This window comes from Neovison vison, chromosome 4, assembly GCF_020171115.1.
Source record: "Neovison vison isolate M4711 chromosome 4, ASM_NN_V1, whole genome shotgun sequence".
NCBI classification, from domain to species: domain Eukaryota; kingdom Metazoa; phylum Chordata; class Mammalia; order Carnivora; family Mustelidae; genus Neogale; species Neogale vison.
The window spans coordinates 192,413,420-192,485,508 of record NC_058094.1 but is presented as its reverse complement, the minus strand read 5'-3'; the positions used below and the strand labels follow the sequence as shown (position 1 = coordinate 192,485,508).

The following is a 72,089-nucleotide window of genomic DNA, read 5'->3' as shown; positions in this document are numbered from 1 at the left end:
GTTCTGCAGAAAACTGTAGTTTTCTTCCATGGCCTGATTCTCAAAGATGGAAGCTGTCAAACTAGATTCTACTCTTCCGAGGGCAGGAGCCATGCCCAACCTATTAAATACTATATTGTAGTGGCTAATATTGCCATCACATATTAAGCACTCAATAAATAGAGGGTCTAGTATTGCATTTAGTGGTACAAACTTGATAATTCCATTTAATTATCAATTATGAAATAGTTGAAAAGCCAAACTTGTGAATAAAATAAAATAAAAAGAAGCCTTTGAACCCCAAAATTTCTATGGGGGAAAAAAAAGGTTGAGAAAACTAACCAGCTACAAATACAGGCCACTTCCTGTGGAAAAGGAAAGATTAACTGATGATAAAAGTGTAGTGGGCAGAAGAGTAGTAGCAGTGGAGCATTAAGAGACCCTAACCAAGGAACTGCTGAGAGAACGCCGTCAAGTTTCAGCATTATTAATGCTGAGTGACTGTTGTGTGCCTCCCATGTCTCCTTTATTTATTTATTTTAAGATTTTATTTATTTATTTGACAGACAGAGATCACAAGTAGTCAGAGAGGAAGGCAGAGAGAGAGGAGGAGGCAGGCTCCCTGCTGAGCAGAGAGCCCGATGCCGAGCTCGATCCCAGCACCCCGGTATCATGACCTGAGCCGAAGGCAGAGGCCTAACCCACTGAGCCACCCAGGCGCCCCTCATTTCTCCTTTTTTTAAATTGAAATATCAATTATGCTAGTGTTAAAAAGAAAACCACAGGCCCCAAATGGCATCACTTAAGCTGAGTCTCCAAACTGGGGCTTGATACAGAAGAGAACTGCCATTTCAACACCCCTCCCCCCCAAATGTAGTCCTCACTAGTCAGTCCGGTATTTTTGGATGAGTGAGTCTACCACTTGCACCCTCTCCATTTCCTCAAAGGCAGAGGAGGTAATCTACAATCTACATGATCAGACTATCTGCTCTCTCCTGGAAGGAAAAGAAATCTTGCTGGAAAAAACCCTTTTCTTTTGCTAATGACTTAACTGTCCTACCCTTCTTCCCATAAAAACCTTTCATTTTGTACAACTTGCCTAGAGCTCCCCTCTACTTACTAAATGGAATGCTGCCTGATTCATGGATCGTTTAATAAAGCCAAACTGACCTTCAAATTTACTTAGTTAATTTTTTTAATACTATCCTATATCTGACAATTATTGTGTGCAAGGTCATCATGGAACAGAGAACTGTCAGTTTTTAAATCAAGAGGCATCAGACTAAAGAACCAAACCTCATCCGCACCTACACCTGATTTAGATAAGATTCTGCATCTTGAACTTGATTTTCTGATGGAATAAGATTTTGTTAGAGGTCTTTAGAGGAATGTAAATGATTTATGGCCAAAATCAGTCTATGGAGATTTTAAATTTTTTTTTTTTAAATTTAACAGAGAGAAATCACAAGTAGACGGAGAGGCAGGCAGAGAGAGAGAGAGAGGGAAGCAGGCTCTCCGCTGAGCAGAGAGCCCGATGCAGGACTCGATCCCAGGACCCTGAGATCATGACCTGAGCCGAAGGCAGCGGCTTAACCCACTGAGCCACCCAGGTACCCCAGTCTATGGAGATTTTAAAACACGGCTGTAAATTCTTTGTCCCATGGAAAGGTGAAGGTATATGCTTCTTCCCCTTGGGCTTGTGACAATAGACTACTTAAACAATTGGTTATGATAAAAATTATGCTATGTCACTGAAGAGGTTAAATCAGAAAAGGCCATTAACTTCTGCCTTGCTTGTTGTAACATTCACTGACTCTATTTAAAGTGTCCAACTCCTCTGGAGTTGTCATGCTACAAGGAAAGCCAGCTCTGTGGAGAAGCCAAGTCGAGACATACCAGTCAATCACCTCAGCTGAGCAAGTCTTCAAATCATTGCGGCTCAATAATGTCAAAGAAGATCAGTGGTCTGCAAAGTTTAGTCCATGGACCTCTTAAGAGCCACTGAGATTCTTTCAAGGAATCTGTGGGCTCAAAACTATTTCTTTAAAATGCTAACACATGGTTGCCTTTTGTATGGTGTTGACATTTAAAGTGGCACAAAGACTCTCTGATGTCTTAGCATGAATCAAGGCAGAAGCGTCACACCACTAATACTCCAAATTCTTCACCACCATACACTGACAGGGCAAAAAAAAAAAGTCATTTTCACTTAAGAATATCTATGGTGATGCAGAAGAAATATTAATTTTATCATATCACAACCATTTAGTACACATCTTTTTAATATTCTATGTGATAAAATGGAAAATATACATACTAAACTGTGATACCTGTCTCAAGGAATAGCACTTGTGTGACTGAGCTGTGGGCTGAACTATGTGCTTCGTCCATGCAGCACCGTTTTCCACGGAAGAATGACTGAAAAAACTATGGTTACTCATGATTAGGTTTCTGAAAAATATTTTCTCAAAAAAGGAAAAAGCATTTCCAAGAACACATTGACAGTACTGATTGTCACTGATAAATTCTGAATTTTTATCTGCCCCTCTCAGCTTAATAGCTTCCTGAGACTTTTCTGATGATATAGGTGATGATTTTAATAAATGTCATTTTTTATTTTTATAAGGAAATGTAACCACATTTGCAAGAGCTGCACAGCTCAATGACGCCATATTTTTCTTAAGACCTGAGCATATTATCAAAATCATTCAAAGGTAAAAGATCCATTCAAAGTACAATATATAACAATGGATTTTAATGTAACACAGTGCAAAAAGTTCACTGATGTAGTCTCAGATTCCACAGTGCAACTGAACTTGAAGAAAATACCTCTTGCCCAGTTTTGGTACAGTACTGAAGGAAAATATTCTCAATTATCTGAAGAGGCTATTAAAATATTCCCCCCTTATCCAACTTTACATATGTGTAAGGTCAAATTTGCTTAAATTCTTCAATTAAAACAACATATTGTAGCATGGACATAGCAGATGTGAGAAACAATGTTTTCTATTAAGTTGGAAATTGAAAGGTTTTTACAAAAATGTAAAACAAAGCCACTCTTTTCACATTTTTTTTCTGTTGGAAACTAAGCTTTTTATTTAAAGAGTTATAGATGATATCAATTTAAGAGCTTATTATAACTATTTTAAATAAAGAGTTATAAAATTTGTTTTAATTCTCAAAATGGTGAATATCAGTGTTATAATCTGTGAAAACAAATACTGCTCTTTTGTCCTCAATAAATTTTATAAACATATGAAAGTGCCCTGGGAGGGGATTGCTCCAGATGATTCCAGACATTCCAATCACCCCAGACTTTCAAATCTTCCCTCCAGGGCCACAGACATAAGCCATTCCTGTTATGTCCTTCTGAATTCCTCACCCACAGAAACCAAGACCATAAAAGAATAGTGGTTCATTTGTGCCACTAAAAGATTTATTCCACAGCGGTGATAGATAACTGAAGCTCTAGCTTGTCTCTCAGCTTTCTAACCTAATCCAATTAAGAACACATCCTTATATTTAAGAATGCCAATGGACATTCTTTCCAGCAAAGGAAGCAAGGGCAAATATGAACTATTGGGATTTTACCAAGATCAAAAGCTTTTGCACAGCAAAGGAAACAGTTAAAAAAAACCAAAAGACAACTGACAGAATGGGGAGAAGATATTTGCAAATGACTTATCAGATAAAGGGCTAGTGTCCAAAATCCATAAAGAACTTAGCAAACTCAACACCCAAAGAACAAATAATCCAATCAAGAAATGGGCAGAAGACATGAACAGACATTTCTGCAAAGAAGACATCCAGATGGCCAACAGATACATGAGAAAGTGCTCCATATCACTCAGCAAAACCACAATGAGATATCACCTCACACCAGTCAGAATGGCTAAAATTAACAATTCAGAAAACGACAGATGCTGACGAGGATGCGGAGAAAGGGGAACCCTCCTACACTGTTGGTGGGAATGCAAGCTGGTGCAACCACTCTGGAAAACAACATGGAGGTTCCTCAAAATGTTGAAAATAGAACGATCCTAGGACACAGCAATAGCACTACTGGGTATTTACCCTAAAGATACAAACATAGTGATCTGAAGGGGCACATGCACCCGAATGTTTATAGCAGCAATGTCCACAACAGCCAAACTATGGAAAGAACCTAGATGTCCATCAACAGATGAATGGATTAAGAAGATGTGGTATATATACACAATGGAATACTATGCAGCCATCAAAATGAAATCTTGTCATTTGCGATGACGTGGATGGAACTAGAGGGTATCATGCTTAGCGAAATAAGTCAAGTGGAGAAAGACAACTATCATATGATCTCCCTGATATGAGGAAGTGGAGATGCAATATGGGGGGTTAAGGGGGTAGGAGAGGAATAAATGAAACAAGATGGGATAGGGAGGGAGACAAACCACAAGTGACTCTTAATCTCACAAAACAAACTGAAGGCTGCTGAGGGGAGGAGGGTTGGGAGAAGGGGGATGGGGTTATGGACATTGAGGAGGGTATGTGCTATGGTGAGTGCTGTGAAGTGTGTAAACCTGGCAATTCACATACCTGTACCCAGGGGGATAAAAATATATTAATGTTTATAAAAAATAAAAAATTTAAAAAAAATTTTTTAATTGGGAAAAAAAAAAAAGAAAACAAGAATGCCAATGGATCCATCCACCTAAGTTGGAAGAAAGAGAGTTTCCTAGATTGCTCTCACTCCCTCATGCCAGTTTGCTGGATTTACCAAATTTGATAGATCTTTACCTATTTTACCTATTTACCTATTAGCTCAAGAAGTTCTTCACTCTTTTACCTTTTCATAGCCAGACGTTTAATTCAGGCACTTAGATCTCTCCTTCTAAAGATGGCAATCGCTTTCTAATTGATCTTCCTAGCACCAGTTGCTTTGTAGTCAGACACGTACTTTATGTTATGTTTTTTTTTCTTTTAAGGTTAAATATGGCATTATTAGTGCCCTGCTGAAAATCCTTCAGGAGCTAATCACCATCTTCAGGATAAAGAGTAAACTCTTTAAGGGAGTAACTAAAGCTCATATAATATGACTCCTACTGTCTGCTTGGTCTCATTTCCATCATTACCTTTTCTAAATTTTCAATATTCTGCTATACCAATAGTACATTAAACCATTATCTCTAAAATCCCTGTGCTTATGTATTCACCTGTCCTTCTGCTATATCCTACTAGACTTTCAAGATCCATGTGAATAAATTATCTCATTTGGGAAGAAATATAGGAGTTCTAGAATTTATTCCATAAGAATGAATTAGAAAAAAAAAGAATGAATTAGATTTTTTGCCCTGTGTATTTATATCACAATAGTTTATACCTGCATTTTAACAGCTATCAGACTACACATACTATATATATATATATATATATATATATATACACACACACTCACACACACACAGTCTATATATAGTCTATATATATATAATTCCATCTCTCAGTGAGCTCTCAGTATAGTGTGAATATATATATATACACACACACACAGTCTATATAGACTATATATAGACACTATATATATATAGACACATATATATAGAGAGAGACACACACACACAGTCTATATATAGTCTATATATAGTCTGTATATATAGACTGTGTGTGTGTCTCTCTCTATATATATACACACTATATTCCATCTCTCAGTGAGCTCTCAGTATAGTGTGTGTATATATAGACACACAGTCTATATATAGACTATATCTATAGTATATATAGACTATAGATATAGTCTATATATAGACTGTGTGTCTATATATACATACAGACACACTATACTGAGAGCTCACTGAGAGATGGAATTATATTCCATCTTTGTATATTTGAAATCCTATTATCTATCAGTGATGCACAAATATTTATAGAATGAATAAAAAATTGTTTTATACAGTAGATATTTCTAGAAAAATTTGAAAATAACCATTCATAGTTAGAACATGGTATTAAACAAAGATTCAAAGTTAAAGGACTATATACTGTCTTTAAACAAGTGAATAATAATTTTTTAAAATGTCACTCACAGTCACAGTCAAGGTAAATGTTACTAATAAGAAGACATCACAGATTCTATTAGTTTTCACCTAAGATTGTTCTCTTTTTTTTTTTACTATTTATTATCTGCTTAATCTAGCATTCCAGAGCTGATTAATACTCTCATGCTTTCCAGATATAAAACTACATAGTAACAACAACTTAATTCTATACTCAAATACACTTTTCAGTGTAATATTCATGCTTCAAATATTTATACAGTATTTCAGTTTAGCACAGTGCAATTATTCTCTATGTATTACCAACTGACAACCTATCTGCTTCCTTAACAAACTTGATTTCAATTTGTAATGTGCAAAATATATAAAGTGGAGAATGGCAAATAGGCAGGGTTTTGACCAGAGAAATGACAAGCAGACTTTATTAGGTTTTAGAAGGATCATTCTGGCTACAGTTTTGAGAGTAGTCTTTAAAGGAGGTGTCCTGGGGGCACATAGGTGGCTCAGTCAGTTAAACATCTGCCTTTGGTGCAGGTCATGATCCCAGGGTCCTGGCTTTGAGACGCATGGGCTCCCTGCTCAGTCAGGAGCCTGCTTCCCCCTCTCCCTCTGTCTACTGCTCTGCCTACTGTGTTCTCTCTCTCTCTATCAAATAAATAAAATCTTTAAAAAAAATAAAAGGGTGTACTGAAGATCTTTCACTTGTGCCTCCAGATTTATTCTCCATCCTGGTCCCCCTACTTCATAACCTAGGAGGTCACTTAATATGAGTGATACCAACTGACTTCCTTTCTTCTAGCTTCTAGTTGGATATGCCCAATATAGGTGCATCATATACTCTTTAATTTCAGCCTTGTATTCTCCTTTTCAGCTGCAGCTGAACACTCACCTAAAGACTTAGACTCACTTATCTTTAATGCCCCTGGACTAATCTCAAACAACAGGGATAGGACAGGACAGATGAATGCTTTTCCCTGATAATCTTTGGTTAACGCATCTAAAGTCCTTCTTTACGTTCCTGAGAAGTTCTTTTTTTTTTTTTTTTAAAGATTTTATTTATTTATTTGACAGACAAAGATCACAAGCAGGCAGAGAGGCAGGCAGAGAGAGAGAGAGGAGAAGCAGACTCCCTGCTGAGCGGAGAGCCCGACGCGGGACTCGATCCCAGGACCCTGAGATCACGACCTGAGCCGAAAGCAGCGGCTTAACCCACTGAGCCACCCAGGCGCCCACGTTCCTGAGAAGTTCTAAGAAGGATCAAGCTTCAGCCGTCTCTAGGGGGAAACACTCAGTAATCCATAATTGTACTGACTTTATATCTTACTTCATTCTTTCCTATTCCTCCTTCACACTTACCGTCACCTACTAAATATACCTGCGTGAGTAATTGTTTCAGTCTTTACTTTTAGAGAACCCAGGCTAAGACACTGATGGGAGGGACTGATAGGAGATCTAGAAATTATAAGAAGAGTAAAAGCCTATTTTTCTGGCTTTTCTACCAAGTCACTGTGGGTTTACTCTATCCTGCTACTGTAAAGGCAAATATAAAATAAGAGGCTTAATTCTCCCTGCTGAAAATAAGAGAAGAGACTTCTCTCCTCTCCCTTTCTTAGAGTATTTACTTTAGAAACTTTTAAGTTATTTTTCTCTCTCCAAAATGTATGTAAATCTTTTTAGGAGCTAAATAAGGGTCTTGCCAGCTTTATAACCCAGGCATGTCTTTCTCAAGGACCTCTGAGTCATTCTTTTGCATGTAATCAAGGAAGACAGTTCCCCTACCTCCTGGTTTCTATGGGAGAGTAGGAGCCTAACTTCAGTAGGCACTTTGCTCCAAGTTGCAAAACTATCTCCTGTTATAAAGATATAAGAAGTTTATGTTTCCTTTGTGTAAAGCCAATTAATCAATACAGATGATCATTCTAAATACCAGGTAAATTGAGGATGAACTACTTGGAACAAATAGTGGTATCACACACCCTTAGCTGAGGACTAGTTATTGTTTATACTGAGAATATGTATGTAATGGATTGTGTCTGGCTACACAGGGATGAGATTTATGTCTTTCTTTGCAATCATTTAGCAGATTGCCTGTGATGCACATCAAATTCTAGTTTAATGCTTATTTAATGGTAAAGCCGTTTCGTTTTCTACTTTTGTCAAGAGGATTTCTGGGCTGTTAGATTTTTTTTCCCCCTAGAGATGGGAGAGGGGCAAAAGGAGAGGGAGAGAGAATACCAAGCAGCATCCACAGCCAGTAGGGCTCTATCTCACAAGCCTGAGATCATGACCTGCAGATGCTTACATGACTGAGCCACCCAAGTGACTCAGGAAATTTTGTTTTAAATTATATTTCCCCAATACTTCTTAAAACTATAAACCTTGTTATAATGCTCCCACAGTTCTGGTAATTGCTCCTCCTCCTAAACCCTTTAAACCTAGATGTGTTAACAGCTCCTTTCTATTACTAGCCCACAACCACTGCAACTTTTTCTATTGCCTTTCTCAAACTATATCAATAACTTGGTAAACAGCTCTTTTGTTAAACTCTCCCCAAATTCCAAATTGGAGTGTGACATTAATTTCCTTTCAGGACCTTTACTAACAAAATAGAAGAGACTGGAGTCAGAAAAATCATAGGGGGTATTATCAGGTAATCTAAGTAAAAGATGATGGTGGCTGGTAAATAATAACGAAAGATGTAAGAACTAGACAGATTAAAAAAAAAGCCAACAGAATTTGCTGATATATTATAAAAAAAGGGGGGGGACAGACAGATGATTCTAAATGTTTGGATTAATGAACTAAAAGGATGGAGTTCTCTTTCTGAGATGGGAAATACTTAAAAGCATTTCACAGTAGAGGAAAGCATGAGTTTGTTTATGTATTAGTTAAATTTGAGATGGATATATGAAATCCAAGTAGACATGCTAAGGAGACCATAGCACATACCTGTAGTTTAGGAGAGAAGTCCTGGCTGAGAGAATAAGTATGCTTGCATCATGATAAAGATGATATTGAAAATCTTGGATTTAGATCAGGTCATCAAAAGAATATATATGGACAAAGGAAGAGGAGATCCAAAGACTAAGTCTTGGGTCATTCCAATGTTTAAAGTTTGGGAGGAAACCAAGAAAGTGTAAGTGGTGAGTGAAGTAGGAGGAGAAGTGAAATAGAGTAGTTGTCTCAAAGCCAAGTACATAAAAGAAAGAAAGCTCAAGGGGAGCCTTGGTGGCTCAGTTCATTAAGCGTCTGCCTTTGACTCAGGTCATTATCCCCAAGTCTAAGGACCGAGTCCCATATCAGCCGCCCTGCTCAGCAGGGAGTCTGCTTCTCCTTCTGCCCTTCACTCTGCTTGTGCTCTTTCTCTCCCTCTCTAAGTAAGTAAATAAAATCTTTAAAAAAAAAAAGAAAGAAAGAAAGAAAAGAAAGAGGGCTCAACTGTGCTTCTACATTTTAATCATTGTTGAGCAACATGAGAAAAAATTAAATTTAACAATGTGGAAGTCACAGGTGAGTATTTTTCATGGAGTGATACAGACAAGAAGTCACTGGAGACTATATGGAGGCAAAAAGTATCTACAGTTCATTTTAAGAAAAAAAAGTGGTCAGTAGGCAATGAGATCCTGTGTATCAATAAAGAACTAAGAAAAGAGCATAGACGATTTAGGGACAGTAACAATATGGAAGATAAAGTAGCCTCTGATAATTTTGGTAGATGCATTCATGGAAGCCTGGTGAAAAATCTCTTGGATGCTCTTACTTCCTAAGTGAAATAGGAATTAAAGTCTTCTTCTTACAGTGAGGATGGTAGAAGAATTAGAAATTTGAGAAGAAAGAAGAAAGTATATGATGGACTTCTAGAAGAGTGGAAGGATGAAAGGAATAGAAAAATGTAGTAAAACTGCTTGACTCTACTAAGAGGCAACTTGGTGTTAGTGACTGTGAATTAGAGATGACAGCAGTCAACGTGGTTGTATGCTTTTCTCCTGCATGAGTTTAACTGTATGGCTGCAGGTATAGTCCAGCCCAAGAGTATTATTTAACAAGCACTGGGCTTTATTAGGTGAGCACTGAAAGAAAGAGAGAGAGAGACAGAGAGACAGAGGGAGGGAGGAAGGGAGGCAAGCAAAGGTGTTGAGGATGTATTTAAGGGAGTGATATTAGTAATGACTCATGAAATATATGCTGGATAATAGTGGGAAAGTGGGCATGAGACTGGTAAGGAACAGAAAAAGTCAGTATGATCAATGGCTTTTAAATCCTAATTGGCTAAAAATATTACTATGTTAGTGTATGAGAGGAAAGTATCAGATAGGAGGAGGGACTGGCTAGGAAAGTGCTTAAAGCTGTATTAAAAACAACAGAAAAAGCATTTTTTATTTAATGGCAAAGGGGATGAGGGATGGAGTCATTTATGACTAATAAACTTATTAAAGAAGGGTACTGTGTAAGTCTAAAGACAGAGAAACCTGGAGTCAAATTCCAAATCTACCACCTAATAGACCTGTAACTTCGAGCAGATCACCTTACTAAGTCTCTGTTTCAGAGAAACCTGTTTGCATGTTTCCATGCAACTGGAAAATGACAGTACCTACCTCAATGGATCTTTGCAAGGATTAGGTAAAATAATTCTAAACTGTTTCATATACTACATGGCACATAATAAATATTCATTATTCGTACTGACATACAAACATTTACCTAATGAAGTTGTTTATTGCAGCAAATGTGACTTAAATCACACCTAGATTAAAATATTAAAAATTTAAAAAATAAATAAATAAAAAAAATAAAATATTAAAAATTTTAAAAGATTTTATTTATTCATTCTGATAATTTTGGTAGATGCAAAAGTAAGAGAGAGAGAGATCACAAGTAAGCAGAGAGGCAGGCAGAGAGAGAGGGGGAAGCAGGCTTCCTGCTGAGCAGAGAGCCCGACGTGGGGCTCGATCCCAGGACCCTGAGATCATGACCTGAGCTGAAGGCAGTGGCTTAATCCACTGAGCCACCCAGGTGCCCCCTAAAATATTAAATATTTTAATGTCTGAAATGTTAAAGTCATACAACCACTTCTTGGTTGTTCCAATTCAATTTTAAGTAAATTTAGTATACATCCAATATATACATATAATTATATTTTTAAATGTGCCCACGTTTCTGACAGTATGTATGTATTGAATCCAAAATGTTTAGTTGAATTTAATGTGAGAATGACTTAATTCTGACAGTGTGTGTGAGATGTAAACATAATGAACCTTGATGAGCTTTACTTAAAAAGTGATTTTATCTCTGTATTTACTATGAAGATATTATATTACCAATTTAAAGGATATAAAAGGCATAATACATACTGCATGCAGAGTGAAATAATAGTCTTGGTTAACAACATGTTTCTATTCATTCATTCATTCATGATCTGCTAGTCTCAGACATGTGTCTGGGTACGGGGTAAACTGGAAAAATAAAGACACTTGATCTTACATAACTTATATTCGAGTAGGAGAATAAAAACTATCCCCTACAATAAACAATATGAACATAGAATAAAGTGTTTGGATAAAAGACAACAAAACCCATTAAAAAGAGTTCTGCGCGAGAATGACCAGAGTTGGAGGAATGCTCTGAAGAAATTATGTTTGAGCAAGGGCCTGGATGTGAGGCCATCAGCCATGTAAAAAACATTGAACAAAAACATTCCAGGTGGAAGGAACAGTTAGTACAATGTAGTCTGTAAGTTAGGGGAATATATCAGGAAGAAGAACAGTGGGAATTATATCTAGAGGGGCAACTGAAATATACAACACATTATCTCTTCAGCTTCTTCTCCTACCACTCCCATGTGCTCTGTTTTCACTTTATCTGCCTCAGCATCATTTAATGTGTAAGCCTACTTTGACCACTCTCCTTTAAATTCCTTCCACTTCTACCCTCAGCGCACCTGATTGCCTTCCTTTATAATTTTTCATACACTTGTCATCTTCTTTTTTTGAAAAGATTTTATTTATTTATTTGACAGAGAGAGCAAGAGAGCACAAGCACGGGGAACAGTAGAGGAAAAAGGACAAGCAGGCCCCCCATTGAGCAGGGAGCCCAACTTGAATTAGGGCTTGATCCCAGGACCCTGGGATCATGACCTGAGCAGAAAGCAAATGCTTAACTGACTGAGTTACCCAGGTGCCTCACTGGTCATCTTCTAAATATATTTTCATTGCTAATGGTCTTTCCCTTCCCATTAGAAGTATAAACTTGATGAAGGCAGACAATTTTTGTCCTGCCTTGTTCACTGATTTTTTCCCAGCACAAAGAACATTGCTTGGCACAAAGCAGGTGTTCAGTAGGTTTGTGTTGAATGAATGAATGCATTAGTAGTTTAGAGACTGAGCATTTCTTTTCTTTTTTGAGGACTAACTGTGCTTTTCATCTGTTTTATTTTTTTTTAATTTAATTTTTTCAGTGTTCCAAGATTCATTGTTTATACACCACACCCAGTGTTCCATGTGATACGTGCCCTCCTTAATACCCACCACCAGGCTCACCCAGTCCCCCACTCCTTTCCCCTCCAAAACCCACAGTTTGTTTCTCAGAGCTCACAGTCTCTCATGGTTTCTCTTCCCCTCTGATTTCCCCCAACTCACTCTCCTCTCCTTCTCCCAATGTCTTCTGTGTTATTCCTTATGCTCCACAAGTAAGTGAAACCATATGATAATTGACTCTCTCTGCTTGACTTATTTCACTCAGCATAACTCCTCCAGTTAAAAAAATGTTCTCTTAATAATTTATATAACTGTAGTGGCCCTTAAGACAACTGAACACTTATGGAGGGGGGTTGGGAGAAGGGGGGTAGGGTTATGGACATTGGGGAGGGTATGTGCTTTTGGGTAAATTGGAAGGGGAGATGAACCATGAGAGACTATGGACTCTGAAAAACAATCTGAGGGGTTTGCAGTGGCAGGGGGGTGGGAGGTTGGGGTACCAGGTGGTGGGTATTATAGAGGGCACAGCTTGCATGGAGCACTGGGTGTGGTGCAAAAATAATGAATACTGTTTTTCTGAAAATAAATAAATTGGAAAAAAAAAAGAAAAAAAAAAGACAACTGAACAGAAGAACAGTCCTGTTTTGGTAGCACTAAGACCCTCTAAGAGTAATAATTTGTGAAAATGGCAGTTTCAATTAGAGGTAAAACAAACAGCTACTGTGTAGGTTCCATGTTTCCTTTCTATCACAAATAGTTCTTGAAATAGTATTAACAGAACATATTTTCCTAAAAATCCAACATATTTCTATGTTCTCGGATACCTTAAGTTCTTTCTTCAAAGCCTGTTTCAAGGTAGGTGGTATGGTTTCTATGAAGAGCACATCTGGTCAGAGAAGAATGTCTGGCTCGAAGCCTGTGAAAATTGTTACCACACATCCTAAGGCCATTCCCTTTATGCTACTATCCAAAGACATATCAACACTATTTCTCTGGCTTTCCAAATCTTACAGAAGATGTGGAGTCTTCACTGGCATATCTGTGTGCTTACCCTGTCTACTCTCTGGACCTTTTCCATCTATTGTCTAAGACTTTATTTTTAAATGTTAAGTAATTCTTTTTTTTTTTTTTTAATTTTATTTACTTTAGAGAGAGAGCATGAGTGGGGTCAGGGAGAAGAAGTAAGCTCCTTGGCTCGATCCCAGGACCTTGGGACTATGACCTGGGCTGAAGGCAGATGCTTAAGTGAATGAGCCACCCAGGCATCCCAAAGTAATTGCTTTTTTTTTTTTTTTTAAGATTTTATTTATTTATTTGACATACAGAGATCACAAGTAGGCAGAGAGGCAGGCAGAGAGAGGAAGGGAAGCAGGCTCCCCGCTGAGCAGAGAGCCCGATGCGGGGCTCGATTCCAGGACCCTGGGATCATGACCTGAGCCGAAGGCAGAGGCTTTAACCCACTGAGCCACCCAGGTGCCCCCCAAAGTAATTGTTTTAAGTAGCAAAATAATTATTTCAAATATTTACTTATTTGTGCATATGAATGTGCTGATCAGATTTAGGGGAAAGACATATTAAAATATTGCTCAAATAACAGTAGTCTAGATACAAAGTAGTCTAGTCCATCTCAGTGGGTTGATAGAGCAGACTGTGAGGCAAGACGACTGGAGTTCATATTCCAATTCCACCATTTAGAAGACATGTGTCATCTAATACAATTCATTTATTTTGTTGTGCCTCATTTTCTTGTCATGGAAATATTAATAACTAACTTATGTTGTTAAAATTGAATGGATTACTTAGTATAAAGAGATCTATATGATGTGTAGGACATAGAAAGTACTTAAAAGGTGTTAGTTATTAAATTATCATTTTTTTGTTGTTGCATTGCAAGGGTATCTCTAAAGTGAATTTTGTAACTAAAATCTTTGACACTTTATACTAGTAAAATCATAGTAAAACTAGGATTTTGGAAGTGGAGAACACAGGAACATGGTTGAGAATATTTCTGGTTTAACTTAGACATGCATATAATTTTAAAATCCATGTGACTTGGTGAATGATTCTTTTTGCTATGACCACCTCCAATCCTTGTGTCTTGCCTGTTTTTTTTTTTTTTCAAGTTTAATTCCTTTGCTGAAGTAAATCTTTATTCTACATGTGTGGTGACTATTAAATACAACAATTGATTGCTGCTGTATGTTCTACTAATGAGCCATAAGAAATTCTTTCTCCTGTCATTTTTACACAGCTGACTTCATTCACACTGCATAAATGAACACCTAAACACAAATCAGTGTCAGTTTTTATTAATATGTAGCTGTTTTCAGATTACAGTTATCACAACCAGAAAATGTATTTGTTGGTGAAAAGTGAAGATTAAAAAATGATGAATTTCTGAAAATTGTATTTCAATTGCACCTTTCAGTGAAGTAAATATTGGAGATAGTAAAGTGGAAAGAACACAGGGTGAGGCAGCAGACTTGAATATGAATACCAGATCCTTCCTGGGGAGGGGTGGGCAAAGTGGGTAGAGAGGAGAGGGATATTTGGCTTGCAAGATCTGATTACAAAGACAAATGAGGTCCCTAGGCCACTAAGTTGTCTTTGTGTGTGTACTAGCTGGCTATTTCCTCTGTCCTAGGCAATATCTCTTGACTGCTGGATCCCCGCACTCACTGCTTGCTTTTTGTGCCAATCTATTCATTTGTCTTATGCTATGCTCCTGGGGAGCTCTGGTCACTCCTCTTTGCTAAATTTGTTTCCCCTTGACTCCTACTCATTTGCAGATATCTGAGGGTTGTTATATCCTCCTTCTAGCTCTGCTAAGATTATCCACCCACCTTGCACCTCTGCTGTGAAATCATTTATCTCCACCCTGACAGGGCCTCGGATGGACCCATAGGCTCTACGATTCTGAATCCACATCTCGAAGGAACTGAGGGGGGATTCAGGTCTGCCTATTAGAGCCTGACCATTATACTCTATTTTCTCATCTAGTATGCATTATACCATTTTATAGTGGGGCTTCTGCTCAGGGTCTCCTCCCAGTGTCCTAATCCACTCTGGAACAAGGTGAATGCTTTATGCTTTTTGGACTCCCTTCATTTTATTAAACACATATCCAAAAATGGCCCCAAATGAACTAGATCTCAGAGCACTCAGTTTGGGCTATCCATATGACTTACTTAGTAGTGGCAAAAATGATACTTCCAAACTTCTGACTCTAGGCCAGAAGAAGCATGGCATCCTCCGTCCTAGTCTTTCAGAATGCTTTCTCAGGAGAAAGCAAGCCATTGTATGAGAAATATGAATTCCTTGGAACTGCCCTATGAGAAAGTTCACACTAGCCATGCTGAGCGGTCACACCAGCTTCAGCTGTCCCAACCCTTCGAGAGCAGGCATCAGACATGTAGTAAAAGGGGCCTTCAAATACTCTATTCCCAGCCTTCATGTGATTACAACCTCAAAGGAGAACCATCAAGCTGAGCTCATCATCCTACAAACCAAATGACATAACAATAACTCACCGAGTAAGTCAGCGTGCTTTCAGAGGGTGTGTCCTGCAGCAACAGAAAAGCAAGAAAATTTCTCTTGTTTAAAAGCCAAAGAAGAAAACTGGGACATGTGTCTCTTCACATTTCTAACTACCTCTGTTTTCTTATCACATCTTTATGGGCTATAAATACACGTAGCTATGGTCATGGTGGTGCTGTTGATTGATGCTGGGTAATTTCCATTGTCATTGGTTTTTGCTGTATTTTGTTAGGTTATTGTTCCTATCTTCTAATCTAAGCTTTAGAGGTAAACTGGTTTCTCTCCTCTATACTGATGATCTGTAAACGTTTTTGATCTAATACTCTTCAAACAAAACAAAGCAAAACAAAATGTTGAAAATTCATGTACAATGTGTTTACTAAGGAAATGCACCCAACAACAACAATAACAACAAAAATGATTAGATTGGGGAGGAATACAGAGAAAAGAGAGAGAGAGAGAGGCCAAGCAAAAGTGCAATTTCAGGTAGTCTTGGTGGTATAGCTCTAACCTGACCCTGCAGAGACACCCTGGAGTGTAAATTATGCCTCAAGAACTTGTCCCGGCTTAAGGCAGCAGAGCTGAGTTTGTACAATCTTGCCTTGTTTATCAATGTCTTAGGGCTTCTTGGGGGATGGAGCAGTGGGAAGATAAATTCCCAAAACTTCTAAGCTCTCTATTCCAGCAGGCAAAGAAACTCCAGCAGCAGCTGCCATCTGAAGAAAGCTACAGGTGTGCACTTTTGAAAGAAAACATAGACAGAAACTGAGGAATCTAAAAATAATAAAAGGAATCCAAAGAGATTGCCTGGGCACCAGCGTACCCACTACATCCCACAGTGTATGTTGTGGTGGGAAAACATGGAAAGACATAAAAAAGACATGGATTTAGACTATACTCCACACACAAAAGTTTTGAGGTTTATTACTGACACTTAGGAAATTCATGGAACTTCAAAAAAACTGCTTTGTTGGTATAGAGGAGGGATTTTAAAAAAAGGAAATTTTCATACTCAATTCACTGCACTGCTTTAAAAACAATCTATCAGTCTGGAATGCATAGAAATCAGCCCAAAAGAATGTTTGTTTTTTTTCCTTTTTCAGGGACTTCAAGAAAATCAGCTAACAAATAAAAAGCTGATCGACAAATGAACAGACAGAAAAAGAAAATTTGACAGGTTGGTATACAAGTAGTAGATATAATATTCCAGCAAATCACATGATACGAGTTCATAAAAACCTAATAGTTGGCTATTCTCTGTATTAAAATTATGTCTCTGGGGTTTACTTTAGAGGCTTCTTAATATTCATTATAAAAGGGAGAATCTACTTGAGTACCACAATAATATATCTCTATGCTTACCAACTACATACCAATGTTAAATGGTCACTGTCCATTCCAGGAAAATATTTATGTACTTAATAGAAATTATATTAGTAGAGTATAATAATAAGAAATAAGTTTTATTTATTGTATATAAACACATATAATCTTATATATTTATTTGCATACATAAAAATATATATTATTTATTTATTTAAAGCGATTCAAACATAAATACTACATCAGATAAATATAAAATGATTGACCTTTTAAAGATATCTGCCAATAATGACAGCATTGTGATGTAATGTCTATTTTTTCAAGACACAAAAAACCTAAAGACTAGTTGTTAGAGACTGAAGCGAATAACTATTTTTAAGATAGTCTTCATTTTTTTTTTTAGCTTCTTGTCAGAGGTCAATAGATTTCCATTTCTTCATTTATAATACAGTGAAGTGTGTATTCATACAAAAAATAGGAGTATTTATGCTGTCAAATTCTTGTTGTGTATTTGTTTTGTGGTCTACATGTACATGCATTGTGGGTATTACCTTTAATGCATGGCTTCACTGCACTAATTGTGTAAGCAATTTATCTATTTTGTAAGGATTGTACTTGATCAAGGTAAGAGGGTGTAACTGTAAATCCACTTATCAGGCACATATTACTGCAATATCTAACAATATGCTGAAGGTAAGCCAACTGGTGAGGACTTCATTGCTTATTATTGTAGAGCCCTTATCAGTTTACTGGAGTAGCTCATAAAACATAGGTGACATTTGACACTCTAACATAGGAACAGAATTAGGGTACCTTTTAAAGTTTATAAGTTATGCACCCCAATGTTCATAGCAGCAATGTCCACATTAGTCAAAATGTGGAAAAAGCCAGATGCCTTTCAATAGATGAATGGATAAAGAAGATGTGGTCCATATACACAATGGAATATTACTCAGCCACCAGAAGGGACGAATACTCAATTTTTGCATCAAGTTGGATGGGACTGGAGGAGATTATGCTAAGTGAAATAAGTCAAACAGACAAAGTCAATTATTACATGGTTTCACTTAGTTGTGGAACTTGAGGAATAACATGAAGGACATTAGGAGAAGGGAAAAATGAAGAGGGAGAAATTGGAATGGGAGATGAATCAAGAGAGACTATGGACTCCAGGAAACAAATGGAGAGTTTCAGAAGGGAGGGGGGTTGGGGATGCGTGAGCCTGGTGATGGCTATTAAGGAGGGCACAGATTGCATGGAGCAACGGGCGTTACAAGCAAACTCCACTTTTTTTTTTTTTTTGCCTACTCTTTTTCTTCCCAGTTTTAGCTAGGCTGTATCAGTGGGCAAGGACTTTATCAGAATTTACACTATAGAGTAACTTTATAATCAGAGTGCTTCGGATTTGGCTCTTAACATATTAAAAAGATCAAATAATCCTGTAAATCCCCTCTCCCCATATTGTTTGGCTTTCAAGGCATATTTGTGTGACTGAAAAATCTGGTGAATATTTACTGCTACAATTTACTTTCCTCCCCCAAACATTCAGTTTGTGGGAAAGGGGACCTGGTCTCAACAATTTTTCAAAACTTTGAAAAAGTAGAGATACTTAGATTCCACGTAGAACCCGTTTCTTCCCTTATTGCAAGGATAGAAAGCGAAGAGGGCTTTCCATGATGTCTACTGTTCCCATTTTTCTCCTTTGGCTACTCTCACTCTAAAGATTGTTGTAATAATTAAATAGTATCACACAAATAAGTACCTAACAGGACTTACAAATCTTATGATTTCCAGGGGCCATATTAGGTGATCTTTTGACTCTGTGCGTGTGTGTGTGTGTGTGTGTGTGTGTGTGTGTCTGTGTCTGTGTCTGTGTAATAAAATTTGCCATTTCAACCATTTTAAAGCATATACTTCAGTGGCGATAATGGTATTTGCAACATTGTGCAAGCCCTATCATAATCTAGTTCCACAATTTTTTCATAAATCCTAGCAAAAACTCTGTAACCATTAAGCAAACACTCATCCATATCTCCCTTTCCCCAGCCTTCGGTAATCTTAAACACTCCTGTCTCTGCGAATTTGCTTATTCTAGACATTTCATATAAGTGGAATCACAACATATTTATTCACTTTTGTGTTTCCTAGTTCTGCGCTACTGAATGTCTTTCCTTTTCTGAGGTGATACCTTTTGCTTGATTGTCACAAGCCCTGTCAGTCTCTTTTGCTCTGCCCTTAGGAAATGTTGCTTTTCCATGTAATTATGCATTTACCACTTTATAATACAATGTAAAATATTATAGACTACCAAAATACATTTATACAAATAAATTTTTCCATAATCTATTTGAAAATATTGCTATATTATACTACCCATTATGAAGTGAATTAATTGAGAGAAAAAAGTTTCCTGTTTATAATATTAATTAATGAGATAGCACATTCTGCTAAATTTGCATATCTTACTGGTAGCTGAAACATGCCAACTGAGTGATTGTCTTAATTAATAGCTGTTCACTGGACCACGGTGTTCCATTTCATAAAAAATTAAGATAGACCACTGACTGTTTAATTCTCTTTAGTTTTGACACGTTACAAATCATACTAAACTACACTAAAATAATTACAAAGTTGTATACACACATAAATCTGTTTATTTAAAACAAAAGAATAATTATGTTTATATTTTTTAGTGGCAAACAATAAAATGTAGTGTTTCTTTTTTTAGCACTAAAACTGAAAAATTCAGTCCAAATTATTTGTCTACTCTAGAAAATACGAAGCAACTTTTCTGCTAAATGAAATGTAAAAATGAAATCAGTGTCTGTTTTGCTTACAAAATTTGACTATAAATTTAAAAACTGAAACACGTCTCGGTATTTAGAATACTAAAATACACATTTCTTTTCTGGAAGATATTTTCATAACATATGATTAGATAAAAACCAGATAAAACAGCACTTTCACTGGTAGTTAACTTGCTAGACTTCTGTGACTTTTTTGTCCAGTAATAAGATGTGGCATGGGTGCTCTAATTTTTGTAAGAGTAAATTTGATGATGTGTTCTGGGTTTCTTTGATTATAAATCCCCATCATCAAAGAGACAAATACACAGTTCCTCACAAGTAGTATGAGTATGGTGGTTATGGGCCATCAGGAAATTGTGTCTTAACAGATTGCCTACTTGCTGCTTTTGCATATATCTCTGTGCTAGAACTCTGTGTGGTTTTGAGATAGTGGCATAATTGAGTATTCTTATTTACTCAAACGTCATAGTCAATGTTTATAGTGCTTACTCTGTGCCAGGAAATTTGCTAAATCTTTTTCATGCACTAACTCATTTAATCCCAATAACACTTTGAGAATAGGTACTATTATAATCTGCATCATCTTTTTTTAGATGAGGAAGCTGAGCCTCAGAGACATTGCCTTGTCTAAGATCACATATGTAGGATTTCCAGGAGCCCATTCAGCTGGAGCTCAGAGGATTTCTTCCAGAAATCAGGATACTGGTGCCAATGGTTTTTAAAATGCTGGTGCCAGTGGTTACTAACCCTTCTGTCATAACTTTTCTACTTCAAGAGATGATATGCTTTTGCACAACAAAAATCTGTTTACATGCATATATGGTGTTGCAAACTCTTTTGTTGTTGATCTCTAAGAGCAGAAGAGAACTATGAAAATAGGTTGTGCTTTCTTCTTTAATATCAATATTAATTTTTCATTAGATTAGAAAAAGATCCTCAATAATTAGTTTAACATATTAATCTCTGACAAGATATACCATACACCATAATCTTCACTCTAAAATATATTTCTAAACCTTTATATTCTATGGGCTATAAAATTGCCTCAGAATGTTTTTACATTACATTTTTACATAAAATACAGATTATAGGGTTTCCCTGCCCACTACTGCCCTTCCCTTCCTAGCAAAATATGAATATATCTTCTTTATTGATGTGCTAACTCAGTTTTGGCTCCTTCTACAAGGTTTTGATCTTCATTTATTAAACAGGTCCACCCATGAACTCTGTTGTTTATTTTTATTAACTCTAAAGTTGCCCTGCTTATGCCCAACTTCCCACCCCCTCCCCTCTAGCTACCATCAGTTTGTTCTCTTTGCTTATAGTTATGATTCTTTCTGTTTATTCATTTTTTAGTATTCCATTTGTGAGTGGAATCTGAAAGCATTTGTCTTTCTCAGTCTGATTTATTTCACTTAGCATAATACCTGCTAGGTCCATCCATGTTGTCTCAAATGGCATGATCTCATCTTTTGTATAGCTGTGTAATTAATATTGCACTGTGTACATATGCAGGTGAGGGGCACAGAGAGAGGGAGAAACAGAGACCCCACCCATCCCAATGTGAGGCTCCATCCCAGGACTATGGGATCATCACTTGAGCTGAAGGCAGACACTTGCTCACTGAGCCACCCAGGCAAGCTGTCCCCAGCACCATTTAAAAAACTGTCTGGGTCTTTGGGTGGAATGGTGAGCAGGTAGGGAAGAGACACTCCTTCAAGGACTATGCTATTAACTGAATTCTTAGGAGGATAATGTTAGGTAAATAGGCTAAAGATGGCCCCTGTGTAATGGCATCAAATGGTCCCTATGTTGCCCATTTCTTTGCAGCAGGTTAGGCCATTAACCAACAGTCCACTGGTGTCAATTAATTACCAATTAATTGCTTCAAATATTGTTCAAATAAATATAATCGAGCCATCTAAAGCCTACCTACTTTAAATAGCCTGTGAAACTGCACCCAATATCTGCTAATAAGCTAAATACTATACCAATAAAAGGCCCTTAACTGCTATTGCCCTTGGAGCTCTCTGACCAGAGGCTCTCCACTTTGCTGTTGCGTGCTGTAACCTAGACATGTTCATCACCTAGACATTTTCATTAGTAGATACATAAGCCCCTCCCAAGTTTCCCTTTCTCCCCTGAGACTTTCCATACCCTATTCCCCTCCTGGGTGGCGGGTAGCCTTGCCTTATTGTCTCTAAAACATCTCTTGCTAGGAAGTACTCCCAATCTTGCAATCTTGTCCAAATACTGCCCAATAAAGCTTGTGTGTTACCACCTCTTATGATCCTATCTCTTCCTTGATCAGACTTGAAATCCTCAAACTCACCATAAATGACTTTTGTGTTTTTTAGTGATTTTGTGTTTTCTAAAGGAGAGGGGAAAAAAATGTCCTCAAAACTTCATTCCTCAGGCTGTAACAGAAAAGAAATCCTACCAGTAGAGATTTTCCTTCTCTGCCTCTCCTCCATGTGTCTCTTAGCTTCTTCACCGAATAAAATAGTAAACAAAGATTTAAATTCTATTGCTCAGAGGCAGTTTCAAAGTATTAGCGATTCGATAGCTTGAGGCATCATTGCTGACGGAGCACATCACAGTAAATCTTCCCGGAAATATTATGGCAATGGGTACCTTGGAGTATTGACAGGAGACCAAAGAGATCCTAACACAAAGTCAACTACCCTAACACCTTAAACAGGAACAGCCTTATCTGAACTATTGGTTTGGTGGCTAAACTCAGGTAGGTCTTTGTTTTATGTCTTAGTTTCCTTGAGATTATCCTACTGTTAACATGTTTATTCTGTATGTTATTGGTTATGTCAGCCATATCAGGTATTGTGGTGAAAATTCCACAGTGTATACCTCTAATTTTGTGTATGTAAATAAATTACGTGCTGTCATTTGCAACAAGAAATAAGGGCATGTAGGCTATTCTCTCTCTGATATGAATGGAGCTTTTCTTTCTAAACACTCTTGACCTAATATTTTAAAACTATCTTCTCAAAGAGTGAGGTCTATTTATTTTTGGATTAGAGACTTCAGGTTATAAGAGGAAAGGAGTAGTTTCATTTAGAATAAAGAGACTTCATACGATAAAAAGAAATGATGTGTGGAAGACACATATGAGAACTTCTCAGAAAAGTCTGGCAGGAAATTAAGTGTTTCATCCAAGCTCATTAATCATGCATTCACCTTTGACTCATGACACATTCCCAGTAATGGTGACATTTGCAAGCTAACTTAATTGCACATTCTTTATTTAGGGAATGATACTTAGGACTTAATTTCTAAATAACTGTAAAATCATATTGGTCATTAATTTCAGTTACTTTTTATCCAGCTTAAAAGTACATAATTGTGTTGGGCGCCTGGGTGGCTCAGTGGGTTAAGCCGCTGCCTTCGGCTCAGGTCATGATCTCAGGGTCCTGGGATCGAGCCCCGCATTGGGCTCTCTGCTTGGTGGGGAGCCTGCTTCCTCCTCTCTCTCTCTCTGCCTGCCTCTCTGCCTATTTGTGATCTCTCTCTCTGTCAAATAAATAAATAAATAAATATTAAAAAGAAAAGTACATAATTGTGGCAGATATTTGATGAATGAAAACTAATTGATTGCTCAGCATTTAAAAGCTACTTTTGAAATTAAAGAAAAAGATTAAACAGCTAAACATGCCTTAAAATGGCTGAATGGGGGTGTCTGGGTGGCTCAGTCAAGCATCCGGCTCTCGATTTCAGGTCGGGTCATGATTTCAAGGTTGTGGGATCCAGTCCCACAACAGGCTCCATGTTCAGTGTGGAGTCTGCTTGAGATTCTATCTCTCCCTTTCCCTCTGCTCCTCCCCACTGCATGCATACATGCACACACTCTCTCTCAAATAAATAAACAAATAAATATTAAAAAAAAAAGATGCTGAATGAGGGCAATAGGAACTAAATCCCAGAGCCTAAGTGGATCAGATAAGAAAGAGAAATACTTTACCTACCAATAGCTGAGATGCTCAAACATTTCCTGGGGCAGTATCTATACATCTCCATCCTTCTAGGTTCCATGGTGTGCTATGGTGAGAAGTTACACAGACCATAGCAGCAAAGTGGTCCTACCACAAACTTGAGTGGACAGAGGATCCAGAACTTACAGTGGTGGCCAAGATGGAGGAAGCCTACCACAGCCCTTGCCCTGGGATAAAATACACAAAGCAACTCTGACAATACATTGTATCCAGGAGAAACATCTTCCCCCGCTGAAGAACTGGGAAAAGAATCTGCTGTGAGTGTGTTAAAAGTCCCTGTTGTTTCTCCATTTTTCTGTCTCTCTCTCCTCGCTCTCTTCTCCCTCTCTACTGGTTCTGCCCAAGGTTCTGGATCTGCACAGTTTCAGTGTTGGTGGTGTTGGCACCTAAAACTCAAGAGAAAATAGTTTCTTTGCAAAGGAAATATGAAATTAGCTCTGTGGAGCAAAAACCAATGGAAGAGTAGCTATTTTTGTTACTATTGTTATCATTATTATTTTGGCTCTCTTTTCTTTCAACACATAGCTAAGGATGAGTTCAGTAGATGGGATTGGACAACATAGTGGGAGAATAAAATGCTGAAAGAAAAATATCTACTTGCCAGAGAAATTGGGGAAAAGGGGCCCCGGGAGCCTGCAAATGTGAAGGAAATAATGGAGAAGAAAGATAGAGAGAAGGGGTCCCCTAAGTCTGTGTATAAAAGTATCTAAGTCTTGGGCCCACCCCTAGGCTATTTACAAATGTCATGCAACCAGGAGGTATAACAAAGGCTTTGAGAACTGAGTTACAAAATGCATCACCTCCTAAGTCACAAACTAACACCTGAAAGAATACCAGGGGAAGAACCAAAGAGCACAGCTAAAGTTCCGAAATCTGACACTGCAACCTGGATGAGGTGAAACAACTTGCAGTACAAACCTAAATAGACTTACCTGCTAAAATAACCACAAACCTGACAATACCAAGAGCTAATGAGGATGTGTAACAAGTAGAACTTTCACACATTGCTCATAGGGATATACTCTTGAAAAGAGTTTTTGGCAGTTTATATAAATTTAAACATATTCTTACCATATGACCCAGTAATCACATTCTTAAGTATCTCATATAAAATACAAACCTTCATATAAAATTCTGCATGCTAATGTTTCAGCAGCTTTACTCAAAATCACCAAAAACTGAAAACAAGTCAAATGTTCCCCAGCAAAGGAATGGAGAAACAAATTCTGATATACTGATGCAAAGGAATATTACTTTGCAATGAAAAGGAGTGAACTATACATAAACAAATGAATCTCAAATGTTCTGTGTCATGTAAAAGAAGTTAGACTCCAAATTTACATATTATATGTATGTTTCCACATATTTTTTGAAAAAACAATACTATAGAAGTGGAGAATAGACTGGTGTTCACCAAGCATTAATGGGAAGGGGAAAAGAGGGGCCCTAAGAAGCCTGGCTGCCTTGGATACTCCCTCATTATAGGCTCTGCAGAGATGATGGGCTGGGGATAGAAGGTGCTTGCTGGCAACAGGTTTCACCACAGGCCCCATAGCCAGCTTACACTGGAAGATTCACCTCTGCCCAGGTTGCCCTCACACTCTCTCCTCACAGGAATGACTGGTTGAGGTTGCTGGTTCAGCCTTGATCACACACGCAGACAGAGCCTATGCTAGATGTGGCCTTTTCAAAGGTTCATCACTCCTTTCTGACCCTTCTCTCTATGCATCTAAAATAAATAGAATTTGAACACAGAAAAAGAAGGGGTATCATAGCCCTCTTGAGCAAGAGATAATTTTTTGGAAGTGATCTAACTGTTCTTTCCTGTTTATGGTGTAGATTACACAACCATTGTGTAAACTAGTAGAACTACACAGCAGAAGAATTTTACTTCATGTAAATAAAAATAAATTTTAAAATGGCTGCATATAAAACTGGTACTTTGTATTAATAAAAAGAAAGAAAACAAAAAAGATAAGCTGAAATGTCCAAATGCTATCTCTAAATACCAAAGTACATTGACTGTTTGGGGTCAAGTTGATTTGCCGGCAAGCTAAAACTCTAATTTACTGCTTGATACAGTGAGGCCATTAAGACAAATTAAACAACAAGGCAAATCTTGTTATTTCAGCTAGTGAGGAGACTGTCTTTGAACCATTGTTGGCTTTGCCTCAGACTTTTGAACACAGTTTTATTATGTGGAAAAGTACTGATATGTGAAAATCTAAGTAATTTGGTCTCTCTCAATTAGGTTTCCTGGAAAAGAATATCAGATCTTTGTTTCACTTCATACCTTTCAGTTTTACAAATGACCGAATAATAGATTAAAGAACACTAGAATCAACTGGGATCATTTCTTGACAACATTTTTTGGAACAGTTCTGGAACTTAGGTAGTGAATGCCATTCTACACAGCTCACAGTGACCCTACCCTCCATCTCCCTGAATTATAGCACTAATTCCCCAGCTGTGGAAGTCTAAGAAGCCACTTGGTTGGAAATTTCGCTTCATTCAAGAAAGCTTCCTTGCCTAAGTTCATGACCACTCCTCAAGGGCAGACCACATCTAGTGAATGGTTAGTGAAGAAGAATAAAAGTCTGGCCTCCTTGCTCCTAATGGAATAAGTGTGAAACGCTCTCTGAGCTTTAGACGTTGAGAAAGTATCAGCTGAGGCTTCTGTTACAAATGCTTCAGAGTTGGACTTCTCCCTTTTACTTCTTTTCTGTTTCGTTTTTATTATTATTATTTTTAAAGATGTTTTATTTATTTGAGAGAGTGTGTAAGAGAAAGGACAATAGTAGGGTAAAGAGCAGAGGGAGAAGCAGACTCCACTGAGTAGGAAGTCCAGTGCAGCGCTCGATCCTGGGACTCCAGGATCATGACCCAAGCCAAAAGCAGCCACTTGACTGACTGAGCCACCCAGGTGCCCCTTCTTTTCTGTTTCTTTCAGTGTCTCCAGATATTGATCTTAAAACTAGGCATGAATACATTTACTGCATGGAAATCTCTACATCAGAGTCTGTTTCCCTGGAAACCTGACCTATAAACTTGGTCAGAGAGGGTTCAAGGAAAACAGACTCTAAAAGGAGATATTGGAACTAAATGACCCTCTACCTTCCTGGCAGTAAGGAATCCATCACCAATGACACATGGAGCACTAACAGTCTCTGGCATGTTGTAGTGGTGTGAATTTCATAGGTGGAAGCAAATTCACTAGAAGATGTGATACTTCAGGGTGAGTAGCAATTTCAGGGAATATATAGATTTGAATGGGTTATTCAATGTGCTGGAGAAAAAGAGTACAAGACTGAGGCTGATTAATCACCAATTAAATATTAAGTGTGAAAACCTTGGCAAGCAAATAAAGAGATTTTCATCTCCCATAACTCGAGGGCTGACAAATCTAAAGATGAAATCCATATCTTAACTTTTATAGTTAGGAAAGCTTGAGAGCAGATTGGATTTTCAATTCTGAAAGGTCTTCTATGACTTAAGAAGAAGTGAGATCCTAGAACTTGGAAATGGGATATCTGTGTTGATGCATTTGAAAATTTAAATTCAAATGCATATTTTGACCTTCAGAAATACTTCAATTCCCAAAGATGATGCAGACAAATTTTCCTTGCAATAAAATACATACTCCATCAGGATATATTGCCACCTGCTCTTCTGGCCACCAATGTAACCCAATCAAGGAGAGGTGAAACATTCAGTTTGGATAAAAAGAAAATAGTTTACCAATACTGGTGCACCCATCCATTATATAAAATTCATATCCTAGCAAGGATCCAGGAAACAATGATGACATATTACTAAGATGGCTCTTAGAAGCTTAAGAAAGTAATGGCTTATCTTTGTGAAACAGATGTACCAGGACTTTTGTTAAAGCCAGTGAAATAAAGGAAGTAAAAAGTTTAAAAGGCAGAGGGTTCTAGAGGGATATATATGTGAGATACTATGTTACTCAATTTACTGGTAGTCTGGTATACACTAATGAGAAGGGCACCAACATCACTGAGAAGCGCAGTGGTAGCTATCTTTTATAAGCCTGAATATGTGGTTGAAATGCTCTTATAGAACTGGGTTCACTGATAGCAATGGGGAGTAAAGGACCCCTAAATAATTGAGATGAAGTGTCTGTAGTTAACTATTAGAAGGAAGGTTGTGCACAACTATTGTATTGAATCACAGAGTCAGAGACGTAGTCAGGACATCCTGACCTGCAGAAAGCTATGGATTTCCTAGGGACAAGAAAAATGGACAGATAACAAAGGTTGTTTCTCATCTGCAATAACAAAATACATCAAGGAAATCAAGACTGGATCATCTGGAACATGAGTCCAGCTATCTCAACAAAATGTCACAGTATCTTGTCCAGTTTCAGGACCTGAGCCAAATCTTAGATCTGGAAACAAGGGCTCTGAAGAAAAGTCAGGACCTAAGCAGGTAGAAACTTGCAGTACTACAGCAATTATATATGGTAATGAGTGCCCTAGTTTTTTTCTCAAAAAGACTTCTGGTCAGGACAAGCTTCATGGGCCTGTGATCATCCTCTGCACTCAAAAGAGCCCTCCCCTTGGTTCAATGTCTATTGTTACTATCATTAAATTCTTCTTTTTTTATTTTGTAAGATTTTATTTATTTGCCAGGGAGAGAGTGAGAGAGAGAGAGAGCACAAGCAGGGGGAGCAACAGGCAGAGGGAGAAGCAGACTCCCCACTGAGCAAGGAGCCTGATGTGGCACTCGATCCCAGGACTCTGGGATCATGACCTGAGCCAAAGGCAGATGCTTAACTGACTGAGCCACCCGGGTGTCCCACTATCTTGAAATTCTTAATTTTATCTTTGAACTTGGTTTTTTAAGTGAAGTCTGATCTAAGAGAGGAGCACACAGGTGATCAGATGAGACTGATACGAACAATCTGTAAGCCCTCCCATTCTTGCTATTTCATTTGCATATAATGTTGCAATGTTCCATGAGCACAGAATTCTGGTGGATTCATGAAGCATGGGAATTTGGTAAGACCCAGAGTACAAGTGTATTACACTTTTGACTAGGTAAACAGAATCCCTGAAGGGCTACATGTTCCAATTGAATTAGAACTTGTTTGAATTCAGGAAGAAGGCAGTCACATTCTAAGAAACATAAATGATTATCACATCCTTTCTTACTCTGTTGCTTGCCTATATTAACCAACAACTTGTGCTGAAAATGTCAGAGAGGGAAAGAGAATGGCAGGGCAACTTAAGTTCCTTCTCCTTCAGTTCTTCCCTGCTCATCAACAACTTGAAGATAATGTTGGCAGAATGTATGCATGTCAAGAAGTAAAATGAACAGTTGAAGTTGAACTAGTTGTACAGAGAATTTCCACTATTATGATAAGACTAAAATGCATATGCATATATGAACTACAAAATACTAATTGTGTCATTCTGATGATTCTGCAAACGAGTAAGACATTCTTATATTTGCTTTTAAAACTGAAAGTTCACAATATAAAGATGAACAGCAAAATTTATGCTATTGGTTTAAGATTTTTTAAATTTTAGAGTATTACATAATAAGAGGCATGACAAATGATACCTCCAACCATGACGAAAGAAGAACAATACTTGCTAAATATCTTAAGATACCAGAAGCAGCATGTCTCTCACTTGGGAATGCCTTTCAAACCCATACTGTAGTATAATATGAAATATTGTGAATAATATGAAATAATTGATAGGCTTCCAAATAATACGAAAGGCTTCCAGCTTTGAAAAGGGCCCAGAGTAGGAAAGGCGCTGCAGCAGGTCTAATGTATGGAACTAGTTTTGACTTTATGGCAAGCTCAGAAGAACCACAACAAAGATCCACAGGGTTCAGGATATAGAGTCCCCCATAGTGGAGAATGGAAAACCATTTGAAAAACAGTTCCTTGGGCGCCTGGGTGGCTCAGTGGGTTAAGCTGCTGCCTTGATCTACCTGAGATCAAGCCTCAGGTCATGATCTCAGGGTCCTGGGATCGAGTCCCGTATCAGGCTCTCTGCTCAGCCGGGAGCCTGCTTCCCTTCCTCTCTCTCTGCCTGCCTCTGTGCTTACTTGTGATCTCTCTCTGTCAAATGAGTAAATAAAATCTTAAAAAAAAAATTATATGATAAAAAAAAAAGAAAAACAGTTCCTTGTGAGCTACTGGGTCTGTAAAAAAAATAGATCACCTAACCATGGGCATCAAGTGACCGTGTAGCCAAAATTGCCCATCAAGAGCTGTTTTCTGTCACACCAAGTTACAGATTCAATGAAAATGATAGTTCAGACATGAAGAAAGTCACCAAGAGGTGCAGGCACAAGTAAGTAGGATAATCAAGTGGTCCAGATCCCTATGATATCCACCCCTCTTGAAACAGGACCTTCCACTCCTTCATAACTATAACCTGATGAGGAATCCCTTATCATCAGCAGATAGAGGAGGAAAAAGTAAAAAAAAATCCAGCTCAGGAATAAAATTTGATTTAGATCAATTTTCACAATGGGAAGAACTTTGAGTGGTGCTCCTAAAAATCCACTTTATTGTGGAAAACAGAGTAGACTGTGCTAGCTTTTAAAATATCCAATGGGAGTAGATAATGACCTGGTTATTTAATCAAATGCTTAGAAGGAGAAATATTGGTAGATCAGGGATAAGAAGGTCTGAGAAAATCTACAGGAAAGGGTGTGAAGATCTTTGGAGAAGTCAGATGGTTGATGTCAGCCAGCCTCTGTCCTTCGCCAAAAATGGACCAACAGATAAACAGAATAGCAAGGTGGAAGGGATAATATTTATCCTGGTCATTGGCAGGGGGCAGGGCAAAGAAGTGGGAGCAAAGAAACATACGTTTGGCCTCTAAGTGATCCCCTGTGGTGATGCTTGCCCAATTTCGTCAACAAATAGATGAATACAGAAGTCATGGCCTAAACAGGTCAGTGGTGCCCAATGACTCAGAACCATGGATACAAAATTCTGGGTCATTCCACTAAGGCATCTATATTAGCAGCACTAACAGAAAAGGTGAAGGGAATCTATAATGGGTGATGGAGAAAAGAGAAAATGAATATAATTTGCAACCTCAGACCAAGCTGCAATGGGGTGGGGACAGAAGATCTGTAGTTTAGCCCACCAACCTTTCCTTCTGTGTGCTTCTCCAGGAAAAATGGCACACTAAAATATGGAAATGAAGGATATCTCCAAGAACTTATATGACACTCATGTAGCTGGAAAGTGCAAGGAATGGATGGTGGCGGATGCTTCTATAGGCTATGCAGATTACTCACCCCACCCACAGGACTGAAACATCCATTCTCCCAATTATTGGGAGTATTGGAAGCTAACAGCTCTCACCTGAGTGCAGCCTCACCTGCAGGGACCACTTTACCCAGGGACCAATTCTTTCACTGGGGAAATCCCACAACTAATGACTGGCCATTATAGGGCATAAAAGCTTTTCTACTTTCCTTGATTTTAGATAACCCAGAAGGGACATTCCAGAAAAGGAGTTCCCTGTGCTATGAACTGAGCAGTGAGGCACACCCAAACCCTGCTTAACTGTGCTTCTTTTAATCCCCTTTTCTGTAAATAAATTTCCCACACACTTCTGCCTCAGTCTATTTCCTGAGAAATCTCACCTGTGACACAACCCATCCCACCATGATATTCAATAACTTGGCTGAAAAACTAAAGAAAATGGGGTAAATGATGGAAGAACCATTCTGCAAATCTGTGGAATGCTGAAGAGCTGTAGCATCCTCCAACCATAGAGAGTTATGGCTTTGATATAAGTATTGCTTATCACAGATAAAAATCCCAGACAAAAGTGTAGCTAAGCTACATTGCCAGACAAATAAATTCCTTTCCTCATCATTGATTTAATAGGATAAATAATATGGGAGATGAGGAAAGTTCCATTTATATGCAGTGTAAATGAAACTGAATAAAGAATTTCATTCATTTCTTTATGAGACATCAAATTAAGAAACTGATAGGGGCATGAAATGGACTGAAACAGGACAAAAAGCAAAACAATCTCCCATTATTTTTTGGTCACATAACATTATAGGGATTATCAGAACTAGGCTTTATTTAGCAAGCTAACCAAAAAGAAGCAGGAATAGATGAACATTAATTGCATTTGAAATCAAATACAGAGAAGATATTTCAGGAAAATGGGATAACAGCAGTGGTAATATTAAAATATCTAAAGACCAGAGATTTATTTTCCCTAGATATCCCCGTCACTCATATGGTTTCTATGCCACTGGAGTTTCTCTCCACTTTATTTTTGTTATATCCCAATGTCCTCTTAGAGTAGCTTCTTCTCAGGCATAGTTCTCATTGTATTATTAGATCAGGCATACATTAGGTCAGGTACAAATAAAGTCTAATCACAATTCTAATTATCTGAATAATTACTTTTGCTGGAACCTCTTAAGTATTTTATCTCAGGGACTTTTATGATCCATTGTTCTTACCTCTAACTAGGAAAATCTTTCTTTTAAATATAACTCTTCAAATATGCTATCAATAAGGTTTTGCCACTTCTTGGGAATGCAGAGGAACCTGGACTTATATTGAAAAAAATAAGGAATGGAACCTACTATATATTTTCATTGCAAATTCCATGACTTTAATGTCCAAAATTATTACAAAATTGATCAATATAAAGTACTTTACAACTATGCTAAACATGTCCATATTTCTCTTCTAGCTCTACTTTGAGTGGGTTACTTACACAATCTGTCTCCTCCTCTGTAATAAGAATACTACAATTGTACTAAGTCCACTTTAAAAGACTTACACAGGGATATATATTAATTAACGTGAATGAGACACTTTGAGTGTTAAATTCATATCTTCAGTAAAAACAAAAACAAACAAAAAAGTGGGCTAAACTACAGACCTTCTGTCCCCACCCCATTGCAGCTTGGTCTGAGGTTGCAAATTATATAAAAATTCAAAAAAAGCTACGTTGACAATTTTAAGTACAACAGAAGACAGTAAATTTGCAAATTCCTAACTATCATAATAAGAGTATCTTTGTGATAATCTGAGACTTGGCTTTGACTATTTTCTGAGCTCCAGTAGGAAGAGGCAATGCAGATTCCCTGAGGCCCTCCAGTTTTCCTCTCCCTTGCAGGAGAAAGAAAATCAAGCCTTATAATATAGTCGAGATCTCAGTTTTCTAAAAAAGCTTTAGTGATTGATTATATAATTGGTTTGGTGACAGAAAAGCCTTCTGAAAATATACATTGAAATTGTTTATTTGGGGAGCTTATTTCTCTGCTTTGCTCACTACTCAGAGGTTCTGCTTGTTTTCCCCATTGGCACAGGATCATTTATTTATTTCATAACATCATTGAGTTGCTATTGTATTATCTCTATTTTCAGTTCAATCCAACCAAGGGGAAAATTTAATCAATGGTCCATAGATCATTGCATCCTGATGCCGTAGTCATGTAGCATTAATGATTAGGGAAGTCGTCAGTTCAGTCTTAGGCCTCCGGCCAGAATCTTTCATGCCCCATTACCTTGGGAGTATTACCTAAATACTTCTTTTCTACTCTTCACTTTATTTAATGTTTCTCTAGAAAGTACGTTTTCAGGTTTTATATTTTAAATACAGCAGCTTAGGAATGCAATAAAACCTACCAAACCATCTTTGGAACATCCTTAGTCTCTCCACCCTACTGCCTCTACCCTGCACCAACAACCTTAATTTTGAAGAAACTAAACCATAGACTCTTAGTGCCATAGCTGATGAGCTTTCATTCTAAAAATAGTGATTGAGAATTTACAGATTGAATGGGAAGACTCTTTTACCCTCGCAGTTATCAGGATGTTAGCCGCCATATTTATAATCTCCAGTGGGAGACAAGAGGATCCTTTCAGAAGGAACTGACCCAAAGATAAAAGATCTTCAGATGCTGACATATGGTAACTCCAAGAAAATGATGGCTCCCAACAATACCTGGATTGTGAACAGTGAAGCCAACAAGTTGGCAAAGTCATCTCACATTACAAGAGTCCTTTAATACTTTACTCTTAAATAAAAAGACAGTTGAAGGTCACCAAACCTTTGATGGAAGCTCTAATAGAAAAGATAGAGACCCAAAGAAACTGGCAAAGAAAATGAACTGAAGGGAAGCAGCCATACGGAGAAAAACAACTGTAAGAAGAAACAAAGCAAAACCAAGAACAAACTATAATTGATATCAGCAAAGAGATGAGAAAAGAAACTATGCACATGAGATAAGTTTTAAAAAATGGAATAATGAAAAATAAAAATAAGAAGGTCTTGGTAATTAAATATTAATGTTCAGATGATGCATTTGTTGATCTGATCCAGAAAATTTTAAAGAGATAAAGAGATGGAAAATAGGAGAGAATAATTAGGGACTATCAGAGGATAAATCCAGGAGTTCAACTATCCTAATGGAATTTCCAAGAAAACAGAATTTGAATGAGAGAGAAATTATCAAAGAAAAACTGCCAATAATAAAAATCTGTAACCAACACATTATCATGTGATTTTAGGTCTCTGATAAAAAGAGGATTCTAATAGCTTTCAAAATAGAGGAAAAATCATATATAAAGGAATAAGAACTAGAGAGCATCAGACATCCTCATTAGACCAACAGCAGGAGCCAAAAGGCATTAGATAATGTCTTAAGAATTCTGAATGAAAATATTTTCCAGTCTTGAATTCCATACTCCATATTCTCTGTGTGTGTTAATCAAGTGTAAATTTTTTAAAGCATTTGCAGATCCACAAGTTCTTTAAAAGTATGGTTCCCTTGTACACACTTTTGTCAGAAAGCTACTGGTAATTATACCAGTATATATACGTGGTAATTATATTCCACCAAAATAAGCAGATAAACTAAGAGAGCAGAACAACATGTGGTCAAGAAAATGTAAAAATTTTGGTCCCAGAAGGAAGGTGTGAAGGGGATTTCCAAGGTGACAAAGAAAAAAAAAAAAGAAAAAAGAAAGATTTGTTTAGAACAAATCTAGATTGAGGTAGGAGTATAAAGTACTTTACCCAGGGGGCTCCCCAGTAATAAAAATGGAAAGAATGGACTAGATATTAGCCATATTAAAAGGAAGTTTTACAGTTCTTCACAGCTCATTTTGGGGATGAACTAGAGATTATTAATTAAAAAGCAAGCAAATTGTAAAAATAATTATAAACTGATACTTTCTACACTGTTTAGAATAGGAAGTATCATATATTTAGGTTATAAAATAAAAATAGAAGCTATAATTCTTTCAGAGGCTCCTATATGTCAAACATACTTTGTCTCTGAACTTTGATTCCTTGCAAGTAAGAATTATCATTATTTTACAGATGAGAAAATCAACACTCAAAAAAACTAAATGAGTTTCCTGCCCTAAGTCATACAGACAGCAAGAAGTCAACTGGGATTCAAATGTACATTCTAAAATCTATTCTTTTTCTCATAAAGTATTCTTAAATAGCATGCTGACACATATATATGTATATTATGCACATAAAATGCAGTGTATGCCCAAGTGGCTGGGTGGCTCAGTCAGTTAAGCATCTGCCTTTGGCTTGAGTCATGATCCCCTGGTCCCAGGATCTAGCTGGGCATCTAGCTCCCTGCTCAGTGGGGAGTGTGCTTCTCCCTCTCCCTCTGCCCCTCCCCCTGCTTGTTCTCTCTCTCTCTCTCTCTCTCTCTCTCTCTCCCTGTTTCTCTAAAATAAATAAAATCTTTTAAAAATGCAGTATTGCCATACTGATATATAATACTGTTGTCTTTATCTGTGCTATGTGTGCATATAATATAATGTATGTATGTATGTAATTTTCTCAACTAGGCTATAAGCATTTAGTAAAGATGAACTATATACATTCTATGCTCAAGTTAATATTAAGTGAAATATTCTTATTATCATATGCTTCCTTAGGACTCTACTTCCAAATCATTTTTACATTAAAAATGAAGTACCTGTGGTAGATGGCAATTTTCATATTTGCCTATGCTAGGAAGGATATACTTACACACTGGAATTTCAACATTGACTTGACTTTGAATGTTAAGCACAACTATATTCAAGGTCCCATGCTAAGTTCCTGTGTGCTGGGATTTATCCAGAATGAAACCAGAAATATAGATAGTTTATCAGGTGATAATGAGTTCTGTGGAGAACATTTAAGCAGGGAATGAGAAGAGAGAGTGCAGGAAGTAAGAGGGGTAAGTGAGATTGCCACTGGGCATATCTGGGGAGGCTGCTTTAAGACTGTTATGTTCACACAAAAACACCAAGCAGCTGAGGAGTCCTAACAAAATCTGTGGGAGGAGCATTCTGGGTAGAGGAAGAAGTCAATGAACAACTGCTGATGTGATACTGCATCTGAAATGTTTGAGAAACAGCAAGAAAAAAAAATGACTGATTACTACAATTATTTTATTTTTTCCAGACACCTTATAAAGTAATTTCTAGATCCATCTTGCAAATAATGAAATGGAGACTCAGAAAAGTCACCCAGTAAGTTACAGTTAGGTTTCGTTTCCACAAAATAACAATGCTTGCTATGGGCCATGGTTTCTCAACGGCAGCTCTATTGGTGTTTGGGGTTGGATAATTGACGACTGTCAGAGGTGGTCTGGTGTATCACTGGCCTCTACTCACTAGAGGCCAGGAGCACCCCTCTCTTCCCTACACCATGTGACAGTCAGAATTTCCTTTAGACATTGTTAAATATCTCCTGGGGGCAGAGAGGCTGAAATCATCCTTGGTTGAGAACCACAGCCAAAGAATAGTGCAAACAACTGGCAAAGGCATCATCAAATTGGTTGCAGCACAATGATGATAGTTAAGACCACTAATGATCATTTTATACATAATTGATTGATTCTACTATGAGGTAATTTGAATGAGTTGTAAAGATAACCCCAAACATTAAATTGACTAGAGTGGGCTTATGCTTTGCATTGATCAACAATGCCTTAAGTGTGTGTAAAACTGCCAGCACATCATGGACATTCTGAGCAGCTCTACTTAATTCTAGTCTGAGAATATTTATGCACACATTTTATTAGCCTAATTCATTTTGTTAAAGAGCATAAAAGATATTTCATATTCAAAGTTTTAGGACAAAGGTATCATCAGATTTTATTAACTTTCCAAAAAAAAATCACTCTCCGGGTAATTAACTCATAATGAGTACACCCTCACTTCACAATATCTTGCTCTCTCCAACTACAATTTATATACCCCACAACTAACAGTGTGTTTTAAAATACTGTCTATGCCAAATTACTTAGGGTGTGGTTGGTGATATATTAAGTTTGCCTTATATGTCTTAATAAAAAGAAAATATCATTTGAATTAAAGAGGATCAGTCTGCATTACTTAAGTGAACACGTGTAACTTTTTCCTGTCCTATAAAGGCAGACATCCAGCTCACCTTTGGGCCCATCCTTGCCTAAATGATGAATGAATGTTATCAGGGAACTGTTTGAGCAGTGCACTGGGTAAAACGGCCCTGAATGCATTCAAACGTGAATGGAAGAAATGCAGTTCAAAGGCTTTTCAACTGGCCTTCACCTCTTGCCCGGAATGCAGTTCTTCCCTGGCCTCCTGAGCAGAGCCTGCCATTGCTGCTGGGCCAGTGGGAGAAGCTTGGACACAGCTTTGCTTTCCCGCCAGGCGTGAAGTGCTCTCCCACCAGACTGAAGACAGGCAAGCCTGTTAGAGAAGGGGTTGAACACTGGAGCTGTTGTTTCCAACATCATTTAGACTAATTAAAAATTATGTTATGTAAAAACTGATGGGGAGCTTAGCACAGAGAGTGAAGTTACAATTGTAATGCTGTTTAATCAAGCACCAAATCATGAGCACTTTAAAAAAAGTATTTTGAGACTGATGATATTTATATTAGTATGCCTACTATTAACCCGTCACATTCCTACACACAGAAAACAATGTATGAAGCATGTCATTTGTGACTTTAAAGTTGTTTTTAAGAGCTCAACACAACTGAGGCATCTTTCTTTAAACCAACCTGATTTACACGGCAAAGTTGATTATGTCAAAATCACACAGGGCAATGACCTCTCTTATATTTGTCAAAATTTGGGCTAATGGCCTAATGATATGTACCCTGCATCCAACTAATGTTTTCTTTTTCTCTCTAAAAATATTTATTATGTAATTTGAGGCCATCTAGTAATTTTACCCTTCAGTTATTAAAAAAAACACAAATATTTGAATTAATACAAGAAATCTCATCATTATCACCAAATAAAATTTTTTATCTTAACTGCTGCTCATTTTCTTTCTCTTTTCTTTTTTCTTTTTCTTTTCTTTTTTGTTTTTTGGTGATTGTTCACTGACATCTTCTAGAAAGTACTGAAACTGAATGGAACTCTATCGCTGGGTTGGAGACTTTGCTTATTGAAGGTTATTGTTTTTAATATGCCAAAAGCTGATGTTTTAAGTAAAACCGCTTCTTTAATTTCATTATGGATCTATAAACTAATAAAACATGGAGAGAAATTCAATGTTATCTGTGAAAAGAAAACGGGATTTTGAGCAAAGGGAACACTTTTGGTGGCAATAATTTTATAAGATACTATACATTCCAGTGACTCTCATGAGTCTAAGAATGTAAGCATGGCATAGAAAGTTCAGATAAGATTCAGAAGTGAAGAACTAATCTTTTAAGCAAGTGCAGCTGATATGACTATTGCAATAAACATAGTTATTACCAGCAGGGTGAGGCAATTTTATAGACTTTTTGTTAAACTCTTTTTTGTTAAACTCTTTCTTCCCATTTATTTACCATTTTAACATTGATGTAAACAAATGAAAGATATTTCAGTAACAGATTGCATGCATACTTTTTAAAATAATTCACAGTCTTTTGTTCATTTTAGAAGAAAGGGTTTAAATCTGGGGTGTTTTTGGCAGTTAAATGAGACTCATTTTTGATCATGATGCGTGGAATAATTAGTAAGGAGTTTCTTTTAAGATGCTTAATCGCAAATTATTCTTCAGCACTAACAGAATGTGCTCAAACCCTTTGTTTCTGTGCTTTTATTTTCCTTTCTCACCAACACTACAGAATTAATTTAAGCATGTTTTGTCAAAACTTGAAACAGGGAAATATTTTTTCTATCATGTTTCATTTAAGTGAATGTGAATCACTATGCACTGGTGTGTGTGTGTGTGTGTGTGTGTGTATGTGTGTGTGAGAGAGAGAGAGAGAGAGAGAGCCAAGGACAGAGGTAGAGAGACACAGGGAGAGGAAACTGAGGTTTGCAAAATTCCTTGAGAAGTATGGGGAACCAATAAAGAAACTCACTAAGGTGAGATAGTACTAGCATTCCAAGAAAGTAATTCACCACATACTTTATGGCATACGTCCTATTTCTGAGAGGAAAGGGAAGAGGAGTTGTCCTCAAAGGTTGGCATGAATATAAGGTGCCATATCAGCAAACGCATCCAAAGGAAAGATTGCCTTCCAAAGGCTGGACAGAAGAATGAGATAAAGTAATGAGGCGTGACTGACATTTCATACTGAGATTCATCATGTTGTCACTTTAACAATGAAAAGTCAACTCTCTTGTGGGTACAACGGCAATTGTGAAAAGAACTGGTTGATTTATCTCTACGATTTATCTTAAACAACAGGAGGCTGAAGGTTTTCTGCTCAACTCTATTTTATCTATAGCCCTGACTGATCCTATTAGACATAGGTCCAGCCCCACTAATTGCAGCATTCAGCTTAAAAGCTGAGTGACCAGGAATGTGTTTGACCAATTAATTGAATATTGCAATTTTAACTTATCCATAAATACAATAAAAGTAACATCTTCCCCATTTTAACCTATTCACCTACTTTTTCTACAACATAGTCAGGGTTACCCATGACAAAGAGAAAGGAAACTACCCAGAATAATAAGTTTAACATGATTCAAATATTAACTAAGAGTCTGATCAAGAGTTCCTTAATTAAGGTTGCTGTTGCCTTAAAATAAGGCTGCCTACAATACTTTGAATATAGCTAATACACTCTAATGAATGAGCAGGATACAGTTTAAAGAATATTGTCAAAGAAGAATCCCATACAATATTTAAAGGGACTGAATCATCTTTCTCCTTATTGCATAATAACCTTGCATATGAATTCAATTGAACTTAAAAGCACAATTTGCTTTTGTCTTAATATTAAGTACTCAGAAATGTTTTCTCTTTATTCTGATTGCAAGTTAGATTAGTATGCTCACAGTTGATTTCCTTTCAAATAGTATAGGGCTTTTCTATTCATTTTTCAAACAAAAGTGAGAAAACGGCGTAATTATAGTTTCATGACACTTTTTTAATATGGAGAGATGTAGATAATAGTTAATACCTGAAAAAAATTAATTATCTATTCCATTAAAGAGGTTTCCCAATAATTTCCAAATGAGAAACCATTCTTCCGTAGGTGTCACCTTTCAATTTTTGCCTCTGTTTTGTGTCATCTACCAATGAATAGAAAAGTTGATTTTAAAAAAAGAATGTTCAAATATGTACTGAGCTCTCATGTGCCATGCACTGTACTAGACATTCTGAAAATAGGAAGACATATGAGATAATGATGTGGGTTATTCAAGTTTAAATTAAAGATTAATAAAATATTCTGATAAAGAGATTTCTAATTATCTTTTTTTTTTTAAAGATTTTATTTATTTATTTGACAGAGAGAAATCACAAGTAGGCAGAGAAGCAGGCAGAGAGAGAGGAGGAAGCAGGCTCCCTGATGAGCAGAGATCCTGATGTGGGGCTCGATCCCATGACCCTGAGATCATGACCTGAGCCGAAGGCAGCGGCTTAACCCACTGAGCCACCCAGGCGCCCCGAGATTTCTAATTATCTTATGCATGTATTTTACTTTTATCACTTTATTTGGTGGATGCCTTTATAAACACAAGTTAGTGTGAAAATGTACAGCATATTACCATAACATAGTCACAGTGATTTATGAGAAAAATTGAAACAATTTTTATTATATCTTTTTCCTTACTTTTATTATATACCAAATTACTCCAAAACCTAGTGGCTTGAAACAACCCTTTACATTATATTCATAGATTCTGTGGGTCAGGAACTCAAATAAGGCATAATAAGAAGTTTTGTTTTTGTTTTTGTTTGATTTTGCTCCATGGTTGCTGAGATTTCAAAAACAAAGACTCTAAGATGATGAGTAACTTGACGGTTGGGGCTAGAACCATTTCAAACACATTGACTCCCATGTTTAGCACTAGGCCAGGATAACAAGAACACAAAGACCACTGTTCAGAATCCCTGCACATACCATTTTTATGTGGCATGGCTTCCTCACAGCATGGCAGTCTCCAGGTAGTAAGATTTCTAACATAGGGTTGCAGGGTTCCAGTTGTGAATATTCCAGAGATCAAAGTAGAAGATGCAGTTGCAATTATATAAATAGAAAATAAATTGCCTAGTACCCTCAACCATTTAAAATATTAAAATGGCGCTTGAATATATACTTAACTCCATTTATAACTGGCATTTGCTCACCCTCTAGGTTTGCACCATTTTTACCTTGGTTTGATTTTCCCCCTATATGGACATGGCCTTTGATTTTCCTTGTTTCTCAAGTAAAGCACATTTATCATGGTGAGTTACCATACTAGAACTATAATTGTAATCAATCACAACTTAGTGTCATTGACCTCAAACTTTCAGTTTGCAATCACTTTGGATGAACAAAAGACTAAAGCCTGAGATCTGAGATGACAACACTAACCTACTAACATCCTGCCTAAAGCAATGGCTCCACTTAATTTTTAAATCTCTATATATCAATTATTTAACTCCTCTAACAACTCAGAACCATGGCTTTTGGGAATACATAGCCAATCCTTTAACTTATTTTTGCACTTCCTCATAGGTTTGACTCATTGCAAGTGCACATGTGTGTATGTATTTAGTAATTCCTCAGTTACTTCTCATCACGTACAGAATAAAATGCAGTCTCTGCTATTATAGCCTAATAAGCCATGTGTGTGTTTTCTGGTTTGTTTTGTTTGTTGATATTTGAAAGTAGCTTTATAATTTGTCTCCCTCTAATGACTATAATTTCCACCAGAACTGGAACATTCCAGAATTATTCATCATTCTAGCCTTGTCCTAAATCAGTAGTTGTTTTATAGAAATAATGAAATGTGTATCATTTACATTAATTAATCATGTTTACATAAATTTAAGAGGGAGGACCAAGGCTCTATTATCTTTAGGGACTGGTCATCTATTAGAAGCAATAATGTATTTTTTTTTCCTGAGCAGAAAAATGGAAAAAGCCATTTGTAGAATACACATAAATTTCATGGGTAATTTAAAAGACATAGGGTCAGATTTTCAAAAGGAAATAAACGCAAAGATGCATATGCTCAGGCTAATTAAAAATACGGTTAGCACTATGGCTATAAAATCAACTTTGTGCTAATGTTCCCAAATATTAAACAGTAACTAAAGACATTTTATTTGCCAGCATATGATACTAGATTGGCATTCAATGACAGCATTTACATTAAATTCATTTAGTCAATCAATGTTAACGTGAGAAAGGATGATATCATGAAAAAATAAGATGGAGCTAAGTTGAAAACTATCACAAATAATTAGCTAATTCTGATGCAGGAGAATAAAATATAGAAAAAAAAAGGAAAAAGGGTAAAATGAATTCTAATTGAAGAGTCTGAGATACTATCTTTCAGAGTGGTTATGTAGGCAGAATAGGAAAACAGGCAAAAAAAAGTTTTTTGTGTGTGTGAAAAATTAGATTTGGGGAACAGTCAAGTGGAATACTATTAATAACTGAAAATATTTGACTGGTGTTGGGGCTAAAGATAAAAGTAACTGAGATGTCAGATGTCTAAAAGGTGCTATACCCCTCAATTCCTGTTTTCTGGATATTGGATGGAATAGTAATCTATGTACTTTGGTGAAGAAATTTTGCAGAGGAATTAAGGTTACTAATCAATTCAGTTTAAGATAAGCAGAATACCCTCAATTATTCAGCTGGGCCCAATGTAATCACATGAGCCATTAAAAGCAGAAGAGTTAGATACCACTGAAGAGAGAGGGAGAGGATAAACTAGGCAGATGGGATGGTGAAGAGAGATTTTGGAAGCATGAGAATGACTCACCCACCATTGCTGACACAGAGAGTGGAGGCAACATCCTAAGCAATGGAAGAAGTCTCTAAAAACTAAAAATGATTCTGGCCAACAGCTAGCAAGGAAAGGGAACCTCAGCCCTACAAATGTTTGGAAATAAATTCTTACAATAAGCTGAATGATCTTCAAGGAAGGTTCATCCCTGAGCTTCCAAGAAGGAATACAGCCTGCTGACATGATTTCATGAACCAATCAACCATGATTTCATGAGCTACACTGTGACTACACTTCAGACATGGAGAACTCCTGGATAATACATGTATATGGTTTTAAACACCTAAAACTGTAGTGATTTATCATGACAACAATAGAGTTTCTAACATAAAAATGATTTAATGACTATCACTTAAATGATAATATAACTGAAGCACACAGAGAAGCAAGAGAAGTTCTTAATGGTTTAAGATGAAGCTTTAGAAGTCCTCCTTAAAATGAGAAGACAACTGGGGAAACTGGGCTTAGTGAAGTCAAGCCAAACAAGGTGGAGGCTAGGGAATGCACGGATGGTCAGCAATTAAAAGGCCAGTTGACAGTTACAGGACCTCTTCAGGGTCATGCAAATAAAGGGAGCTAACAAGAGGAATGGATGATCAATAAGTTTAATGTTATAGAAAAGTCAAGCAGAACAAGGATGAAGAAGAAAAATCACTGTTTGAGGAAGTCATTGAAATTGGAAATCAAATTTCAGGAAGAAGGGAGTGGCAAAGAAATTGTTTGTGACAAGTATAGATTGCCTGATTTAGAAGAGTTTAGATATAAATTGCATAAAAGTGAGTTTGAGCAAAGACATGAGGAATAACTGAAATAAAAGTGACATCAGTATGAAAGATGACCTTATTTTACAAAAAAACTTGTCAATATTTTAACATTAATTTCTGTTTCATTAGCATAGTAGGCAAAAGTGAAACCTACTAATTCTTAAGTGCTTCAGAAGTGCATGAGGGAAGCAGAGCAGAAAGAAAAGACAATGTGGCAAACCTGGATCCTCAAACATGAGCGAGTCCTTAACATTCCTAAATTTCAGCTACCTCAGCAAATATACAGGGTGAATAATACATGCTTCTCAAGCTTGTCATGATGATTACATGAGAAAGTCTGTGCAAACCATCTAGCACAGATTTCAACAACCTGAACAAGCCTAGGAAGCCCCAAGCCGAGTACCACTCTGATAGTAACGGCAACCTTACTGTCCGTCCCAGAGGAGGTTTGAGAACTGAGAATATGGTATGCAATGTTCTACAGCCAGCTTTCCGTCTGGATAGTTTTTGTACTTTTCTAATATTCCCTAAAAAATAAATAAGATGCTCCCCCTTAATCACAGTGCCTTAGTCTTCAATAATGTTAATAGGTCTTCATATTGATTCTCTTTGCTCTTTCTCGTGGGTTACTGTAAACGGTCTTTCCTTCACACAAAGTTGCCTTGAACAACTATGTTGCTTCTGATCAACTTCACTCCAAGGGGAACCATTTTCATCAGAATCTACAGTACAAGGGAAGCCTGGGTGGCTCAGTCAGTTAAGGATCTGCCTTCAGCTCAGGTCATGATCCCAGGATCCTGGGATCAAGACCACGTCAGGCTCTCTGCTCATCAGGGAGCCTGATTCTCCCTTTCCCTCTGCCTACTGCTCTGACTCCTTGTGCTCTCTCTCTATGTCAAATAAATAAATAAAATCTTTAAAAAAACCCACTATGATATGAATTGCACAAAATTGCTGGGACTTCACAGTTAAGATTAAATTGCTGGGACTTCACACTTAAGATTATAACATTATCAGACTCCGTATTACATAACATAATTACTTTATAGGCTTTCTGTTTAAACAGGTTTAAGTCCAGTTTTAGGCATCTGGATTAAAGTAACAAGCCTGTGATTTCTTGATTAGAGAAAAAACTGTTTTAAGATTGTTTTTGGTAGAATTTAAGTCTCAAATATGGCTTAGAGAAAAACTAGACTGAGAATAAAGCCTCTCTTAAAGACTGTTTTTAACTAACTGTGGACCCCACAGAAGTACAAATATGATCATATACCTAAATGAACCTCAAAGTCATCACATGAGTTGATGTCAAACTGTGAATATTATGATCATTACACTTCAGAACATCAAGAACCTACTGAAATATCTATTTCCTGAAAGATGCTAGTTTTTTTGTTAGAGCTGTACTACCAAAACATATTTTTGATAACTATGTCGCAGATTTTAAATTAAATAGTGATAATATATTTCAAGTATTTTTCCAAAAGATTATTTTATTTGATATTCTAGGTTTAAATTGTTTATGTAGGTTTTGATTCTATAGGTTATCATCTAGAATTTATTATCTCAAGAAATTACTAAGTAAGAATATTAAAATACCCTTTGATAGTAGAAGTTCATGCTATTATTTGTGTTGCTTTCACTTCTTTTTAATAGAAAATATACTAAGTAAGATCATCCAAAACATGTGCATTACACTGCACTAACTTAAGCCATAATTATCACTATGAAGACCTTAAAATATAAAAAAACTTTCTATTTGCCTAAGTAAAACATAAATTCTGTTTAAGTAATTATGAATGTCAATTGCTAACTTTAGAAATTATGATTTTTTATGCCATTGAACCTTCTGGCATTCTGCTGTTTCTAGCATTTTAACAAGTAATGCTATGATTTTTTTGAGGGGGGAATATAGGTATTAATTTAGTATTGCCTTGGCACACTGTTTTTAAAGTCTCTGAATCCAGAATGAGACATTATAGATTCTCCATGGATTTTATGGTGACTTAAACAAATTAATTTTCTACATTTCAATTTCCTTACTTGTATAATAGACTTATCTTATTGAGTTGATATAACAAGTAAATAATTTAATACATTTGAAAGTAACTGGAATAAATAAATACATAATTTGTTAGATGTTTAGTAATAGTGTCACTTTCTTTTGAATGACATAAATCTGCAATAAGTTCAGTGCTAGTTCTAAAAGAGTAAATCACTAGAGTCCACTATAAGAAAAACGTTATTTTTATGTAATCCGCTAAATATGGTAGACCAACTTGACATAGATATACCATTTTCCCACTCCAAACACACGGGAATATTGAATAAAATATAAAATTAAAAGAATTATATGAATAGCTGACACTGAAGAAAAAAACACTCTTTAGCAAAAATCTTATCTAAATATAAGGAATTTAAAGTCAGAGCCATCAGTGGGAATTCCCACAGTGGCTGATGTGGGATGATTCACACAGCAACTTTAAAGTGTGGGGCTGGGATGCCTGGGTGGCTCAGTTGGTTAAGCAGCTGCCTTCAGCTCAGGTCATGATCCCAGCATCCTGGGATCGAGTCCCTTATTGGGCTCCTTGCTTGGCAGGGAGCCTGCTTCTCCCTCTGCCTCTGCCTGCCACTCTATCTGCCTGTGCTCACTCTCGCTCCTCTCTCTCTGACAAATAAATAAATAAAATCTTTAAAAAAAATAATAAAGTGTGGAGCTGTAGGGGAGAAGTGTGGGGAGAGAATGCAATAACTCGGTGTTGGACATTAAGGAGGACATGTGATGTAATAAGCACTGGGTATCGTATAAGGTGATGAATCACTAACTTCTACCTCTAATACACTATATGTTAATTAATTGAATTTGAATTAAAATCTTCTAAGGGGAAAAAAAGGTGTGAGGCTGAGATTATAATGCCTGTAACAGTGGTAGCCCCAAGCTCAAGCTAGGAAGAGAACAAAGACAGAATCCATTTTATAAAGCCAAGAGCATCAAAGGACTGCTTTCTTCACCAAAGGAAGACAAAAATAATTATTTACTCGAACAAAACATGTCAAAAAAAAATTCTATCACCTTCATAAGATTCTAAAGAATAAGCCATGGGATAATAAAAACTAGAAGGCACCATTTATGAGTATGAGAATGTAGCTGTGACCCAAATAAAGACTCAACATGAAAACTGTTCTACAAGTAGGAAACCAATAGGACACAGTAGAGGCAAATGTAAATGTGCTTTGTAGAAATAATGTTATCACTCCAAGACATAGCATTCTTTCAGAAAAACAAGGTGTTCTGAGAATAAACTCACCATTAAAATTTTAAAATCACAAAAGAGAACACAAAAATGGACCATCATAACAGAAAGCTGGCACACACAATTTAGAAGAATTAGGGTGATAATAGTACAGATGAACATTTTTAAAGAGCATTTAAAATAAGTCAACAGAGAGAATCAACTATGTCCAAAATCAATCAATCAGGGGCACCAGGATGCCTCAGTCCTTAAGCATCTGCCTTCAGCTCAGGTCATGATCTCAGAGACTTGGGACTGCACCCCATGTTGGGCTCCCTGCTTCATGAGGAGCCTGCTTCTCCCTCTGCCTCTGCTTGTCTCCCTGCTTGTGTTCTCTTGCTCTCTCCCCCCCCCATCAAATAAATAAATAGTTAAAAAAAAATTAATCAATCAATCTAGATACAGACCTTACACATTTAACAAAAAAAAAAACCCAAAAACCAAAAAACAAACAAACAAAAAAAAACCTCACAGAGCAGGAGCAAGATGGCAGAGGAGTAGGAGACCTAAATATCATCAGGTCCTGGGAGTTCAGCTATATATTTATCAAACCATTCTGAATACCTATTAACTACCTAGGAAATCGAAGAGAAGAAGAGCAACAATTCTAGGAACAGGAAATCGATCACTTTCTGAAACGTAGCTTGTGTGGATAAGTGAATCCGAGGCAACATTCAGGAAGATAGACCACGGGAGGAGGGGCCAGCTCCCAGCAGGCAGTAGAGCAGTGGAGCACAAAATTGGAACTTTTATAATTCTGCTCCACTGAGGAACATCACTCCTGAGGCTAAGCAGGGGGTGGGGCTCTCACAGGGACAGTGTGGTCTCGGGACCTGCAAGGTCATAAAAAGACCAGAGGTGTCTGAGTGCGGCAGAGCTCCCAGGTATCAGAGAGGGGAAGCCGGCTGCAGAAATGGAGCTGAGGAGTGGGCTCTCAGCTTGGGGTTACCTTAAACTGGGATCTGCGGCACAGTCGGCCCACTGCTGGGCAGGAACCAAACAAGTAGCAGATCCGGGGAAACTCACCTTCCTCCTCTAGGAGGAGTGGTGTGGGAGCATGCTACAGGAATCAGTACTGGGCCTGGAGACTCTAAAGGGGGCTGTTTGCTAGAGACAGAAATGCTGTCACAGGCTGGTGAGCAGAGAGTGCCGCCAGAGACCAGGGAGACAGGCCTGACCGACTGTTTTTCTCTGAGGGCTCATTGAGGAGTGGGGCCTTGAGCTCTTAGCTCCTATGGGCCAGAGATTGAAAGGTTGCCATTTATAGTCCTGTCCTCCAAAGCTATACTTCCTAGTGCTCAAGGAACAAAAGCTCCCAAAATCAAAACCTAGCAGATTACTTAGCCTGGCCCCTGGCAAATAGGGGTACAATTCCACCTCAGGCAAAGACATTTGACAATCACTGTAGGCCCCTCTCCCAGAAGATCAGCAAGAACATCCAGCCAAGACCAAGTTCACAGATCAATGAGAACTGTAGAACTCCAGAGCTAGGGGAAAGCAACACATAGAATTCATGGCTTTTTTCCCATGATCCTTTAGTCTTTCAAAGTTAAATTTTTAAAATTTTATCTTTTAATTTTTATTTTTTCTTATTTTATAATTTATATTTGCCTTATTTTATATTTTTCTTATTGTTTTTTCTTATTCTATTTTTAAATTTCTTAATTAATCTAATTAATTAATTTTTTGAATTTTGTTTTCTTATTTTAACATTTTCTAAACTATTTTATATTATCAATACCTTTTTAAAAATCTTTCTTAATTTTCATTGTCATAGTCATAGTTTATCATTTCATTGTATTTAACCTTATTTTTATATACATAGAGGTTTTATTTTTTTTAAATTTTGGGATACAATTTCTTCTAATAGATCACAATATACCCTAAATCTAGCACATGGATTTGTTCTAGTCTCCAGCCTGATCACATTCTTTCCTCTTTTTCTTTCTTATCTTTTTTCAATCAACCTCTTATCAATTTTTTTTTTAGAGTCTGTTTTAATTTTCATCTTTACAGTCATATTCCATCCCTTCATCGTGTTTACCCTCGTGTGTGTGTGTATGCTTTTTCTTTCATTAAAATTTTGGGAGGTAGTTTCTTCTAACAGACAAAAATACACCCAAAATCAAGTGTGTGGCTCTATTCTATTCACCACTCTAATATATATATTTTTTCTTTTTTTCCCCTTTCTTCTTCCCCCACTTTTGGGTCTCTTCTGATTTGGTTAGTGTGTATTTTTCTTGGGTCATTGTTACTCTTTTAGTATTTTGTTCTCTCATTCAATTATTCTTATCTGGCTGAAAAAACAAGGCGGAAAAATTCACCACAAAAAGAAAAAAAGAAAGAAAAAAAAAAAGAACAAGAGGCAGTATTGACTGCTAGGGACCTAATCAATACAGACATTAGTAATATGTCAGAACTAGAGTTCAGAATGACAATTGCCAAGGTGCCAGCTGGGTTTGAAAAAAGCATGAAAGATATTAGAGGACCCCTTTCTGGAGAAATAAAATCCTTTATGGAGAAATAAAAGAACTAAAATCTAACCAAGTTGAAATCAAAAAAGCTATTAATGCAATCCAAAATGGAAGCTCTTCTACTAAGATAAATAAGGCAGAAGAGAGAATCAGTGATAAAGATCAAATTATGGAGAATAAAGAAACAGAGAGTCCCAATGTGGGACTAGATCCCACCATGTTGGGATCATGACCTGAGCCAAAGGCAGCCACTTACCCAACTGAGCCACCCAGGTGTCCCTCATGGCTTAGATTTTAAGTCGTATTTGCAGATGAGGAACCCCTCTAGGTTCAAACAGGTGAACAGTGAAGTGACTATTGCTGGCAGGAATGTGTGCCCTCCACCACCTGCATGTTAAGCCTAAAGCAGAGGTTTAATGTCAGAGAACACCAAACATATCACCCTCTAGATCAGAGAACTGAAACCAGAGAAAGAGACTTGATGAAGTTCATGGAACCATCATGTGATACCTTCATCTTCATGCTGGAGAAGCAAAGGAAAGCTCTGCTACTTTTACGTAAACTAGAAGAAGGTTTCCTGATCATATTAAGTAAAAAAATTCATTCATTGTTAACAGTTAGGCCAAGGGCATTAGCTACAGAAGGGTATCCACGGATAGATATAGAATATTAGACCAGTGAAGAAGCCACATAGATATCTTGTCTTTTCAAATATCAGAAACTTCTACATCATGGCAGTAGAGCAGTGGATCGAGTCCACCTCCCCAGAGGCTGAGTCCAAAAACTACCTGTGGGCATTTGTACGATAGAAGTCTCCCTGCCTTTCTGGCGGCATTTGCTGGGCTAGGAGATCTAGCTGGCTTTCCAAAGTACTGGAAACATATTTTATGAGCTCCATCATGGATCTCAACTCCACCACTACTTCCTCCAGCAGTTAGTATTCCTGATCAATTTGGACATCAACATCTTTTTTGGTGGCAATTTTATACACAGAAATCGCTTTTGGCACTGTAGCCTTTACCAGAGGGAAACCTTGTGTCCTGGAAGGTACACTCATTCAGGTCCTTAGCAGTTGGTACAATCACTGGAGGACCAGCCCATCCAGCAGTACCAGGTGCCTGATTCTGTCTTTTATCACTTTGCTGAGCCTTTGTTTCGCTCCATTTGGTAATTCTGTAATAAGGTCACCTCTCTTAGGACTTTGAGTTTTGCTTGATTCATCAAATTGGATGTCTGAATTTTCTTTTCTTTGTTTTTTTTAAGATTTTATTTATTATTTATTTGACAGACAGAGATTTTAAGTAGGCAGAGAGGCAGGCAGAGAGAGAGGAAGGGAAGAAGGCTCCCTGCTGAGCAGAAAGCCTGATGTGGGGCTTAATCCCAGGACCCCGAGATCATGACCTGAGCCGAAGGCAGAGGCTTTAACCCACTGAGCCACCCAGGCACCCCGGATGTCTGAATTTTCTTCTGCTGTTCAATCTGCTTTTCTTTCTTCTCATGGTATTCCATAATCTTTGGTCTTTGGGTTTGACCAAGACAACCTTTCTCAATATTGAATTTTTCCTCTGCCTTTGCGTCTATTTCTTTGGCTTTCTCACTAGCTTCTTGCTCAACAAAAGCCATCACATGCTTCATCCACTTTTGCACATCAGTAGCACTGAGGGCCTGGTGAAGGTGATGCTGGGCTGGTGGGCAACTGGCTCCAGGTTAGGTTTGAAAGAGGCAGTCGAAGGAAGGGGAAAGGAAAACCCAGTGCAGGTTTTGGCTTCCTTTGCTTTGTAACTCTGGCTTCTGGCTCCTCTCAGACAATTTTTGCATCCCAGATTCCATCTCGTAGTCCAAGATCGCTATTCCAGCTCTAACTATTACATCTGCATGCCAGCCAGAAGAAAGGAGAAATAATACTGGGAAGGGACGTTTCTCCTTCCTTTAAGTACATCTTCTGGAAGTTAAACACAGCTTTTCTTCCACATGGATTCCACTGCTCAGAGCAGTCAAATAGCAAATCTACCTGCAAAGGATGCCTAGAAATAAAGTCCTATGTTGCACAATTGTACACACAGGAATCAGTGGGAAGATCAATTGCTGAAGCAAAAAGAAAGAATATGTAAAGAGGAAAATTATCTGCATTAGATTATTTGACTTTGAGAATTTGGATCATCTTCTTGTCTGGATAACTTCACCAGAAAAACTCATTAAAAAGTTTTAATAAAAATTTTTTTTTTTTAGATTTTTATTTATTTATTTGACAGAGAGAAATCACAAGTAGATGGAGAGGCAGGCAGAGAGAGAGAAAGGGAAGCAGGCTCCCCGCTGAGCAGAGAGCCCGACGCGGGACTCGATCCCAGGACCCCGAGATCATGACCCGAGCCGAAGGCAGAGGCTTAACCCACTGAGCCACCCAGGCGCCCTAAAAAATTTTTAATTAAAATATTTAAAGAGGGGCACCTGGGTGGCTCAGTGGGTTAAAGCCTCTGCCTTCAGCTCAGGTCATGATCCCAGGTCCTGGGATCGAGACCCGCATCAGGCTCTCTGCTCAGCAGGGAGCCTGCTTCCCCTCCTTCTCTCTATGCCTGCTTCTCTGCCTACTTGTGATCTCCGTCAATCAAATAAATAAATAAATAAATATTAAAAAAAAATAAAATATTTAAAGAAACCCTTGTAATACCTGATAAAAGTAGTACTATATTTCTTTGTATATTTCCAAACTGGATGGTAGTGCTGAATAGGTAAACTACATTTTCCCTTATTTTGCAGACACTTCCTAATAACTTGATACATATAGAATAAAGATTCTGAAGATCACTTTAGAGGGCTTTCTGAATCAAAGGGGATTAGTTTTTCAGGCAGTCTCAGCATCTAACATCATTAGAGAAGGGCGTTAATATTTTTGTCTTATTCAACAACATACACATTGATTCTTGACATTATGCTATACAAACAAATATAAAAGACAAGACTAGCCCATTTTGAATATATTTTTTTTCTTAATCTAAGCAAATTAAATGCACATCTCACTTATTATTGACTGCTTATAAATAATTACATTCTTCTCATTTAGATACATACTTTCAGGTACTTATTTTTGTAGACTGAATAAATTTGTTCTTATTTATATGAAATTTATTTCATTTTTGATTTTAAATGTAGTAACAGTGTTTTTTTTTTTACAAGTTCCTTTTTATTTAGTAAATTAATTTCATGGTCCATTTTCACTAGTGACATACATTTCCTTTTAAAATAAATTAATATAAATAAATACAGCCATTTTAAAGAAGTATATTGAGCACAGGTGATAGTTGGATATGGGAAAAATGTGAATGTGGCAAATAAATGACAGTTAAACAACATGGAGAAAAATGTGCTTTTTATATCCTTCAAGCAATCTTTCATATATAATACTTAGACCAGTTAAACTTTTGGTGGTTATTGATATGTAATAAGTTTGACATATTTTATTTTTAGTTTTAGATATTTCTGAAGCACTTTCTCAATGTTCCAGCTTAAGGCAGAAATATGCATTAATAGCCAATGAACTGTGAAGAAACTTATACAGAAAAATGATGCACCTACTATCTATAAAAGACTTCATCTACCTTTACACAGAGTTGATACAGAAAGTGCTAGATCACCACTATTAATAACCAATAATGAATCATGACTCATGATTTAAAATAAAATATTCATTTAATGTCTAAATTTTAATAAAATAGATTCTTTGATTTGCTGGAAAATGTACTGCTTACAAGAGGTATGCCCCTTATTAAGTGTACTTTTGATGGTATAAGTCCTGAACTGGCCATAATTCCACAACCAATTTGTAATGAATTGTCTTACTAACATTTCTGTGTCTGCTGGTAAAATCAGTAGTAGCCAAGAAATTTCTGCTTTACTTATCGTGCACTCAATAATAATAAAAATGTTTTTACAGTTATTAATATTCATAAAAAACTCACAACTTAATGATATATCAGCACAACACACGTACACATTCCACACTTAGCCTACATTTCTCAAAGTGTTTTTGTGTTGTTTTTTGACTGGTATAATTTAGTATATTACAGTTCTCGTAGCAAAGTGATAATGGGATCCAAATCACAACATGTTAGGAATAACTAAAATATGGTCATTACCACAGAACAATAATAACTCCTAGTGCCTATGAAGGCATCTTCAGTTGCCTAATCATTAAGTTTGCCTGTCTTACAGTGTGTCAGTTTAGGTTAATATCTTTATTTCACTGACCAAATTCTTGCCTATGTTGATGGAATGTAGCTTTCACGTGTTTTAATAAAGACATTTTCAAATGTCTGGCTTCACGGTGTGCTATATCTCATCTCTCACATTTCAGCTCATCAGATATTGTCATAACAGAACATATACTCAATTATACCAACAGTGAACCTTATATATTTATCAAAAGTGGGGCACACTGTGAAGACTTGGCAAGACACCAAAGGACCATGGAAAACTTTCTGAGAACCACTGGTTCCAAAAACAAAAACAAAACAAAAAACTACTATTTGCTTCAATTGCGAATGGTCTATCATCCCATCTATGTTGTTCTGACTAAATTTGTGTTAGTATTCTTCATACATATTTCTTTTCCAACGTAAATGTATTTTTTATTGTTCTTAGATTTTTTTTACTTGAATGCCATCTATCTTCATATTTAAGAAGTAAACTTATTAGTATGTTTACAGATATTTTAACATTTTATACCCAGCATGAAACTCATACGTGAGGCAGACACTATCAGAATCTTGATTACATATTCTGGATGCTACCACTTCAGTATTTTCCTGAGGGTTTCCAAATCCCATTAGCTGCATTTCTATTCCTGAGGGTTATTTTTTTTTTCCCTGAAAATATGGAAAACCATTCCTTCCCAGTGTACAATAGGCCAGAAGTCCTGGGGAATTAGCATCCCCCGGCAATAGCTCTCAACCAGAGATGGATGGTAACTGTGCATAAATGTCTCCTCTTTTCTTGAGGTGATTTTGAGGCCCAGAGTCTTCCTGTAGTAATGAACTCCAGCTACCCATCTAGAGGGATAGTTGGCTTGGTCACTCCCAATACTGGCTGCCATCTTTTCCCTGGTCCCCCTCCTCCCTCTTCCACCAACTCTCAAAAATGGCCACTTGGACTTGTAACTTTTACTCCGATGTTTCCTCCTTAATTTGGAAGGACAAATTAAGGCAAAGTGGTAAATATATCTTTGAACTGTCCTTTTTTTAACTGTCCTTTTGTCTTCTCTTTTTTGTCTAAATATCTTAAAATCACTTGTATAAACATTTAGTTATTACTTTTTAAAAAAGATTTATTTATTGGGGTGTCTGGGTGGCTCAGTGGGTTAAATCCTCTGCTTTCGGCTCTGGTCGTGATCCCAGGGTCCTGGGATCGAGCTCCGCAGAGAGCCTGCTTCCTCCTCTCTCTCTGCCTGCCTCTCTGCCTACTTATGATCTCTGTCTGTCAAATAAATATATAAAATCTAAAAAAAAAAAAAAACCCAATCATTTATTTATATTAGAGGTGGGGGAGTATCAGATGGAGGGAGAGGAAGAGAGGAAGAGAGACAGAATACGAAGTAAACTCCCTGCTAAGCACAGAGACCAAAGAAGGGCTCAATCTCATGACCCCAAGATCATGACCTGAGCTAAAACAGAGCTGGGCACAACCAAGTGTGCTACCAGGCATCCCAGTAATAATCACTTTTTTGATCACTTTTGTTTGACTCACATGCCACCAGTTTTCTTCCTAAAACACAAGGTTGGAGGACTTGACTCAAACCTGCTCCTAAATTTTCATTGCCAATTCTATAATGGCCAAATAGGCATAATCATCTAAAACTTTGCTGAGCTGTTTTCCTTTAATCTTACCTTGTACTTTATTACCCAGCTTTACTCCTGCCAGACCAGAGAAATGCCTGCCTCCAAAGCAAGTTCCCATTTTCTCTCCATCTTCAATGCTATGCTCATGCTGCTTTCTCTGCCTGGAGGGGAGTTGTTCAACACAGTAGCTATTAAATCTAAATTAATAAAAAATAAATACATTTAAAAATTCAATTCAAACATTTCAAGTTCTCAACTGAGAATTATGTAGCTACCATAACAGACAATGCAGATATAAAATATTTCTATCATCACAGAAAGCTCTATTAGACAGAGCTGATCTGGAGCATTCTTTTATATCTAGTTTTTGAAATACTATATTTTTTTTCTTTTAAGTTCATCTTAAAGCTAACTTTCTGGGGTGCCTGGGTAGCTCAGTTGGTTAAGGATCTGGCTCTTAATTTCGACTGATGTCATGATCTCAGGGTCATGGAGTCAAGTCCTGTGTCAGGTTAGGTGCTCAGTGAAAGTCTGCTCGAGATTCTTTCTGTCCCTCTGTCCTTCAATCTGCTCATACTCTCTCTGTCTCTCAAATAAATAAATAAATCTTAGAAAAAAAAAGTTTTTTGTGAATTAATTTTGTCACATGTCTCCATTCACTGATTTAACTTTATTTCCTTCAATCAATCACAAGATAGATACTGTGTACTTTATGAATTTCGGTGCTTATATATAAATCATTAAAGACAAAATTAGTGTATTCTCATTTTCGTATTTTTTTAAAAGATTTTATTTATTTATTTATTTGACAGAGAGAGATCACAAGTAGGCAGAGAAGCAGGCAGAGAGAGGAGGAAGCAGGCACCCTGCCGAGCAGAGAGCCTGTTGCGGGCCTCCATTCCAGGACCCTGGGATCATGACCTAAGCTGAAGGCAGAGGCTTAACCCACTGAGCCACGCAGGCACCCCTCTCATTTTCGTATTTTTAACACACTTAGCAAAGTGCTTCCTGTCAACAAATACTCACTTAATTCTTGTGAACTAGTTTAATTGACTTAAACATCCCTCAAGATACTATTCTCAAAAGCTTCTTTTGAACTATTTCTTTTCTAATGCTGTATTTTTGTTGTCTTTACATAGAATCTATAGTCTTTATTAAATTTTGAAAGCCTATCAAAATTATTTCAAATCTTAATTGTATAATCTACTCTAAATTAATAATGCCATTTCTATATTACATATACATTTGATACATGATTTATTTCTCAGAGAGCTAATTTTTTCATTTTTTTTCTTTGATATCCAAAAACACTGATGGGAGCTTCTAGTTACTTTTTATAAGATTCTAGAGAATAGAAGCCATGTCCATACCATTAAATGTGCCTTTTTCCTTGGACAGAATTTTCTTAAGGTCTGCTTTATTTTGATGCTTCTTGTCACTTGCAGGGCCAATTTGTAGAGATAATTCATGCACACAAGTAGAGCAGGAGTGCTTAAAATGTTCTTCAGCATAGGAACTGGGTCCTTGTTGTATTCCATTTACTTAATTAAACATTAATAGATGTTTTGAATAGAGTTGCCAAAAATAACCCTGGAGAAAGCTCCACTGGAGCGTTCAATCCTCCTAAATTTGATTCACAGACACTCTTTCACATATTGCTGTTTAATTTGTTGTATATTCAAGTAGGACTATCTTCTTTCTTAGTCCTTCTGATCGTCTCCACATAGGTCATATGAAAGATTCAAACCAAGTAGATTTTCACTTTTATAGGCTTCTAAATGATCAGTAAATTCTTTTCAAAATCCTAGCATTTAGTGGCAGAATCTAAGCTTAGAGGATCCCAAAAGAATCTTCTAAAAAGCATCTATTTATTAATACAGGCACACATTTTCAATGCATTTTTGCTTTGAAGAACCAAACAATAGATTCATTGTCTTTGGAAAAAGTGCCTAAAACAAAGAGCCAAATCTGTCATGAGCTCTCTTTTCAAAAGTAAGTGCTTGTGGAAGTACATCATCCTAGTTTTCTCAATTAGGATAAAGCTTGAAAATAAATGATCTCCAAACATTGACTCTTAACTATTACATGTATCAAATCCAAAATGAAAGTCAGTTAAAAATTAAAGTTCAAGAACTAATATCTTGGGGCGCCTGGGTGGCTCAGTTGGTTGGGCATCTGCCTTTGGCTCAGGTCATGATCCCAAGCTCCTGGGATCAAGCCCGACATCAGGCTCCCTATTCAGCAAGGAGCCTGCTTATCCCTCTCCCTCTGCCTGCTGCTCCCCCTGCTTGACTTACTCTCTCTCTCTCTCCCTCTCTCTAATAAATAAATAAAATCTTTTAAAGAAAAAGAACTCATATCTTATAATCAGTTCTCTAATCCAGAAAATCATATAATTCCATACATTTTGTTATTCATGTCCAGTAACTTTAGATTTTTAACTTTTAAAATAGAAAGTGTAATCTTAGTTTCTTTAAGCTTTAATTAAGGATGGAATATTCAAAAACGTCTAACACCTGCTTTATAATAAGTAGAGTATTATTTCAAATGCCAGATGGACCAATTAAGATATTCTTTCAGATGATGCAAAATCTTCTGATGTAGGTAGTTTTTTTCAAATCCAAATTTAAATATGCACTATAAGAATGTAATATCCTCAGTACATGTTAATGAAATACTTTCATTTTTAACCTGGAGACAGCACAAAGCACTGTCATTTTTTTCTTCTTCTTCTTCAGCATCCCCTCTTCATTCTCATCTCCCAATTCCACTGCTTTAACACCCATGCTTTTGTTTCTCCGTGACTACTGCTGCTGGAAGCAGCTCATATTTTATAGAGAATTGAGCTCCCCAGAACAAAGGGAGAATTACAAGCTTTTAACCTGCAAGTACATGGAAATTAAAATTGGTAAAAGATAAAAGGTATAGAGCAATACAGACTGAATTTGTATATAAAAATACTTTACAAAGACTATATCCTCAGCTGGCTCCTATACTTACATAAATCATTTTAACACAGGTGATTCCATTAACACAGTGGGAACCCCACTGCTACCTTCTACCCAAATCAACCATCCAGCACACATTTCTAACACTTGCAAGCCACAACTTTCCTAAAGAGTTCTCTGAAAATATTTGTTTATAGTTCCTAACACCTTTCTTACACTCACACTGTAAACAGCTGGGTTCTCCATGTCTGGCCAGAGAATAATTTCTCAACTTCATTCCCACCAGGCAAAGACAGTGGTTTTTAATCTTCTGTTGTCTTTTGATGTTTTGTTTATATTGAGCTGGTGGCATTTAATACCTTGTTTTTGATTTTCCTATTTCACATTATTCCTCCTCAATAATCTCCAAGGTCCTCTGGAGCCAAGTCCTGGTGTCATTCATCTTTAGACCTCTGATGGCTGTAATAGCAAAGTTTTCTGTGCACTTGTTTGTGAATTATGCTCTGTGTGGTTCTTAGTCTCATCAGTATGTATGGCTCAATCTTTTCACAGTGACAAATACAATCACCACATCAATGGAGGCAACCTGAAGATAGGGTTCTATCTAAACCCACAGTTGTGACAAACTCCCCTGCTGGTCAGCAGTAACTTAGGCCAAGTATTCGTTGATTCACATTCAAACAAACCCTTTCAGCACTTGTGTGTGACAGAAGCAGTCTGTCAGATGAAATTTCACTATTTCAGGAGAGCACCATGTAGACTCCCTCTTCTTTGTCTTCCTTCCACACTAGACTTTTCATTGAGGTCCCTTGAACAGACTGTCTGTCTGAGGTTAGTATTCTATCCATCTATCTATATATACAATACAACCTACAATCATAACCTGATGGCTATAAAAATAGGGTTTGAAGACCCATAAGAATCTAACTCCATCTTAAAAGCACCATGTCTGCTATAAAGTCCTTTAAAGACTGGAGAGTTTATGGAGGTGCCCGCATGGATCACTTGGTTAAGCACACAACGCTTGATTTCAGCTCAGGTCATGATCTCAGGGTCCTGGGATCAAGCCCTCCCATTGGGCTCTGCAGCTCTGCACTCAGTGAGGAGTCTGCTTGATGATTTTCTCCTTTTCTCTCTGCCTCTCTTCCTGCTCATGATCTCGCTCTCTCTCTCAAATAAATAAATCTTTAAAAAAAAAAAAGACTGGAGAGATTAGAAGACTACAGTTTAACAATTATCTATCTGTAGCCTTTGTGACATTGGGGGCACAATGGCTGAATTTTGTATCTTAAAGTGTAGTGCTGCAGCCAAATAGGAAGCTTACTGACATTCTACTGAGTCACAGAATCCGATATTCTGCCAATGACATGGGAGCGAAGTAGAAGATCGGTTTGTAATCTAGATCTTCATCAGGAAGCTTCCTTTCTCCACAAAAGACTCAAGACAGATTGGAGAATGCAGAAGGCAGACCATAACACAGAACTCTAAGATGAGAAAAAACAAGAAACTCTGGGTTTTACTAAATATAGAAAAAATCATCCTAGAGTAGTACTGAACCAAGCAGAAGGCCAGAATTTTGCTATTTTTTTAAAGATTTTATGTATTTGACAGAGATCACAAGTAGGCTGAGAGGCAGGCAGAGAGAGAGAGAGAGGAGGAAGCAGGCTCCCCGCAGAGCAGAAAGCCCGACGTGGGGCTCGATCCCAGGACCCTGGGATCATGACCCGAGCTGAAAGCAGAGGCTTTAACCCACCGAGCCACCCAGGCGCCCCAGAATTTTGCTATTAACTGGAAGTGAGAATGCATTATATGGCAAAGATTGACAAAGGTTTAGAACTCAGAATGAACAAGTGCATAAAAAAAATTTTTGTCTGCAAAATCAAAGTTCTTGACTGGGTGCGTGCATGTGTGTGTGAGAGAGAGGGTGAAAATGCCAGAATATTACATTGTATACATGCCCACAAACACAGAAGAGAAATATGAATCAGATCCTAATAAAGACTACTTCTTTTTTAAGATTTTATTTGACAGAGAGAGAGAGATCACAAGTAGGCAGAGAGAGAGGAGGAAGGAGGTTCCTGCTGAGAAGAGAGCCCCATGCAGGGCTCGATCCCAGGACCCTGAGACTATGACCTGAGCCGAAGGCAGAGGCTTAACCTGCTGAGCCGCTCAGGCGGTCCAAGACTAGTTCCTTAAGACATTTCAATAGTTCATGAGTGTGGAGGCATTAGAAGTTTATGTATTTCTCCCACTATACATCATTTAGGAGATATATATATATATATATACACACACATATACACACACACACTATATAACATTATATATTATACTATTTTATAATACTTAGTAGTACATATTAAATATTATCATTATATATATAGTTCACATATATATAAAATTTCATTCTTTTCATCAAAATTTTGTTTTGTTCTTGACTTACAACCTTCAATTAAAGAAGCCCTACGGGTATTGTTATAGAAAATTTTCTGTATTGGGTAGATCTTCTCTGAGTAATGTAGTAGGCAAAAGTAGACAAAACCGGATGCAGCACTCACTTGAGAATCTTACTTAACAGAAGGTATTTATTGAAGCCACATTATAGGCTGTGCCATGGAGTGGGAAGCCTTAAGAATATGTTGCACTTGGGCGCCTGGGTGGCTCAGTGGGTTGGGCCACTGCCTTCGGCTCAGGTCATGGTCTCAGGGTCCTGGGATCGAGTCCCTCATCAGGCTCTCTGCTCAGCAGGGAGCCTGCTTCCCTTTCTCTCTCTCTGCCTGCCTCTCTGCCTACTTGTGATCTCTCTCTGTCGAATAAATAAATAAAATCTTTAAAAAAAAAAAAGAATATGTTGCACTTTATTTCTATAGGCATCAGTGACACACCTAGAAGAATGAAATTCAAAGCATGTTATCTTTATTCATGGATGACTTGACAGGATTCACTCCCGGGGAGCCACTCAAGCTCCTGAAAGTTTTGTTAAAAAATAACCTGATAAGTAAGTGAAGTTCAATTTTCCACCAAAGGGAAATCAATTATATAATTCAATGTTACATATATTGTGCTACATGATATGTGAGGTTCTTTCCAATTCTAAATTTTTGTAGTATATGCACATTATAGGTATGTGTATGTACATAGGAATTTCAAAATTACTCTGGAGACAGAAATTCAAGCAATGATGGTGATCATCTTTCAGAGATCGTCAAAGAAGCCACTCTCTGAAGAGCTGTGCTGCCAGCAACAGTTAGAATCATCCATCTCACATTTAAGTCAGTTTTCTTTATAGTTATAATCAATGCATGAAAAAAATCACCTTACTTATTTTCAAACATACATGAAGTCAGGAACTTTTCATCTTGCTAGATATAAAACACAACTAAGCTTCCTGCTATAGAATTATTTTCTGTAAGATTAAGGTTTACATTGATGGAAATTCAAGAAAATTTTTCTCTTCTATGTTCTTGCATTATTTTAAAGAGCTACTCAGTGAACCATTTTTCTTTCAAATTTATCAACTCTACTGCCTAATGGCCTATAGTTTCCATTTTTATGCATTTCAGAGCAACTATTCATTAACAGGGATATAATGAGCATCAACTGTATGCAAGGCTCCATCCTAATGAGCACACAAGCTATTTACAGTGCTTTCCTCAAAGAACTTTAAACTAATTTATGAGGTTAAATTATATGTTAATCATAAATAAACAATGTAATAATAAGTGCAGTGCATGTATTACCAATGCATTAATACATATGTAACATTAAGATCACACACAAATTATTTTTCAGCATGATTAGACACTAATGCAATAGTATGCCAGATTATGCACATTTCAAAATGAAGTAAAATGTTTAGGGAAAGCTTAACAATAACAATATGGAAATCAGATTGTTCCTGAAATTGAATAAACTTCGGGACACCTGGGTGGCTTAGTCAGTTAAGCATCCAACTCGGTTTTGGCTCAGGTCATGATCTCCTGAGTGCTGGGGTCAAGCCCCACTTCAGCTCTGCTCCCAGTGAGGAGTCTGCTTGAAAAGTCTCTCCCTCTGCCCCTTCCCCCAGTTGCACAGTCTCTCTCTCTCTCAAATAAATAAATAAATCTTTTTTAAAAAGTGAATAAGCTTCAAACACCTTCCAATAGATCTGGAAAACAGCATAAGAAATGGGCTCAAGTACAGTGTGTCCAAGACATTTTGAAGATAGGAATAGACTAGACTTGCCAGGAAGAAGGAAAGAATTGAAAGATCTACTTGAAAGGTAGATTAAACTCAGATTATAGAGAACGCTGCGCTCCCAGCTACGGAATTTGGGGCTGCATTATTTCATATGAAATGAGAAACCATAGTAAGTTCTTTTTTTTTTCCAGAAGAAATTATGCTGGAGAAAATTCTGTGATCAGTCACATGATAATTAGCATTAGGGAAAGGCAACCTAGAGATTTAAAAACAACAACAACAAACTGGGTTGGGACTATTTCAAACTCTGTACCTGAAGTGACTAGAGTCTGACCTGTGTGTCATCTCTATGGGGAAGAAAGAGAAAGGAAGGAAGGGATGCTTTCACTGGATGTTTTTTTTTTAAAGAATTGGCAGATCTTAGTAAAGGATTTGGAGTGGAATGGGAAAAACAGAATAATTCAGGTTTTCATGCTAGGTGACTGAAAAGTGTTTGTATCATTAATTGAGAAAAGGATGTTTGCAGTAAGGAAATCTGCTTTACAAAAGCTGAGTTTGGGGTCATAATGGATTATCCAAAGGGATGTGATTATGAAAAAAAAAGATGAAGATATAGAACTAGAGATCAGAACCATAGATATACATGGGCAATGATGCTGGAATGAAAAGAAAGGGGACTTGTTGCTGAGAAATCAACCGTGATGATCAATATCGCCATTCCACTGGGGGATGAAAGGCAAAGCAACTTTGGGACAACAAGAAAAGAAGGAGGCAGCGGAGATTTTATATTTAAACAACTACACAATTAAGAGAAGAAATAACAGATAATAGAGGTAAGCAAAGGTAAGTTTTATTTTTTAAAAATGCACTATATTCAGCCAAGTTGTTATTCATGACTAAAAACAAACAAAAATCTCATATGTGCAAGGTCTTAGAGTATCTCCTACACAGATACTCTGCTGAATATATCATTTGAAATTTTAAGAACAGGTGACGATTACCTGAAACCCAGGATAAGAATAGTGAAATAACAGAAAAAATAATTTATAAATACTGAAAGTCTTTAAACATAGAGTGACATGTGTAACAAATTATATATGTGTGTACATATATCTAAATATATGTGTATATGTATATTTATATATATGAGTTCTGTGTCAATACCACGAGAGATTTTTTTTTTAAGATTTTATTTATTTATTTGACAGACAGATATCACAGGTAGGCAGAGAGGCAGACAGAGAGAAAGGAAAGGGGGTAGGCTCGCTGCTGAGCAGACAGCCTGATGCGGGTCTCGATCCCAGGACCCTGGGATCATGACCTGAGCTGAAGGCAGAGCCTTTAACCCACTGAGCCACCCAAGCACCCCACCACCAGAGATTTTAAAAGAGTCATGAGAAAACAAAAACAAACCACAACCAAACAGACAAAAAAAACAGAAAAGAATCTAGCACCAAATGGGTCTATCAGAATTTTTAAAAGATGCTCCTGAGAAAAACATTCCTGAATTACAGAGTTATGAATCTTTGGACTTAAAAGTTCTTTGGACATGGTACATCTAGGACTTCCTGGGTTAACATGTTTTCCTTTGACGGAAGCTCTTTCTATGGAGAAATGTACAGCTGTCAGGACCTTAGCTGAGGAACCGATTCCTTTCAGATAACATCATTTTACACCAAAGTATAAGAATGAAGGCAAAAACAAGCAATGTGAGAGTCTGGTCTATGGTTTACTCAACTTTGGTAATCCCCGAAGTCCTAAGACATAGTGGGACCTGAGTTAACAACTTCTCAATGGAATTAAAGGATATATCTTGCCCTTTGCAACAATGTGAATGGCCCTGAGCTAGTCACACTTTAGCACCATAGTGTTTTTACAAATACATCGTGAAATTAGTCCTTTCTTTTCTACAATTAATTAAAACTTTAGAATTCTCTTTGTAAGGGTTTATTAGGTGAGGTGGCTAAACCAAAGGGAATATTTATTTTGGGAATTTAATGACAAGAAATTAATTTCCATTGACATTCTGATTTAAAATTCAAGGACATCTGAACAGTAGTAGGTTTGTGAAAAGGTGTTAAAGGCCTTCTGGCTGTTTCTTTCATCAACTTTCTTTTTTTTCCCCCTTTACCATCTTACCTCATTATTTAGTAGGCAAGCCGTAGCATGACCGGGAGTTTGAAAAATAAATGATTGCATCTGTCAGTGCCTCCTGTCTGAATTCTTGACTTTCTTTATGAATATGTGGGCTCTGTCGTGTTTTCTGGTAGCAAGCCATTGCAAAAGGAGGCTCTGTGGTTCTTTCATGTAAATTAATTTCTACAGCTGTAACTTTCCCACTTAGCCTGGGGCTCTTCTTTGTGACTTCTGCATTCATTTAACACACAGCATTTTGAAAATTAAAATGTATTTTTATTGAGTTTCACTTTTATTGGAGACAGCTTGAAATTATTATTTGATCTGCATTTTAAAAACAGCTAATAAACATGTCTCCCTTAAATAATTGCTGGGTGACTATTTCACCACTTGGGCATTCTTTCTCTGCATAGGCTGCTTCCAGTGCAGCCCTTCTGTTCACTCTTGCCCTTGTAGCAAGGGCATTCACTTTGCTGCTTTGTTTCTTTTCATTCATTGAAGGAAAATTCTACACTAGCACATGATCTAGCCCAAATAAAAAAATGTTACTTTTTGAGTTGCTTGGAAATTCGCCCTTTTCAAAATTGCAATGATCACCCAAGATACTTTATTCTGGCAAATCAGACAGACTGTATAATCGAAACACTCTTTCTGACTTTTACCTAGTTAAGCTCCAGATTTTGTCAATTCTAGTTACCTTTAAAAATGTACTAATAAAAAATTAAAAAATAAAAAAGTACTCTAATATTACTAAATATAGAAAATGTCATAGCCATTTATCCTGTTTATTTTCTTTATATAATCTTGAATTCTCCCTAAGGATATGAAGTATAGTTTTATTATTGATAACAGAAACTGTAGAAATGCTTATTTTAAAGATAGTGTTTTTTTTTTTCATTCAAGTAGACAAATATTTTTGGCAGCAAACATATCAAAATTTAACAATAATAGGAAAAAATCTGGATTTGTATAGGTGTACAGTTTTTTTTTTTAAAGATTTTATTTATTTATTTGACAGAGAGAGATCACAAGTAGGCAGAGAGGCAGGCAGAGAGAGGGGGGAAGCAGGCTCCCCACTGAGGAAACAGCCTGATGCGGGGCTCAATCCCAGGACCCTGAGATCATGACCTGAGCTGAAGGCAGAGGCTTAACCCACTGAGCCACCCAGGCTGAACCCACTGAGCCTCCTGTATACCCAGGTGTACAGTGTTTAAGAATAAATATATTCATTTTTGACAGCCTGTTTCATGCAAGAAGTGTAACTTGGGATCTAAAAGTCAGGTTGACAAAATCCATAAAGAACTTATCAAACTCAATAACCAAATAACAAATAATCCAGTCAAGAAATGGGTGGAAGGGACTCCTGGGTGGCTCAGTTGGTTAAGCAGCTGCCTTCAGCTCAGGTCATGATCCCGGGGTCCTGGGATCGAGTCCCGCATCGGGCTCCTTGCTCGGCGGGGAGCCTGCTTCTCCCTCTGCCTCTGCCTGCCTCTTTGTCTGCCTGTGTCGCTCGCTTTCTCTCCCTCTGTCTCTGACAAATAAATAAATAAAATCTTTAAAAAAAAAAAAAAAGAAATGGGTGGAAGACATGAACAGATAATTCTGCAAAGAAGAAATACAAATGGCCAGGAGACACATAAAAAATGCTCAGCATCACTCAGCATCAGGAAAATATAAATTAAAACCACAATGAGATATCACCTTGTACTAGTCAGAACAGTTAAAACTAACAAGTCAGGAAAAAGATGTTAGCAAGGATGAGGAGAAAGGGGAACCCTCTCACCCTGCTGGTGGGGATGCAAGCTGGTACAGCCACTCTGGAAAACAGTATGGAGGTTCCTCAAGAAGTTAAAAATAGAGCCATGCTATGACCCACTAATTGCACTACTAGGTATTTATCCCAAAGATAAAAATGTAGTGATCCAAAGCGTCACTTGTGCTCCCAATGTTTATAGCAGCAATGTCCACAATAGTCAAACTACGGAAAGAGCCTAGATGTCCATCGACAGATGAATGGATAAAGAAGATGTGGTATATATATACACGATAGAATACTATTCAGGCATCATAAAAATGAAACCTTGCCATTTCCAACAACGTGAACAGAACCGGAGGGTATATGCTAAGTGAAATAAGTCAATCAGAGAAAGACAATTATCGTATGATTTCACTCATAGGTGGAATTTAAGAAACAAAATGGAGAAGCATAGAGGAAGGGAAGGAAAAGTAAGACAAGATGAAATCAGAAAGTGAGACAAAACATAAGAGACTATTAATCACAGGAAACATACTGAGCATTGCTGGATGAGCAGTGGGTTGGGGGGATGGGGTAACTGGGTGACAGGCATTAAGGAGGGCACTTGATGTAATAATGAGTACTGGGTGCTGTGCGCAACTGATGAATCACTGACCTCTACCTCTGAAACTAATAATACATTACATGTTAATTAACTGAATGTAAGTACAAATAAATAAATAAAAGTCAGATGGAGTAGGGTTCAAATCCTGTGGTTGCCATTTAGTTGCATGACACATAGGACAAGCTCCCCAGTAGCTCTAACCTCATATCTATCACAGTTAAAATGGGAGCTGCAACAGTACCCACCTAAAAAGTTTGTGGGGAAGATTAAATGATAAAGTGCCTATTAAATGCCTGGGTAGCACCTCCCAGAGTTACATATCACTAAGAATGCAATCTATAAAGAGTACAGAGATACTAACTGCACTGATTTGCCAGGTAGTATACTCAAATCTATGTAAGCAAACACTAGATGTGCTTGCCTAATGGGTTTCTATTGAAATATTGTGCCCATTTATAGCTCTATGTAAAAACTTATTAATGGTGAATAAATAGGAGATTTGATTTCTGGAAAATTCAACTCTGGGAAAAAATATCCAAAACAGTAGCAAGTAAAGGCAACTGGTACTATGGTTCTTATTAACATTTAGCACTTGTGTAGGTATAACTGATATTTCGTTATCGCCTTAATCACCAAGTCCTTTAATTACCAGTAAGTTCAAATGTCTCTGCTTAGATTTGTTGACCATTTGGATGTGTTATTCTGTGTAGTGCCTATTTATGTCCTTTATGCCCAGCTGGGCTACTTGCTTCAGCTCACATTGTTTGCTTAACAATTTGCACAAGCTCTTTATACTACACCAATAATAATCCTCTCTTTGTCCTTTGTGTTGTGAGCTATTTCCCCCATATCTATTGTTAGCCTATTGCCTTATTGATGATTTTTTTTTTGCTACAAAATTTGCTAGCTGTGTGACTATATCTTAATGTTTCCATCTGTAAAAGAGAAATGATAACAACTACCTCATGTAGTTAAGAAAATTCAGTCATACTGGGAACGTGCTTAGACTAGCGCTTGACATAGTGTAAGTGCTGTGTATAACTTTTTTTTTAAGATTTTATTTATTTATTAGACAGACAGAGATAACAAGTAGGCAGAGAGGCAGGCAAAGAGAGAGGAAGGGAAGCAGGCTCCCTGCTGAGCAGAGAGCCCGATGCGGGGCTCGATCCCAGGACCCCGGGATCATGACCTGAGCCGAAGGCAGAGGCTTCAATCCACTGAGCCACCCAGGTGCTCCTAGTGCTGTGTATGACTTCTTAAAGAAGATGTAATCAAACGTGTACCTCCTTTCCCACATAAAGTCTACATTTTCAGTCTCTCTTTCTATTTTTAAGATTTTTTCATCTTAGAGAGTAAGAGAGCCTGTGAGTATGTGAGAGTGGGAGGAGGAGCTGAGAGAGAAGGAGAAGAGAATCTCAAGCAGATTTCCTGCTGAGCGCAGAGGCTGACACAGGACTTTATCTCATGACCCTGAGATTATGACCTGAACTAAAATCAGGAATCAGATGCTCAACCAACTGAGCCACCCAGATGCCCCTAAATTTTTAGTCTTGGTTAAACATTTTTCTTATCTCTGTATCCTGTATTGAATTGAACATATATACATGTTCCTGCAGAATTGGGGTATTTTTAAAATTTTGTATTTTACAAAGCTTTATTTCCGGATACCTAGACAACTGCGCAAAGTGTTTATGGCATACCTCTTTTATTCTCACTGAGCTGAAATGCCATCCTTGCCATTTAATACATTTACATATTATAGTATCTATTTCTGAATTCTCTTTTCTGTACCTTTAACCCTAAGCCAGTATTGTCTTGATTTGATTATAGTGGTTTTCTATTTTTTTTTGATATTTATCTGTCAAATTACACCTTCCTTATTGTTCATTTGCATACTCTTCACAGTTATTTTTGGAAATTTATAATTTTATGTAAGTTGTAAATCATTTGCTCAGTTTTCATAGAAAATCTACTTTGTATTCCAATTGAAATGGTACAATATATGTATATTTATTTTTGAAAAGGTTACTGAATTTCATTGAATTAATTTTTACCATTTACTGATATGATTGTTTTGATGAGATTTAAAATCTTCATTTATTTATTTATTTATTTATGTGCTTATATTATTGAAGTATAGTTGATATACAATATTTTATTAGTTCCAGATGTATCTCCTGGTGATTGGACAATTTTATAAATTATTCAGAGTTCCCCATAATTAAGTATAGTCACCATCTGTCACCATACAATATTATTACAGTATTATTGATTATATTCCCTATGCTACACTTTACATCTCTGTGACTCATTTATTTCATAACCAGAAGTTTGTACCTCTTAATCCCCTTTACCTATTTCACCCATTCCCCCAAACTACTTCCCTCTGGCAACTACCACTTTATTCTCTGTATTTAAGGATCTGGTTTTTTTTTTTTTTTCTTTTTTAATTTGTTTGTTCACTTGGTTTGTTTTCTAAACTGTACATGTCAGCAAAATCACATAGTATTTCTCTTTCTCTGTATGACTTATTTCACTTGGTATAATGCCTTCAATGTCCATCCATCCTGTCATAAATGGTAAGAGTGTATTCCTTTTTTTTTTTTTTAAGATTTTATTTATTTATTTGAGAGAGAGAGAGAATGAGAGGGGAGAGGTCAGAGTAGGATAAGCAGACTCCCCGCGAAGCAGGGAGCCCAATGTGGGCCTTGATCCCAGGACTCCAGGACCATGACCAGAGCCAAAGTCAGTCGCTTGACCAACTGAGCCACCCAGGCACCCCATGATTTCATTCTTTTTATGGCTGAAAAATATGATTGCGTTATTTGTATTATTTAATTTGTTAATATAATGGATTATGTAAGTTTCCTGACATTGAAATACCCTTGCATTCTTGGAATAAACTTTACTTGGTCATAGCACATGTTTTTTTTGATACATTACTAGAATATAATGGTTTATATTTCAGTTAAAATTTTGCAGTTTAAGTGAGGCTGGTTTATATTTTTTTTTCCTTTTTTACTGTATCAGAATTTGTCATTAAAATATACTTGATTCACAAAATTCACCGTGAGCTCTCCTACATTTTTCAGCTGCTTGGAATAATCAAAATAATATTGGACTTATCTGATATTAAAGCTTAAAGAAAGTCCTGTTATGAACTTGTTTTATCCTGGTGTCAGTGGTCTTTCCTTCTTAATTGATGTTTTATTTTTTTCACTTCTCAAGTCAGCTAGAAAGAAAAGCATCCATTCCTAAAGTTTCAAAATGTGTTGCCATAGAGTGATTCCAGTATTCACATCCAAGTGTTTTATTTTTTCATATGTACATGTGGCTATTCCTCCTTTTCCATAGACTATCTACTTGTGTTCTGTTTCTGTTTTTCTTATTTGAGTGTGAATGAGATTTATATGTTTTATTTCACATTTTTTTAAAAGATTTTATTTATTTATTTAGCAAACAGAGATCACAAGTAGGCAGAGAGGCAGGCAGAGAGAGAGAGGAGGAAGCAGGCTCCCCGCCGAGCAGAGAGCCCAACGTGGGGCTCGAACCCAGGACCCTGGAACCATGACCCGAGCCGAAGGCAGAGGCTTTAACCCACTGAGCCACCCAGGCGCCCTTTATTTCACTTTTCAAGGTAAAAAACTTTCTATTATTTTTTGTTGACATTCCATTTGATTCAGCTTTCATCTTAATCACTTTTCCTTTCCCAATATATTTTGGTTCATTTCAACGTTCTTCAATATAAATTTCATTGAGTTTTCCCCTTTGCTCTTTATTATTAATAAATTATTGTTATTAAAAAAGGCATTCATGGCTATAAAGTTTCTGCTTAAAGTAGCTTTCACTGTGCCTTATAGGTTTCAGAGTGATGCTCTTTATAGTGCTTCTGGGGAATTATGATTTCTGTTTTGATTTCCTTTTTAACCCGAAGTTTATATTTCTTAATTTCCAAATACTCAAAGGTTTTGGTCACTTTTTAATTTTCATATCTATTTTTCTTTTTATTATGATAAGCATACATATACTAAAAGACTTCTACTTTTAAAATGTTAGTTTTCTACTTTTACTGAGAAATAATTGTTATACATTACTGTATAACTTTAAAGCATAAAAATATTACTAAGGTTGCCATGCATTTCATAAATTTTTAACAGTTCCTTGGACATAACAAAAATATATCTACCTTCTGTCAGTATTAGGAGGTTCTAAATGTATTTAGAAAATCAACTTTATTCATTGTGTTATTCAATTTCTTTATTCCTTCACTTACTTTTATCTCTACTAGTTTTGTTCAAATTTAAAGGAAATATATGTATTTTTATCAAGTTCTCCTTTCATTTATAATAGGCTTTGCTCTGATGTTTTCTTGCCAAATTATGTGGCCTACAGGATTCAAATTGCTATGTCTTCCTGTCTTTTTTCATAATCTAATGTTTTCTTTTATCCTGTTCAGTTCTATTAACCTTGAAAACCACTTTCTGTGGTATTAATGCTTCAACTTCTGCCTTCTTCCTGTTTGAATATGCCTAAGAAACTCTTTGCCAACTCTTATTTTTGAACCATAGTACTTTGCTTTAAATATTTTCAAGAAAACAGCTTATAGCTTTTTTTAAACCCCACCTATTCTTTTATATTTTCTTTTTTATTATTTGTAGGTTTAGTTTGTTATAATCTGGATGCAGTGATGACCTGTATTCAATGAGCTTGAAATGCTGAAACTTTCTT

At 37.0% G+C, this 72,089-nt stretch overlaps 1 pseudogene; it reads right to left on the bottom strand.

The window, feature by feature from the left end:
• Positions 1-50,631: 50,631 nt before the first annotated feature.
• Positions 50,632-58,524, bottom strand: LOC122905430 (annotated as a pseudogene).
• Between the last annotated feature and the right edge of the window lie 13,565 nt (positions 58,525-72,089).